Raw genomic sequence first — 72,089 nt, 5'->3', positions numbered from 1 at the left:
GTTAGAAGCCCTCCGAAAAATAGAAGATCTCATGGCAAAGGGCGGAGTAACGAGATACGACCCGGCCAGACCAATCAATCTGTACGTGGCAGTTACAAGAACAGGAGCCATAGGCGTTTTAGGACAAGGGACGCCGGAGCGTCCGGAAGTCGTATGGTGGATAGTGTCAAACCAAATAAGTACGGCATACGTCACAATCGTAACAGCGTTGGCACAGATGATACAGAAGGGACGAACCGCCACCGTTCGGCACTTCGCGAAGGAGCCTGAGTCCATTTACCTGCCGGTAAAAAGGAGTCAATGGGACAGCGTGGTCCAGAAACAAGATAGTATAGCAATAGCTTTAGAAGGATTCCCAGGAACAATCAGATTATCACCTGTGCTGGAGATGTATACACACCTCACCGTCCTTCGGCCCCATCTGAAAGCCCGAGTGCTACGGCGACCTGCACCAGGGCGCACAGTGTTCACCGACGCGTCATCGGTGACCAGGGCAGCGGTTGTTGTGTGGCAAGATCAAAAGGCCCAATGGCACCGAGTGAAGATCAGCGAGCCGGACAGTAGCGTACAGCATCTAGAGGCCCGAGCTGTGGCGCAGGCATTGCAAATGTGGCCAGAAGAGCATTTGAATGTAGTGACAGACTCCATGTTTGTCTTTAAATTGTTACACAACATGTCGTATCCCGGATGGGCCGGATCGCCCATTGCGCTAATGCTAGAAGAAGCCCTACAACAACGGCGGGCCACTGCCTCTGTTATTCATGTTCGGAGTCATGAGGCAATCCAAGGAGTGTACCAAGAAGGCAACAATAAAGCCGATCAAGCGGCCAAAGGTGTGTGGACAGTCGCAGAAGCAAGGCAGGTGCACGACCTTCTCCATGTTGGTGCAAAAGCACTGGCAAAAAGCTGCAACATCCCCCTCACCACGGCTCGTGAAGTGGTTGCGGCTTGCCCGTATTGCCAAAAAAAACCCCCTGTGGGGCGCCGGCATCAACCCCAGGGGGCTGAAAGGAAACCAAATATGGCAAACGGACTTCACAATGTGCCAGCGACTTCGACCACGGCCCTGGCTGGCTGTCACAGTAGACACACACAGCGGTATCATCGTGGCGACCCAACATAAACGAGTCACAGCGCGGGCGGCACAGTTGCATTGGCACACGGCAATGGCCTGGCTGGGTGCCCCAGAAACTATTAAAACAGACAACGGCACGTGTTTCACAGCGCAAAGCACGAGAGAATGGGCCGTACGGTGGGGAATTAAGCTAGTGCACGGTATTGCCTATAATAGCACAGGTCAAGCCATTGTCGAGCGAGCAAACCGCACTTTAAAGCAAAGGATCGAGATTCTTGGGGAGGGGGAAGGATATACACAAAGAATCCCCGCGCACAAACAATCAGAAATAATTATGCGCGCCTTATTCGGTCTGAATCAGTTCATCAGGGGGGAGGAGAACAAGACGCCAGCGGAAAAGCATTGGGTGGTCCGAGCGATGCACGAGGGACCAGACGTAAAGGTTCGAATCCCGGAAAAAGGGGAATGGGAAGAGGGGTGGCAGCTGGTAACCCAAGGACGAGGGTATGCAGCGGTCAGGCAGGGAGAAATGGTAAGATGGGTCCCTATGAAGTGGGTACGCCCAGACCTCAGGGCAAGGACAAGACAGGAAGCAGAGAGTCAGGTGAATTAATGAATGTCTGAGTTTTATTGCAGGGGAGGACCACCCTGAAAAGCTGATGATCCCTTCTAGCAGCAAAGACAGCAGACAGGAGAAGAAGAACAGATGAGAAAAGGCGCGTGAAACCACAAGAAGAACGCGTAACCAGAAAACCCGAGAAGATGGCAGGGGGAGCAACCCAAGTAGCTCTCCTTGTAGCGATGCTGGGACTGGGACTCCAAGGGGTGAAAGGCGAACCAATGTTAGCGAAATGGGGTAGTAACAATCTATGGCTCACCTGGCAAACCGGACAGGAAATAAGCAATTTTGCCTGATGTTGGTGGGTGCGGGGCAGCCCTTTTAAGACATGCTTAATAGGGGTCCCATTGAATTTGACCGTAGACCTACCAAAGCTGAGAGAGCATTGACACGCTGAATGCGTCATTGCCCTGGGACCCGCAAGAGCTTGACCTTCTGGGTTCAGTAGTGGTAATTGGCTTGGGCTAGGACCATGGGCCAGGCAATTACTAATAGAAGAGTTGCACCTGCTACTGATGCTCGTGCTAGGTATATTAGTATGTAGACTAGTGTTTAGATGCTTGGTAAGACAACTGCTAGAAAAGGGGTGGTCCCACCCACACCCACACTATGAACGCTTAACCCGCGACACGGCAATTTAAAGCAAATAGCATAGTCAAAGCATGGGGAGGGGGAGATGTAGGGAACGGCGATCGGAAGATCTCGCGATGGCACGGAAAGAGGAAGGAAGAGGAAGGATATGACGTAGAGATAGCAGTATGCTTGTAGGTATATAAGCAAATACATGCGTACAATAAACGCCATTTGCAGCATCCTCATATTGGTGTCAGTGCTCATTGGCCCGGAGGCTGGGGGAGCCTCCGTGCCGTCTCAGGCGAACGGGAGATTGTCGCATCAGAAGGCGACATATCAGATCAGTCCACCGTGATTTGCTTGGGAGAGAACAGGGAACACAAGGGAATAGGAAGAGGATATACATATGCCTTATACCAAATTTCCAGGTTTCAAGATGAAGGCTGAAAAACCTGGAAGCAGACTTTTTTAATGAGTGGTTAAACTAGGTGAGGATTACGTCTGAGAATTCATAATTTCTAGAGCCTCACAAATCTCCAAAGGCTGCGGGGAAAAAAATCTGACAAAAATTAAATGATGTGCTTTAATGAATTCTGAGTTAAGGCTCTGAAGACAATAATGTAATAAAGTTGCATCCTAAAGAAAATTGCATTATCTCACATTTTACTGGTGCAGCTTGCAAGTGGAACCAGCAGATTTCTTTTTAACAGGGCATTTAGAAATGTATGTCCTTCTGAGATTGTGTATAATTATGTTTACTCTCCTGTCACAAGGAAAAACTGCTCAGTTCATGCAGTTTAAATCAAATCAGGATTGAAACGGTTTATTGATGCATTAATGGCATGTAACTAACCGGCAATCAGTGAACTATATATTCAGATCCAACACCCTGCCAGTCCTGCCCCTGTTGTGCCCCCACAGCCCGTGGTGGGTCCCCACGCCACCCCGCGCTGCCAGCCTGCTGCTCCATGGGGGCAGCTGATCATAGTCGAGGCGTTTGCTGAGTGTCAGCAGAATTTACATTAAATTTAGCTTGAGACTGCTTGCTTGCAAAGTAAAAGTAAAATGCTGTTTTACAGGAAAAGGTGCTAACAAGAATTATCTGTCTCTTAAACAGGTAGCAAGTACATTTTCTTTCATGTGTATACACTTCACTGATTGTTTCCTTTTTCCCCTTGTCCCTGTTTCCTTGTTTGCTCACCTGTGTAAGTGAAAATTGCCCTCAGAGGCCTTTTGTCTAGTTTCCATTGGTTGTTGCCATGACATCTGTGCAATACAGTTTTTCTTTGTAGTTATGTCTTCGCTTTCTGGTATGTTTAGTACTCTGATAGCAAAGGGAGAGACACAAAAGCTGCTACTGCAGTCAGGTATGCTTTTCAAAGGACTTGACTCATCACAAGGGAGTGCAATGAATGGCGATAGCTTTTCTGTGCTGTCAATCTTGTCACTCTGTGTTTCACATTAGAGCTCTGGTCTCCAGGTCCTCCACCCTGGGCCCATGCTAGTGTGTTCTTGGACACCCATTTTTTTAGCAAAACAGACAGCTTCCTTCAGGAGAAAATCAAAAAGCTATTATGAAAATAGCTTGTTCCTTACAATCAATATAGACACTGAAAGTGCCATTTTCACACTTTCCACCCAATCTTCCAATGCTATTTCATTTCCAACAGTGTAAGGCCTCCCGGGACACTTCCCTGCTTTCATGCAACACCCCCATGAAGACACCTCACACTTTTTGTCTGCAAATGCTTGTGTGTGCATTCTGTAAAAACATTGCTCCTGTGGGCTGCAGAGCATCCTACTTATTATTCAGCTAGCTGGGTAGTTTGTGGGCCTGTCGTTAACATCTATAAAAATGTGATAATGTCTGAAAGACCCAGGGACATGACTAGGACTCTGAGAAAAGACGGCTGTTCACCTTCATGTGCTTCGATCACAGTCAGAAGCCAGTGGCAAAAAAAGCTTATTTAACTTCAAAAAATCCCGAAGTGGGATATATGAAGGCTTGCAACAAAAACTGTTGTTGTGATGTACCTCAGCATAAATTCCGATATTAATCTGAGTTGTGCTAGCTTCTTGAATTTGGACACCTGACTTAGATGTGGACCCTTACTTTGGTAGATATCCTATATTTGCTTAAATTTGGCTGTTAGAATCTGTAGATGATTCCTGCTGAGTGTGTCATCACCACGTCTTCCCCCCCTCCCCCCCTCCCCTGCTTAGACTGAGTCTTTTGGAGAGAGAGAAGTAATACTGGCCTGTATTTTTTTTATGTGTTTTTGACTAAGAAAATATTTATATTTATACTTTAAGTGATATGCCTTCCATTCTTCTGTAAGTACTCATGGGACCCTTTGCACATATTTTTCTCCCCTGGTGGGGCTGGATGGGTCATCTTCTGGGGACAGATGACAGAGAACCGAGAGCTGCCTGAGGGACACAGGTCTGAAGAAGCAGAAGTCTGAAGAAGGTGTAACAGAAGAGCAGGTGCAACAGGGTTATAGCTTCTTTCCAGGAAAGCTGCTTTTCAGGCTTAAGAGTAGCCTTCCACTGTACTTGCCAGACTCTATGGTAATAAACTAATTAGAATCACAAAACAGGTGAGACCAGAAGGGACTTCTGGAGACTGTCTGGTCCCAACCCCCTGCTCAGAGCAGGGTAAACTACAGCAGGTTGTTCAAGACCACATCCAGTCAGGTTTTGAGTGTCTCCAAAGACAGAGATTCCATAACTTCTCTAGGCAACCTGTCTCAGCATTCAACTGCCCTCACAATAAAAAAGTTTTTTCTTATGTTTAAATAGAATTTTCTGTATTTTAATTTGTGTCCATTGCCTCTTCACTGGGCACCACTGTGAAGAGTCTGGCTATGTTTTCTTTACCCTTCCCCCCACCATCATCTCCCTTGTACTGGGGAGCCTAGACTCAGAGCTCCAGATGTGGCCTCACTACTTTGGTGCAGAGGGGAAGGATCACCTATCTTGAGCTGCTGGCAACACTTTTCCTAATGCAGCCAGGATAACATTGGCCTTCTTTGCCACAAGGGCACATTGCTGGCCCATGTTCAACTTGTCTATCAGGACCCCTAAGTCACTTTCTGCAAAGCTAGTCTCCAGCTGGGTGGAGCCAGCCTATCCTGGTGCATGGGCTTATTCCTCCCCAGGTGCAAGGCTTTGTATTTCCCTTTGTTGAACTTCATAAGATCCCTGTTGGCCCATTTCTCCAGGTGCATCTGAATGGTGGTGGCAGCACAGTCATCTGTTGTTTCAGCCACTCTGTCCCACCATTAATGAAGATGTCACTGGGGTAACACCACTAGGGACTGGCCTCCAGCTAGACTTCTTGCCACTGATCACAGCCCTTTGAGCCTGGCAGTTCAGCAAATTTTCAGTCCACCTCACTGACCACTTTTCTAGTCCATACCTCATCAGCTTGTCCACAAGAAAATTATGGGAGACACTATCACAAGCCTTATTCAATACAGAACACGATATGGGACCTAAATGTGGCTAACTAGTGTAATTTGGAGATGTGTAACTTCAGACATATGCCTAGCCTCTAGCTTCTAGTCCAGAAAAGTACAGGTGTCTCATAGATCATGTGTCATATCTGGCAGTCACCTGTGGACATCTCAGATGTCTTAGGGTGTTTTAAGTGGCCCAAGTGCCGATGTATAAGCAACTGATTTGTGCCCATGCTGTCAGATATTTGCCCTAGGATCTGACTGATGCAGTAGTGGGAGATCACAATGGGTCTGATTCTTGCTAGTGGAAGCTGCTTGCAGATATGGAAGTGTATTTGCTAAAATAACAACCACACATGATTAATAGACTCAAAGACACTTGGACATCATTCACCTCTGATCTAGAGGAAGTGTGCTAATAAGCTAATACAGGAATTTCTGCAGGGAACACAGTAGTGGCTGGTGACTTTTAGGCTCTCAGAGTGGAATTTGGCAGCCTGGACCACTGGTGCAGCAAGCAAAAGAACAAGGCATATTGTAATTGCTAGTACTTCAGCGTGACCTACCTGTACTTTCTTCAACTTCAATATGCTCCTTCCCTAAATAAATGTCTTCAATATGCTCATGAGAAATGATCCTTAAGTCTTAAACCCTTTTCATGTCTCTGTAGTTTTGTCAAAATTTTCTGGTTAATTCTTTCCAAGGGAGATGTCTTTCCCCAGATGTCACACATCATGCAAAGAGTCTAGGATCAGTTCCTTTCAGCTCAGTGTCCAGAGACTCTTGGGAATGCATATTAAATTTATCTAGGGAGTAACACTCTCAGTTTGCCCAGTACATCCATATTAAGCTTTACACTGCCTTTTCAGGTGTAAATCTTCAGTGGGCTGACTTGGCCAGGGTTAACGTGTTTTGTAAGTAAACAAATCCATTCATACAATTCAATCTTTTTTTCTAGGCTGTTTGGTGTCACTTAAATACTTTCAAGCTGTTACACAAGTTCAACTCTAGCATATAAGTACCTAATCATCTGTAATACAAGATGTGAGAAGCACATATTATACAATAAGAAAGGCAGTGTTTTAATATCTCTTCATAGAGTACAATAGATAACACTGTAGATAACTAAGAATGCTGAAGTGTACAGGTAAGATAGCATCTTAATTCAACTTGCTGGATTACAAAACTACATCCAGAATGTCCAAAGCATAGGTATATCTTACTTTTCCATTTTGTGAGAAGAGTTTTGATTGTTCACTTCAGTTTTGGTTTGGTTTAGTTTTGCTTTGTTTTGTTTGTTTGTTTTTTAGTTCTTACAATTTTTAAAATATCTGATTTTGCTGACTGAGTTAAAAATGTCTGTTTCCAGACTGAAAGTTCCATATATTTTGACAAGTGTTCAAATATGTTGTTATTCTCTGGACTGAATTTTAAGACAGTATGTAGCATTATTCCCTCTGTTACAAATAATTACATTTATACATATTTGTTTAAGTACTTCAATTTTCATATACTCTTTCTGAATAATTCATTATAATTTTGAACTTCTGTAGGCAGATCAGGAATTTCAGATTGTCCTTGGTGATAATCCAGCACAAAATCCTTTTCTTTTAGCACTGGATTTATCTTTTTTTCCCATTTAAAAATTACCTGTAGCCTCCCAACCACGTGTTTTCTAGTTGAAGTCAAGTGTGTTGGAAAAGCATATATGAACCTTTACAAGGCCACACATTTTTATAAACTACTCTAACCAAAGCACAATCGATATCAAATGGAACTTATTGATCTCACGCTGAACACCACAGAACTTGCTCCAGCAAACCAGATGGAATTTTGACCTTGTGCATTGCATTCTCTCTCATTCACTGCGTACTTTGACAACTGGAAAAAAATTGTTTGTTCCTTTTTTAATAAGGAACAATTCCCATGAACAAAGAGACACGATGCTCCAACTTCCAAAGGTCACTGCCTCTTAAAGATGCGTTGAAGGTACACAGGAACTGTGGGCAGAGTTTTAGCAGTTTGTACTATCTATCTGCTTGGTGAATAAGAGAAGGTATTGCCACAAAGATGCTACTTACTGTTGGAAAAATACATTTTTCTAGAGCAGCAGGAGAAAATCTTGTATGCCATCTGCCTCTTAAGAGGTGTGAAGGGAATTTCACATGATGGAACATGTGAGTGACTTCCTCTGCAAAGTGAGGAAACAGATTGCTATAATTTTTTTTCACCCAATAAATTACTGTTTAGTCACAGGGCTCACAACCCCCACGGTAACCTATCTGACGTACAACACGAGGAGCTTTTTTGGCAAAGCAAGTGTTCTGTCCTTATTGTCAGAATGTTTTTAAAAAATCAAAATCAGAAGCAAAATAAGAGAGGCATTTACCAAACAGTGAAAAATGCTTCAAACTTGAGGGCAATAAAAAAATTGCTGAAGTGATCTGTGATACTTAATTGACATATTGACTTTCTGCTGACTTACTGCAGAACTGTAAATAATTATAGGAAATAATGTGAATACTACACTTGAAAAGTTGGTATTGAATGAGTTTAACAGAAGATAAATCTTGCATAAGTCATTAAATGATACCAAACATAATGAATATTATTTCACAGTTTCTCTCATCAACTTGGAAAATGTGCAGTTAGGAGTTCTCACCATATTTGCATTAAAATCTTAGAATGTCAAAGCACTAGAGAAAAAAATAGAGAAAAAAAAGAGAATAGATTTTTTTCATTAGTTTTGGCAGTTACTTTGAGCATAAGGATTCCAATTAGGGAATGACTGCAAAAATAACTTTATCATTTGATCTTTTCTTTTTTGGATGTTTTGCTGTTGTAATTGATGGTAATAATAGAAGTTTGAAACATCCTTCATAAAAGCAAAAGAGCTTAATTTCAACTTATATAATGATTCACATAAGATCTCCATTTAAGAACACTTTAACACTATGAATCATTAATCACTTTGACAAATTACAACACAACTCGATTAGATTTCCTGTTATGGACTTTAACAGATGTCTAATTAGAAACTGAAAGTGAATTCAGATTAGACCAGTACTTGGCATATGCGCAGTATTGAATCATTATTTATTGAGATAAACACTTTCTCTGGGGCAGGACCATTTACCATATTACCATTTTTCTCCATTTACAATTCTCAAGAAAAGAAAGAACATTTAAATATTGACTCCTCACAGCTTAAGCTACTATGGAATATTTTAGAAATGTCAAATATTCTACAGTATTAGTATCTATCAAATTTCCCATGCAGAGGGAATTAAAATACTTCTATTTCATAATTTTCAAACTTTTAAATTTATTAACATGAAAAAGTAAGACAGTCTCTGATGAAATAAAACCCCACATGTTTCATTAAATCAATATTGGTCAGTTATTATACTAACTTATGATGTTCTATGCCCTTGACTGTCATTGAACATGCAAACATAATTTATCCAACACACTTGATTTAATTTCTTCTTTTTATCAACAGTCTGCATAATTTGTTTTTAAATTAAGGTGTGTTTCTTGCAATCTTGTACCACCATTGCATAGCAAATTTTCCAGACACCGTAACTGACTATTTATCATTCCTAAACCTAGGAAACTTAAAACAGCAGTGGTTAGTGCCTGAATACTCCTTTGTTCACTACGAGACATGGCATTTTCTTGAACTTGATCTTGTCACAGAAAAGTCGGCAGAAGTATATCAATGGATGCAGAAATCATGCCTTGAATTTGATGCTTTTGCTATTTGCAACTTTATTTGCACAAAAGTGATTGTGAATTCAAGACCAATAATACCGTTAGTTCAAAATAGTTTTGAGCTTAAATTCAGAACATAATTTCTCAAAACACCTTCCTTTGTTGCATAGCAGTCTAGCCCAAACAAAGTTACCTTTGGTCACATCTACATTAAACTGTGGTTTGGAGCACAGATATAATTTTGAAGAAAATTTCCTGATCATGCCCAGGCCACTCATTGGTTGGGTTTTTACAGCCATTTCGATGAAGGCAAACTACATTTTTTTCAGAAAACACTTCCTTTGGAGAAAACTGGAAATTCTGTTCCAGGTGCTCATGAAATGGTCTTCAACTCCTAATGCAGAAATTTTTGGTCTTTCATAAAGCTTTGAACAACACACATGAGAGTGATGTTCAGTGCAAGAGATAAACCAGATATATTCTGAAGTAAAAAATCCAAACAACACCCACTGTAGATGCAGAGGCCTCAGAAAAATGGCTTGGATTTATTGATCCATTCCTATTGAAGAAAAAGAATTTCTATGAGGAAAAACTTGCTAACATAGATATAACCTAAATCTTGATAGCAAAAAAGACATTCCCATGATATTCCTCATCTCAGTGTTTCCTTTGGTTTAGCGTGGGCAACTCAGTATGCTGGGGCTTACATATCCTGTTCTGAAATCACTCATCCACTGCATCATTCAGATAGAGCTATTATTTAGACCTGTAGCAGATCCTAAGTGTTGCAATGTTCAGTACTGCAGTTTAAAAGAACCTGACTCCCATGGCAGTATCCAAAGCCCTGCAATCACACTCTGTGTACACGCAGGGGACTAGAGACATGGGAAAGGGATTCACAGCAATTAGCGTCACAAATAGAAATTTACCTAATCCAGTCAGCAAGACACTCCAAAGACAGAGATATATATTAAGCTCATATCATCCCGGATTTACGCATCTTAATCTGGGACACAAAAAGGTACATTTGACCAGAATTTACACCACAATCTTTTGCTGTTTTAGCCCATCCTATTTAAAAAAAAACATAATTCCCCCCTGCCTCTCCCCCAGAAAACAAAAGAAAACAAAACAAAACAAAGCACATACACTCAGCATATAATCTCTATTTTTATTCAATATCTTTTTAGGATGTAGGAGATTCCCCTTTTCTCTGAGGGAAACCTATATTGTATAGTCAATCCTATATTGTTCACAGCTGTATTGTGTCAGGCTTCTGACAGGCTATTCTTTTTTTGGATATCTTCTTACTTATGTAGCTGCTTTGCACTGCACAACAGAATTAAAGATTAATTGTTCCAGAGAGAAAGAATGAACAAGATTGGCTATGACATTGTGATCTAGTGGCTATGGCTCTTCTTGGGTAGAATAAGATGATGTTTTCTTCTCTGCCTCAATATTGTTTTTGCATTTTATCCAATGATTATTTAATGCAAATCCATAGGGGCTAAATCTGTATACCCACTGGCATCTGCTCTGTGGCTCTGGATGTGAATTACACTAGCAGCTGAGACTCCTGAAATGTACTTTTAACAGTGCTTTGGGTAATGATGCTGAAAGTCCTCTGGTGAATCTATATCTTAGTAGCTAGTCATGTGAAAAATGACTGTCAAGCAGTTCAGAAGTTTAGCATTTATCTAATCCCTAATGGGGCTTAATTACCTTAAAGTGCATATACAAGTATGATATCCAGTTCTTTGGTTAGGTCTAGCTTCTTCTCTTGGGAATAATGATGTCACTGTGTATAAATTCAGATGATCCTACTTACCTGGCAGTCTTGCAGAAAAAAACTACTTTCATTTAAAAACAGGATCAAAAATGTGAATTTAATTCCCAGTAAGGCATTCATTTTAATATTTACGTTATTTATACTTATATATAAATAAATATGGTTGTCATTCATAATATTCTTATTTAATGTCAGCTTAATGATCCTATATTCAAATAGAATTACCTTATCCCTTGTTCCTTATTCAAGCTCATTAACATTTATAAGCCTCTGTCACAATCTGTGGTTATATCATAATGTCACACATATCAATCTCTTTGAAGCCCAAGGACATCCTGTTACTCTACCGTGATTTTGATAGCCAGCTTGTAATCTAACTTATTTATTTATATACATAAATAACTATTTTTATGTTATCCCTCAGTTCATTTGAGGACAGTCTCTCTGTGTCTTTCACTTCTCTGCTCTCCCTGCTGCTTTCATATTGTTCAGAACAGAAATTTTCCTTTCATGCTGCTTTGGTTGGAGGTGACTGTTGTTTAAAGTGGCATTTAAATTAAGTCATAAGTTACCTTTTTATTTTCCAGATTTGTAGAAGACTGCAATATTAATAGAGTGGGGAAAAGAATTACTATCTCTCTATATATATATATCCCTATTCCATTAAGCTATTCCCTTTCATTACCCGATGATCTATATGCCAACACCCAAGCTTGAATACTAACTCTGTCATGCCAGTGGCCTGTATTTTCTTCTGGGCATATAAGTATACTGACTATTAGGAACATGTCATAGCTCCTGAGGCAGCTAGAGGTAACATTTTCAAAAGTTTTCAAGCTTGGCCTAATGTTCCTTACATGGGGATAGGCTCACACAAGCTAACTGCTTTTGAAAATCTTGCTTTGAACGCTTGCCTTTGATCAACTTTCATCTGTTCTTTTTATTAAGGAATCTTCCAGAAGACAAAACAGACTTAAAAGTGAAGAGGAAGTGATTGCAACTAATGCTGTCAGAGGGTACACTGATTCAACACACTCTCTAAGCAGCTTATTAGTATCAGAGCTCTTAGGAAGTCACATATGATGTTCAATGTTGTTATAAGTTAGAAGCCTTCCTACGGTGATGGTTCATGGAGAAATTTCTACCTGTTCTCATCTGGGGTCTTTCTGGTACACAGGTGGCCACAGCAGAGAAGAAAGATATAATTTTTATTTGTTTGCATTACCCTGGGCTAACTTACTCAGCCCAGGAAAACGCATGGCTAACATCCTCAGCCACAGTTTGCTAAAGATTTGCACATTATTAAGATTATCCTAACAACAACTATGTATGTTTGACTATCTTACATTATTAATAATACAATGTTCATTTCCAATCTAAAAACGATGCGGACAGCTTTATCTGGGAATCTCTGGAATTTCAAAATTACTCAGGAGTGAATTCCATCAAAAGCCTTTTCTGAATCCTCTGGACTTTGCAATACTATAAACCTAAAATTCTTGAATCGTTGAGCCTTCACTGATTAAGGCTTCAATCAAAGGATATAGAAGAGGAAAGGACCAGAGAAAGGAGTGAAGTAAAGTATTTTCTTATAGCACAGAAATCAGCTCTTACAGAAAAGCTGATGTGGCCCAGACTGCTCTTTTTCGTTTCTTTAGCTTTGACCCAACTTCCTTATCTACTGTGGTACCTACTTAAGTATCAAAATAAGATGCTTAGAATAGAAGTAGGGTTGTCCTAAGCTCCCCATAAAGTCAATGGAGAGAAAACATATTTAATATCTGACTTTTCTTGTGGAGATATCTCTCTTCACTCACTGTATCGGAAGCTATGCTCCTATAAAGTTCCCATAGGTACATTCATTACTTCCTTAAGTTAAGGTGGGATATTTGCTAATGCTTATGTGTATGTGCATATGAGTGATTACATAGAGACATACATATGCATGTCTATTTTAATTATACAGGTACATACATACCATAGGCAGTAAGTACATACATATATACATATACATATATGCACATGCCCAAACTCACACCATGCTTATGTATCTCTTTAACATTAAACCTAGCTATCTGGAAGTACAAGAGAAGAAGTTTATTGCAGGAAGTATCACACAACAGACTATTTTCTGCCTTCTCATTAATCCTATTCTATACTTTCAAGAGCACTTCTATCAAAGCTAATGTTTTAATATTTATATATATATGAAATCAGTGTTTTTTTTAAATAAGAAATGAAATAAAGGGAATTACTGCTGTAGGACAGATTCTTCTGAGAACTTTATAGAGGTAGAACATATCAGTCTACAAGGCTTATTGATAATATCTGAAATGTTCAAGAACTTTTATATTAATCAGTAGGAAAAAAATAGAAATATCTAAACAAACATTATTGAAGGTGTCTTTCTATAAGTGATATTATATATTGGAGCATTTGTCTTTCATCCAAAGTCAAAGCATAATGTAGGATAGCATAGAAAGATTTTAGTTGGAATTGTCTGTCTCTGTACATAAGCAGAGTGCTGTCTAATTCAGCTAGAAAGTCCAAGAAGGAAAAAGAAACAGAATATAACAAGTACTGAATATTTTGTGAAGATATATAAGAAGGTTTTTTAATGAGTAATTAAGTGTACAACAAAAGCTGACCAGTCAGGAAACAGAGTGGCAGCCAGATCCTAAGTAAATGTGACATGGTAGAGTAGGTTTAGCAATCTTAGGCTGTACTTCTTGTGAGACTGGAGCTTAATATTTATACTCTTGGATACAAAAAAATCGGCTTAATTTTCTGCTAGAAACTAAAAACCAACCAGCCATTAATCAATAGCTAAAAAACAGCTGAATTTTGAAATTTTGTACTATTTGTTTCCTGACAGATTTGTGAAGTGATTGGAAGGGACAAAGCTGCTATTTCCCAAAATGTGAAGACTCCAAGCACCACACATCTCAGGTGATAGATATGTCACAAATACAGATAATTTATCTCTGAAAAAAAGACAGTGAGAAAATGTATGTATCAACTTTTGCTAAAGCATAGACATTATGTATTTTATATACATAAAACACATGATTTCATTTATTTTATATAATCATGTATTTTATATAATCATGTGGAACAACAGGAGAATGCAGAATCTGTATAAGAATCATCATTAGATCTGTAGCCTAGTAATCTATCTTTGAAAGATAACCATAGTATTCCAAGCACTTTTTACACTGTTTTATGCATGCAATGTTTATTTTGCTGGGAAACTATATAACTGAATACTTTTACTTAAAAACAAAATTGTATGAAAAGTATTATCTCATGCTTATCAGTTTTCTGTACCGTAAACCTGAAGTTTAACAGCAACTGAACAACATTTTATCTATGCAGTTTAGGGGTTTCTAAATTGCCCACCACTATTGCTTTAGAAAGCTCTTAAAAAATAAAGCATTTCTTTATATCCAATTTCCATGCAGCATTTATTAGAACTCCTTTAACCTGTATGCTTCTGAATTCTGATATAATTTTCTAAAAATATTCCTCTTTAAATACTGGTCTCATGTACAATCTTTTTGCTCTTAAATTAGAAAAGAATATAATATTACTGAACATAAGGGATTACTAGAATATTTGCTTCTTACTGGTTAATTTTTTTGTATTTAACTGTAGTACTCCACTAAAAAATGGAAGTCTGACAGAGTTTATCTGTTTGTTCCTGTCCTACATGTTTAAGTGCAATATTGTATAAATGTGGGCTTTCCCTTGAGATACTGGTTTTTCAAAGTAACTTCAGACAATCACTTTTGCTACACATTTTGCAACATGTATTAGCAACATTCAGAAGCACTGGTCTGGTAAGGAAACTGGAACATTTAATGAGATAAATTTTCCTCTTACATAACAGTGTAAATGGAGTAAATACATTAACAATGTTTCAGTTGGCTGTAGCTATATGCTCACTTGTCTATGAGATCAGTTTATAGATCACCTCTCCTTTTTTATGTGGGGAAGTTTTGGTTCAGATCGTAAGACTTAAGTGGTATTTGTTGATATTTGGTACAGTCTTTAAAAAAGGAAAGAATAACTCCACAAACTTCTTTACTACAGGACGTGCAAAAGACAACAAAGCAACTCATATTCTTCCTTGTAGCATCACAATAATATCTTCAGAAAAAGAGTAGTCTGATGCCAGAAGAGGAACCTCATACAATAAAACAAGAGTATAGAATCTGCAGACTTTTTTTTGTTTTCAGTTTGCTTTTCACTTCGTATTTTCTAGAAGTAAAAAGCATGCAACTTCAGTCAGACTTTAACAAAATGAGCTTGCACTCAGAAATGATCAGGCATTTAAATGAGAAAAATAAATAAAAAATCACATTAATGAGATTCTGCCACCCGACTCTCATGGGCAAATATATTACTCTGCTACTAGTCCAACTGATTTTATTGCAGACATACTACTCCAGAAAGAATTCTCACTTAGTAAGACTGGTCAAACTGCTTGGTACAACTGTCTTTGGGAGAAGGTGATCAAATGCCAAGGGAGTTAGAAAAAGCCATTTGAGGGAATAAGAGCTGCTATAATAAGACTTTATTCAGTAGTTTTATTATCTAACTGGTGTTCTAAATTTGATTCTGATTTTAATCTTAAAAATTCACAGAAGTTGACTTTTGGACTAATAAGCACCCAAACAGATGTCAGCAAGAGAATTCTCTTAAAATAAAATATCATTTATTTACTATGTTGGAATGTGAACAGACAGAAATGATAGGAAATAATAGAAATACTGATTATTTTCTTACTCTGGTGTAAATTAGGAATAATTTCCTTAGCTTCAAACCACTTAGCTTCAAACAAAGCTAAATGGTAGAAGTAAGAGAAGAACTGGGTTTGGGTCACTTTACAATAACACAGGTATTATCATTGAACATGGATTTGAAAGTTTGGCATATTTTTTAAGAAAATATTTTCTAAAATTTTCCTGACATCTGTCATAGATACACAGCATTTTTATTCATAAAACTGCTCTGCCATTAATTAAGAAGTACCAAGAAGTTACCATTATTATGTAAACAGCTGTAAGTATTATACCACTAGAGGCTCCATGAAATATTACTTACAGCTGCTTTGAAAGAAAAAGGAGTATTATTTCCTCTCAGTGCTCAGGAAAATAGTTGCTGTCTTTTAGTAGAAGGATAAAAGTTGGGTCACCAACAGCTGAAAAGAGGAAGGTTTTTGACTGAATAAATTTAGTGTTGTGTCAGGCACTTCATCTTAAGTTTGAGACAGCAGGTTTCAGAGATAATTGTCATTAAAGGATTTTGCTGTATATGAGAAGAAACTGTTTCTGACAGTTATGTTAGCAGCTAAGAGGATCATCCTTTCCTTGTGGATAAGTACCTCCATCCCATATATAACTCCCTAGAGTAATGTTCTCCTCCAGATAGCTAAGTGCAAAAATGCCTGTTTTGCACATTTGAAAAACTCCATATTTATGAAAAAGAATAGGAATCTTTTGCTGAGCTGCATGCTGATTAATAATGGAAGGTGTTAGCAATGCTATTTTAGTTTAGTACTATCAGATGCTTTTAAAAGCATAGATCATGCACTTTCAGTAGTTATTCTCCTGCACTCAGTTTTCTTTACTTTGATAAGAAATGCTCTGGGGGCAAATCTGTGAGATTTTCTTAATATGTCTGGCATATGCTGCTGATTTTATATGTTTGTGTATGAATTTTTTTATTGTATACTCTGCATTATCATCTAAGATCACTTAGCTAAACAGCTAAGAAGGGAATATTTTTCTCAAAACAGAGACTCTGGCATATGTGGCCATACCGTAGTCCTGGCTTTCTAAGGAGCTGTCTGCTTATCCAGGAGCAGATATGCCTCAAAAATGTTAAGAAAATTTACCATAGTGTGCAGTAAATGACTGTTTTTCATAGAATTCTGTCAGTTCACCTATTTGTTTCTTCTGTTAACAGAAAAAGACTGAGTATTAGTCTTTATATTGTTATAGTAACTGTTGAAGTCATTGGCCAGCTTTTCATTGACTTCAGTACAATTTAGCATTGCTAAAAGATGGCAGACTCCCATAAATATATATCTGTGTATATATATTTATATATATATATATATGCATCTACGTATAAATATATGCATTCAACATCCAGTGATTCAAAGGAAGTTTGAAAAGACTGTAACTTGCTGCTTTTGTAGCATATCCCTTTTAATTTTAAAGTAGCGCTTCATTTACTATACTATTTTGGTCTTGGATAAGTATCTTGGTGCAGTTCAAAAACTAAATATCTCTTTCTTTAATTTGTGTCATATATATAGCTTTATGTGACATTATAGAGGGTATTGTAATTAAAAGTGATTCTATTTTTACAGTTCTCTTAGCAATGTAATTTCAGTTATTTGAAAACTTGTAATAATCAGTGCTAGAACAGAATTTAAAAAGACAGCTATTAAGCTAAATGATACATTGGATACTTATTTAATTTAAAGTAAAATGGAGTATAAAAGTATTTCACAAACAACCTGTTCAATGAATGATAATCACAGGAAAAGTGAAATATGATTATCAAGTATGTTGAGTGAGTAAACTTATTAAAGGAATCTATTTGCTGTTTCTGGTTCATGCTGAGGCCCTTTAGGGTGAAATCTTCATAAATTAATGCATGAAAGGGAAATAAATCTGAAAAATCTACTCTGTACTCAAACTATGCAATAAAGAAGTCTCTGACATATATGAAAGAAAATGAAAGTGAGTTATTTGACCTCTTTTTCTTTCTTTGTCTCATTCCTTCTTTCTTTCTTAGTTATCTTCTATCAAGTATTTCCTTCTCTTGAAGTCTTGCATGTCTTCTCCTTCTCCACTGCAAAATTAAAATATAATGATCTTTGAATATTATTTAGATGTTTAATGTGTTGATGGCTTTTGTGTATAGACAATCCTGTGGGCGGACCTTAGCTACTCCACATTCTCTTCCTGTCATTCCAAAGGCCAGGGTATTCACTGTTCATTCCTATGTTCATCATTGAGTAACACTGTAACACTGTATCACCCATATACTGAACGGTAAAATTGCTAATTTTTATAAGAAAAGACTCTGTCCACAGAAGAATGGTAAACAAAATACTGCATCACCTGTTCTTTAAAATTTTCAATCTAAACAATAGGTCCCATGTGCCCAAGTCCTCACTTTGAGAAATGGCCACCAGTACCAGATGTTTGTGTGGAGCATGTTGCACGTCTGCTAAATATGTCTATGCAATTGGCCTGTAAATTTAAAATAAATACAACATGCAAAACTTGTGCATAATTTAGAAGCTTTTGCATGTAAGAACAACAGCTTTTTATTAGTAGCATTATTGAGAAAATTCAGATTGTCTTATGCCACACACAAACCTGGAGACTTCTTACATTACTAAACTTATGCAAAAGATTATGCTTGCTTTGATAATGCTCACAATCAAAAACAAAGCACTTCTAACAAGGGATGATGAGGGAAGCAAAGCTGAAGTTATACTGATGAACAATCTTTCATCTTTTTATATTACATGTTGTTACTACACTGGAGAGCAATTTACTTTACAAATAATCTTCAGGTGATGAGAGGTGAAGCATACATCTCATGCATGTCCTTTTATGCATTAACTATATTTTTGTTTTTCATTACAACAAAAACAAGTTTGGAAAAGTACTGTCTTAAAAAAAAAAAGAAAATTAACTCTAAGGAGTCACTCATTAGACCTACAAACGAAAGATTGGCTTTACTGTGATTTTCTTGTTTATTCTTCTGTTTCCAATAAAATATAATTAACATAAATTAAGTAACCAGTACCTTATTTAATTATATTTCTATGTGAATTTTAAATGAAATGCAGCAGAAGTGTAACAGAAAGACACTATAATGCATATCTTCCTGCATTACAATTTATCCATGTTGTAATTTCAATTTAATTGACTAAAGTGATTGCACTAAATAATGAATATGGTAATTATTGAACTGACCATGAGTTATATGTCCATCCAGTGCTTATTCGTATGGTTTGAATGCTATGAAATTCTGCAAAGGAAAAATATAAAAGAAAGGTTTTTAAATCTTTAATATCAAAAGACCAGCAGGGGCAACACAGTGAAGATAAGGACATGAGTCAAAGGTTCAGGACACTGACTGAATGAAGAATCCTGGGCATGGAGAACACTGAAGAAAGCTGGGATAAAGGAGCTTACACTACTTAGGCCTGGCAACTGAGACCTGATGTGAAAGGGGAATAAACTGGGGAGCAGGAAGCAATCAAAGATCTGGTCAGGAGATATTGTTTTGTCTCACTGGCCTGTTTCATAAAACTGAAGAGTAATGACTGGGACTAGCAAATATATAGAATACTACGGGATGTTTAAAAGAAGGGGGACCGGACCAGAAGGAAGCTGGAAGAGATGGGGCAAAAGGTATGCGGCTTAAAGAAAAGGAATAGGAACTTTCTGTCTGCTGGCCTTTCCAAAGTTAGCTAGGATTTCAAAGCCTCATTGTTCCTCAACTATCAGTATATAACTTGAAATACCTGCAAAGTGTGCTTTTATTCTTTTAGAGTCTGTTTACATAGGCATTTAAAACAGCCTTCTATAGCCTAAGAAGCAAAGTTTGATGTTCTTTATGTTCAAGACCCAAGAATATCTATATAGAGTTAACTGATGTAGTTTAATGGACAAAGAAAAAGAAATAATTTAAATGGGGAAGGAGGGGCTGGGTTTCTTTCTTTAAAACTTAGCAAAATACACCTACACATACAAGCATACCTGCACAAAAAGACACAACTATTTTATAAGTATATTAAGGTTACAAAGTCAGGTCCCAAACGAAAGGAAATACATGTACCAAATTTATATTTCTACTATGAACTCAACTGCTTGATTATAGTGTGCCTTTTAATTACATGATTATATGCTAATATTTCATTAGCACCCTTGTCTAATTCAGTAAACAGAATGGATATGCTCTAGGAATGAATCAGAGCAAGGGAGTATAGAAGGCTTCTGTTTGCAGGGTCTCTGCTTCATTTGCTTCACATGTGAATATACAATTAACCTGGCAGTGAATTGATACAGGAAAGAGAAAAAGCTGTGAACACAAACCTACTGAACATACTCAGATGTCTGTTAAGCAAAAGGTGTCTATCTGTTTCACAGACAGAGGTCAAATGCAAAAAGTTTAGCTTTTTAAGATGTCTGGGCATTAGAGGAGCCATAAGCGAGAGAACAGAACATTCATTTCCTATCAGGGGAAAAATGTACTGTGATTTGGAGAACAGTACATGCGAGAAAAAGAAAGAGGCTGGAATCAAAATAGTCCAACTCGGTTCCCAAAGAATAATCATGAATGCTTCACCAACAAACCCAAAGTAATATATTACGGCTGCTAACAGATATCCTGAAATATTGGAAAGCTGAAGAGCAATATTAAGAGTTTTAATATACCGATGTCTAAAACAGTAGAGGGACTGACTTAATTGACTTTGAACAGTACCATTTAGACTCCTTCTCCTATTCCAGACACAAACTGAGCAGTTTTAAATTGTAACAGTCGATGGTGCCTTGGCATTTTTATTTGAGTTTCCTGAAAATAAGGGATTTACAGAATTGTTTTCAAGATCAGTGAGATCTATATTCTTTTTTCCAAAAAGCTGTTCTGTGAAAATCCCAAAGGGCAGACATCACAACATTTATGAAATTGCTCATTGATTTCCTTCTCGGAGGTGAAATGTTCTGACTCACTTCCCTGCACTCTTCTTTAATTCAAAGCACTATGCCAACAAACTCTTAGGAATAAAAGGCTAATTTTTGCCTCCTCTCCCATCACCTGGGCAATACAGGGCAAGGTCCTTCCCAGAACACAGCTAGACCTTCCTATTATTGCTTACTCTGAAGGTCTGGTCCCTGCTGCTTGTTTTTCAGAGTCACGCGTGCTCTTCCCCCATATATTCAATGTGCTGGTGGGACAGGCTAGCTGCCAAAAAGTGAACAGTTTCCCTTACTCTCTAAAATTTACAGAGAAGCCTCAGTTTGCTCCCTCTGACAGAATGTGACTGACTATGATTTCTTTGAACTCAGATTTCATCACTAGTCTAATTTGTAGTCTCTGTGTATTGCAAGAACATAGGGTAGGAAGGAATTTGGATGATTAAAATTACTGATTCCAATAGGTATCTTATTGTTGCAAGGCCACTTCAATTTTTCTTCCTTATTAGATAAGGAGTAGTGTTCTTCCACAAGATGTTTCCAACAGGCTTTGAATTCCTCGGGGTCGACCATCTGCATTCTCCCATTGCTCCTGCTTTCTGTGCCCTTCATGTGGGAACATGCTACAAATTTATTTGTTTTAGGATGTGAAAGAAATGTGATTCACTCTATGACGTGCAGACTCCTAGATGATACCAGCAGATTTGATTCGTTCCTCAGAACTCTCTGCAGCGAACTCCTCTTAAACAAAACTCACTCTGCTTTAATGTGTTTTCTAGACCCAACTGAAGTCTCTGTTTTCCCTGTTGCAGTTTGTTACAGGCAAAAATGGCCAAAACCTTCCTTTATCTCTAAATCTGAGCAGCTAGAATATTAACCTCCTCTTTAATAATCTTTTTATTGTTTCTTTGACATTCCAAGACATTTGGAATAAGCCCCAGAGCAACTGTCCCAAGCAGAAGCAACTCAGGATCCTTGAAGTAACATAATCTAACCTCTCTTAATCCTATATAGCTTCACAAATTAATGGATGCTTCTTCTTTATCTCCTTTCTGACTTCTCCAAACACCCATATACAAACATCTGTTTTATTTTCTCATATACATCTTTTCTCCTGTGATGATCATTAACTCTTTTTTTAAGGATTTTTAATTTCTCCTTATGCCTTCCCTTTGAATGGCTGTAGCTTTGAGATGTGCTCAGCCTCACTGCAGCTGTCCTTCAGAATGTCTCACCCTTAAGAAGAAAGGTGCACCAGTTACATGTCAAAAGATATGCTGATTTAGGGCTTTCTGTTGCTAGAATGACACCACAGTGCAGAGCTGGACAGTTTCCTTATTGGTTCTCTGCTTTTCTAAGAGTTAAGTAATGTCCTAGTAATCACTTTTTATGTGGTCTTCTAGGAAAACAAAGAGCACAAGGACTTCATGTGCACAAATTCTTACTGTCCAGAAAAGAAAATCGGAAACAGTTTCTGTTTTCATCTTCTGTCACTTCAGTAGCACTATATTTCATCTCTGGATTTCCAAAACATTTTATGACTCCAATTTTCTTCAAGACTAGAATTGTTTGTTCGGTGTTTTATGTGATTCTGCTTTGCTTTCCATAACCCATTGTTGAGTGAAGCTATTAACAGGATGTTTCTATTTAGGGACTTACAGCATGTCTTTTAATTTCTGCTGTGTCATGGTTAACCTCTTTTTTTTTGGTCCCTTTACATTTACAATTAACATTTTGATGACCTTTTTCTTATAATCAATAGTAGTTCAGTAGCTGCAGACTGAAGAGTACCACTTAATCATCTAATCTCACTTTTAGGATATCACAGACATTATGGTCCAGTCAGATACTGAGATCAGTTAAGTTAGACTAAAGTTTTTCAGGTTTCAGGTACAGAATTATTCTAATCTAACTATACCTATCTGAGAGCTGAGTATCTATTTTAATTTATTTATCTAGGCTATCTACATGTAAAGAGTCTATACTGTACTAGCATGTGCCCTAGCACAGCACAAAGAGAATAGATTCATTAGTTTACACTTGACATTTAAAGTCAGGCAGTGTGAAACCCTCTCTCATAACAGGATTTAACCTGCTAGAACTCCCAAGGACAGTAGAAGAATGTGGGAGATCAAGACTCTAGTGAACAACTAAAGTAAAGTAATAAGATATACTGTTATGATATCTGTGAAACTACGTGAATAGTTCCTCAGTTCTCTGGAACTCTATTATTTGAGGACTGTTAAAAATTCTATGCTTATTAGTATTCTCAACTTCTCCATCTAAGATATATGTAAGATATGCACAGAATTATTCCAGAAGTGTTTCATTTTAGCAGATACTGCCTCACTTCATCTTTTGCTGCAGATAGCAAATTTTCTGATCCACTTTGAAAACAATATGGAGCAGATGCATTGTCCTGCTTTACTTGTCCACTGTCTGTTGAACAATCTGGTCTTTCTGTATCACCATCGTAGATGGTGATAGCAGCAACTGTCACTAACATCAATAACATTTTACTAGCAGCATCTACTAAAGAACCTACATTTGACTTCAGCTTTTTTGGTGAAAAAAAAATCTTCAAAAGGCTCCTTTCTGTGTTTAACTATATTTTATTAATTCATTTATCTGTCCTTAAGGTTTTCAGTCTTCCTTGCTCTTTATAGTAATTTCCATTTCATTTACCTTTTTTTAAACTAAGACACAGAGAGAGTGATATTTGGAAACAATGTTAATATGTGATTGTATGAAATAATACAAATATTGTTGTATTACTTCTGCATTTTTATCTTTGTATCCTTGGAAAAAGATATATATAATATTATCACCATTTAATATCTGTCCATTCCTATTTGAGAGCCAGTAATGCCTAGGTCAGTGAGTGCTTCAGAAGTGACTGAGTAGTCATTTCCTTTATACCTTAGCACAGTTCTGTCCCCACAGCTTCGCTATGCAGCAGAACTAGAATGGAAAACTTTCCCACTGTAGAGATTTCTCCAGATTATTTCTTCTGTTCCCGACATACATAAATCTGTCCTTTTCCAAGAATCCCTGATCAACTGTTTACCATGAGAAAGGGTATATCATATGTGTTCATAGTAACATATCTGATTTGATCTTCCTTTCTTCCTGTAATGCTTCTTTAATATTGCTTCTGTTTGAACTCCTCCTGTCATTTTTCCTTATATGTTTAAATGTGTCATGATGCTGCACCTGTTCATAACATGAATATTGAAAAGTGTCCCAGAAAAGCTAGTAGATCATATCTTTTCTGAGGGATGGACTGAGGTATTATGCTGATAGCATATCAAGACAGGGGTTTATGTTGCTTTCCAAACACTAGAAGAGCTGAGTCCTCAGGATGTGTTTTGATCATGTCCCTTTTGTTCTCTCTGGTAAGTACTTCTATAACTATGAAGGTCTGTTGAAATGAAAGGAAATATATATTGGCTGAAGTCCATTCCATATGCTTTCTATGAATTCATGCAGCAGAAAATCTTAGATATACTGAAAGAGTAAAGATGTGCTGTGTGTAATTAGCAGCTTTTGTTATATTTTCCAAAATGTAGAGCAGGGTTTAGAGTAAATAGATCTTATCCTCATTAAGACTTATGATAATTAATTAAAGAAATAATTCAGTTTTTCTTACTGAAGTGTGATGATATTTTCCTGTGGAGTAATCTAATGTCAACCAAATTTACTTGGGTCCATCAGTTTAAAACTAGTGGTATGTGTCAAGTCCAGCAATCAGTAATAAAGTATCTAGCAATTCCCACAGGCATTTGCAGAGAAGGGAAAATTAAAAGTCCCCAGGAGTGAAATAAATCTTTAGTGGATATAACTGATGAATAACATCCATAATATAATTTACTAAACTAACTTAAAAGCTTTCTTCGATTTTACTGTTCTCTCCGGACTTTTGCAATTGTATCCCTAAGTTTAATCAAGGAAAAAATGTTCCAGATTTTTTTACTGAAACCTGATGAATGTAAATACAGACTGCTTATAAATACATTCCTCATATGGATACAGAAAGTAAAATTCTCTTCAAATTGGATGGTACCATATACAAATTAGGGTATAGCTGTTACAATCACTTTGCACACTTTTGAAATAAAATATACTTTATAGAGAAGAAAATGAACGTGTTGTAATATACTGCAGGAAAACTAAAAATTCTTGGAAGAATGCTGCAATAATTATAGCATCTTCTTGCTTGTGGCAAAATACTTCAATATCAGTAGTTATAATGATGATGACATAAATGTGTGGTTGACAAGGTGATGCTATTGCAAACATGATACTAGTATCAAATAACTGCTTAGCCTATGACCTTGGACTCCTCCTCACAGAGTAAATAATGTGAAGTTAGTTTAAAGTATAGTGTGCTTACTTGCTTCACTGTTAATGGAAAATAAGTATTTATGCAACTTGCAACATGCGGTGATCTCTACAGTGTGACATAAGCTAAAATTCATTTTCAGTAATGGTGTGCACATTTAAAAAGCATAGTCTGACATTGTGTAGAGATACTATGTTGAGATAATATAGTGAAACTCATTAATATATGCATTACTGAAATTACATTTTGCATTTTCCTGGGTCCTTAGAACAGTTTCATCTCTTTTATAACTTGTTTACAGAGGTTACATTAAAATCTCATTCTACTAACACATTTTTGTAACACATAATCCAAATGCTTTCAGGAACAAAGCCAGATGAAAATTTAAGAAAAAGGATTAATTTCATCCTTTGAAGTTACCACAGTTAATATCTGATGGCATTAAAATATATAAACAGTAAGAGATAAGGTATATGTTCATGGTATGTATGTCTTTAAAGAATATGTATGTGTTGCAGATATATATGCATGCATGTTTGCATGTGTTCAGGAGAATATGCTATTCCAGTATAGTATGTATTTCAGTGTATGCATGACTGTCTTACTGTAGTGCTCTTAAATATTCCCCTCTGCAAAAAAACAAACACAGTTTGACATCCCCCAATAATGCAATACTAATCTTTTAAAGATAACTAGAGTTTAGATAAGAACAAATTGTACTGCAGGAAAGTATTTTACTACTTTTTTCTCAATGTGCTGCTGCCCTTGAGCTGTTGCTATAGAAATCCAGCAAAAGAGTAGAATATCTGGGCTTTTCAGAAATGAAGTTCACTTAAGCCAATCAGTGCTCTGCCCATTGAGACTTATCACAGTTGCCTCTGTGTCATTAAGTAAAAAGAGGCAACAATGGGAGTGCTACAACAAAAAAGTTTTATTAAGAACCCCTTGCTTTCCTTTATGTCCACGAGGCAGCCAGGCAGGGTCCAGACACAATAGAATTTCTAATCAAATCTTAAGTAGATTATATAGCTCACTGAACTTGACTGAACTACACTCTCCATCTCTTCTTTCTCTCATTCTCTAAATCCCCACCTTTTCCTTAACAGCCACATGGCACACACTGCAGCCACCTCTGAAACATACTCATTCTATTTGCCTCAAAGACCTGCTTTCTCTCCCTCTTTTTTTCTTCCTCTTTCCATTTTTCAGTCACATTTTCCCGTACAAGAAGAAACTTCCTAAAGAAACCAGGAAAATGCAAGTTTCAGCTTAGCTTAATCCTTTACATGTAGGAGTGGAAAAAAACTATATGGGAAAAATAAGAAGGAGTTTATATTCATCTAGGAGAAAGAAGATTAACTAGGAAATCATTTGCATTTCAATATACATAAAATTACAGAGTATGCATATGTTTGCAGTGATCTTTCCCTGTTAGAATGCCAATTTCTAGATACAACAATTCTAGCAAAGTTATCTAAAACCATGGGATAAATATATTAGCTGTGAAAAAAACACATTCTTCTGACATCATGGTAATACAGCACCTTTATTGACCTGAGGCTGGATTATCTTTCAATTTTATTTATATCTGGGAAAAGTCAGCATAATCTCCTGTAGAGAACTACTTAAAGGTTAGATGTGAAACTACGTCACAGAAACAGCTAACACATTCCACCTCTGACTTGTGATAAAGTTAAAACCTTCAGACCTGAGGCTTAATTCAGACTGTTGATGTAATTGGAAAGCGTCACATTTAATTAAATGGAAGCAGTGCTTTGCCTATGGAAGCATGTATCTGTGAGCTTAGGAAAAGGAGAAAACCTGATGCAAAGCCACGGCCTCTGCTTTCAATCAGCAATTGTCATTACCTATTTTGTTTTGGCCATTCTGTGTGACATAAGAGAGAGAGGTCTGGGTTTGATGTTTCACATGGGCTTTATGTTTTCCTGTGGACTTTACCGCTGGCGCTATTATGGCTTCCTAAATTATACTACACTGCATTGTCCGAAGATTGGTCTCTGTAGTGTTGGAATTATATCTTTTTCAGGAATCGCCCTTCTTATTTCTTTGATGAAAAAAATGCTAATATCTTGTTACTTTTCTGGAGTATTACAGTGAATGGTCTAGATATGAAGCTGTATGAGAATTATTGCTTCCTTCATCATAAACTCTAAATCCTCGCCTCCTTGGATTCTGATGTACAGACTGCATTTAATATGTTTTCTTCTTTTTGGTTCTTTGGCTTTAGGCCCCAGGCAGGCTTTTTTTTTTTTTTTTCCTTAGGCTGAGCTCTTCATAACCACTTTATTAAACAATATATTCTACTCAAGGGGCAATCCTTAAAAGTATTCTCCCCCTATAAATCTGATTCATAGTTCTTCTTCAACATGTATGTCACTCCAGTAGCAGATTGGTCACACTAGATGGTGCTGCCACATACAATGTTTCTCAGAAAATATGACCATAATTTACTCTTAAACAGTATTTTTTTTTCTTTTTTTGGATGCAGTTTTTTATGGGAACTGTGGCAAGCATTAAGAATTTTCATGGTTATGTTTCTTTCTTTGCAATCACAATTAGGTTTCATTGCACAGTTAGATCCTGGAAATTATAAACAGCCTAGGAACCTGGGTTCCAGTAGAAACCAACAGCAAAGTACACAGTAAATAATGCAATGTCAAGAAAAAAAATGCTTTGGTTACTGTTAGTGCAACTGACAACCGCTGTCAAAAATGCACAGTAAATTAATAATTTCCATAGGTTTTTAGGTTTAATTTATACTCTTTTCTATAGAGGAACTGCCTGGCAGGAACATGGCAAGTATTCAACTAACCAAATTTCATTCTTCCAACAGTGACCAATGGCAGATGTTTAATTAAATAGTATAATAGGACATGTTTTGCGTAATTTCTCCCTTGGATAGCCTCTCATCTTCTAACAGTCCATGACTAAATTTTGACAAGCTAAATGTTTACACAAGCTGTCATACATATCACATTTCTATTTCATATAACCATAGCAAATTATATTCAGAAGTATTTCCTTGTGTTTGCTTAAACCCAGTTAACCAGTTGCTTGATAATTTCATTAGGTATTATCTATTATCTGCATAATTAGAAATAATGAATAATCATTTACCTCCTCCATTCATTCAGGATTTTAACTTTGTCAAATTGTCCCTGACCTAGCCTGTTTTTGTAAGCTGAAGTGCTCAGTATAGCTAACTCCCCCACCCTCAAGTAGGAAGTAATTATGCATATAAAAATGTCTTCCAGTTCTCTTTAAATTCTTTTTGAATGAAGATGCAGGTCAAAAGGACAGTACATAGTATTTGAAGTGCTTAACCACATATTAAGCCATATATTAAACAGAAATAAAATGATCTTTCTAGTTTGTTTTCTATTTCTGTTTTAAAATCACCACTTCATTTCCCTTTCTGATGCTGAACACTGAACACAGTTTTCAGAGAATGATCCACAGTAGCTCCAGGAGCTCTTCCATGAGTTAACTTTCAGTCATTTTTTTCCTTATGCGTATTACCTTGTATGTATCAACACCAAATTTCATCTGCTGTTTCATCAGCTACTCATTTAGCATTGTCATAGCCTTCTGCAAATCTGCATCATCAGCTTCAGATTTGACCAATCAGAAAAACTACAAGCTTTGTTCCCTTCTCCTAGCCATTTAAGAATTAGTTAAAACCAAATAAATAAAAAAATACCTAACACAGATACAGACACTTTTCCCCCTTTGTTCTTGGACTTTTTCTTGATTGTATCAAGTGGATTTTGGCAAGTGTCTTGTTATGATGAGTCCCTGCCATAGCAGAGCCAAAACTGTGTTCCTGGCCAAGCAGGGACTAAGAAAGCTGGGGAGGAAGAGCAAGCTGCTGTGATCATGTAGGAATATGGTAACAGCATTATTAAAATATGTAAAGCAGGGAAGTTGAGTATGATATAGGTCTTTGAATTTGAGGACACGAAAATGAGGTTTATGAACACTGAGGAACTTCAACATTGGGAAGACAGATGGAGTGGCACACTGGTATCAAGTAGCAAAGGGAGTGGAAAGATGTGAGAAAACCTAGAGGGTTGGGAAGCTGGGAGAGAGCCTAGAGTGGTGGCAAAAGTACTTGGAGCACAAAGGACTCAGAATTTGGAAGGGTATAAGCAATGTACTTGGGAAGTTTGGGATTTTGAGGATGGGGAGAGAAAATGGACATTTCATTTGGGAAGCACTGTAGAACATGGGACTGTGAGATCTGAGCTGTGGGCTGGGAAGAAGAAAAGACTGGAGCTCTGAGGTGGGCCAGGCAGCTGCGGAATGGACACCTTGTTGTGGGGCTTCAAAAGGCATCCATCTTCCCTTACTCATCTTTGTTGTCAGAAATGTGGTTGATGACACTGCTGAAAACCACCCTGAATTTTGAAAACTGAACGTAACCTTCCTTTGTTTTTTACCTTTGCCGCAGGGGGGGAGGGTTATGTATTATGGTATTATTATCTCTGGGTTTATTGCAAACAGATTTATTGAAGATGGTGTCACGGCCCAAAAGGAGTCATTTAGGACGACCTCCCTCCCCTTGGGACCAACGACCAAGTTCGTGATGCCCTTGGACTGAATTAAGGTGAAACGGCACCAGCCAACCAGTTTTATGATTTATTAACCCAAAAAACAAGGCATTGGTCGAAACAGGATAATTCAATGGCAGTTACTGCAACTAGCTAGACAAGTCCCGTGCCACACGTTTCGAACACATCTTACCAACATTCAACAAAAGAAAAAGAGAGAAAGATAGAGAAAGAGAGAGAGAAAGAGAGAAAAAGATATCACCACCCGTGGATCCAGCGGCATCCCCTTGGTCCTCTTCCTTTGGGAGTCTCGGCGGTGGGGGGGTCCCGTTTGGTGGTGGGTGTACTCTTCACCCTGGGTGTAAATTTTAGCGATGCACGTGCAGTAATTACAACTTGAGCAGCGCCTGACCCTAGGTTCCTGCTGAAAAGTTCGGAGCCAAATCAAGGCAATGACACCCGTGCAGTAGTTACAGCTCCAGTTGGGTGCCTCCAAAGAGGGACCCCGAACAAAGAAATCCCTGGGCAATTATAGCTTTTTCAAATTAAGTTTCCCACCCTTCACACATTAGTTTGGACCAATAGTAATATTTAGGTCTGGGGTCTTCTGCTCCTTATTGGGTCTCATCGCTGTTCCTAGGTAGGCCGTTTTCTGTTGCCGTTTCTGCTGACAGGTGTGTCTTCATTCCTCGGATCCCGCCATTGTCTCTCAAGGTCCTGACAAAGAGGTGGCAACTCCAGCAATTAACAGTTTCAGCAGTGCACAGGAATGCAAACTGCTGCTAACTCCCATATCATTCCAGTCTGCACCAGCTCTGGGGCCCTTTCTCACTGAACTAGAGAGTGAGGCCTAAGGCTTCAGCAAATTTAGCTACTCATGCTAAGCAAGCTTTATAGAAGTTGTGCTAATCGGCAATAATTTACAGTCCAGGTCCCAAAGTCTCTGCCCGATCGTGGTCTGGTTCAGCACAGGCTCGGTGTGTCCTGGGTGGTCGCAGGAAGACCATTTCAGGGGTCGCAGCAGCTTAGTCCTGTTTCCACCGGGGACAGATGGCTTGTTCGGGGTTTTGGTTTGCTTGCACCTTATGTACCAAGAAATGTTTAAGGCAAAAGTTCACTCATCTGTCCGCCACAGATGGCTATACAGTGTAGTCATAGCAAGCGAATCTCACTGCACCTTCGTTACTGCCCGAGTCTCAGTTTCTTACCACTCCAATGGTTTCTTGTCAGAGGTTCTCTTACCTCCCGGAGAGTAACCTTGAATGGTGTCCCAACTCGAGGGGAGATTCACTGCCGTGCAGCCTGCTGCCATGCAGGAGAGCTCTATGGGCTCCAGGCTGCAGCGCTATTTATGGGCAGGGTGTTTGACTCATGGTCATACAATATTTGGCATGGAGATACCTTTTTTTGCTGACCTCATGCCACGTTGGGAAAAATATACCCCTTTTTGCTGATCTCATGCCCATTTCTGGCCTCAACAGTTGTGACCAGTATTGCCTAGCTCCTCTGGGTCAGCCCTGGATGCTGTCAGTTATTTGCAGTGTGCTGGGGCCTGTGATAAGGCAGCAGAGAGGTAGTTGCACTCCACCACACTTTGGGCCCGAGATCTGGCAGGGGGTTAGTTGTGCTCTGCCACAACCTTTCAAGCGGCTGCTAATTTATAGAAGGAATTATGTTTTATTTATACATAATTCATAAACATACATCCTGAAGACTTTGCAGACATTCATACCTACCATTTATGAATATACTGATAAATAGACTCTCTGGTTTTATTTCTTGATTTCACAAATTGGCAAATTATGCCAATTAAATGACTTGCTTATGGTCACAAAGGAAGTGTGCCAATATGGGAGTTACCTAGATATTGTACTTCTCATTCCAACACCAAATCATGTAATTAAAGCAAGTGTATAGGTCAGCAAACCAAAATAAAAGAAAACTGAAAATAACTGAGTGAAAAAATAGTAAACTGACACAGGGAATGACAGTAGGAAAAAAAATCCTTATTCTCCAAAAATGTACATGCAAATGGGAGGAAAGTTTATTTCACAAAATCTCAATCAAGGATAAGATTACAACTCACTGAACTACAGAAGTTTACTGTCATGTGATTTGTCTTAATTAATTTTTACGATTCTTTTTCTTTCTCCAAAAATGAGGAGCTATTTACAGAAATAAAAATACTCTGAAAAATGCATGTATCTGCATTACAAAATAGACACCAAGCTCTATATATCTGAAATATAAGTGTCCATACAAGCTGAGTCTCTGAAAACTTCAGAGCTTTCAGAAGACTCCGTTCTGCCCAAAAGGCAGATAGATCTGCAGCATTTGAGGTGAGGATGAACAGTTGTATTTTTAATAAAAGACAGAGACAGAGCAAGAGAGCAAGAAAGAATACTTTTTGACAAATGATAGGCTTCTGAGTTTTCATGAACCAGACAGATGGGGTTTTTATATATCTTTTACAGTAGTTTGGTCTTGGAGATTAGAGAACTGGAAGGCGACTGACCCTGAAAATAGCAGTGGCTGGCATTATTAATGAAGTGCCACAATCCTGATGGGGAACAACGTGCACTGTATCATTTTCTCTGCTTATATGCCATTGTGGCTAAAAGTGTCAAGGACCCTAAACCAAAGCAAAATAGATAAGACAAGGCTCACGGTTTGCGTAAGCTAACACTACTTTCTTGCCAATTTCTCTGATGCTCTTAACTGGCACAATCCCATCAAACTGATTTACATCAGCTGAGGATCTGGATCTGTATCTCACTTTGAACATTCAGTTTTAAATAGTGAGCTGGAAGGGGCTCCCGTTTTACGGTACTAATGTGAAAAAATGGTAATTAATATTAAAAGCAATAATAAACCTACTTTCCACAAGCAATGCACTCGAGCTACATTTTCTGGGTTAAGAATATTTGTTTTAAGAATATTTGTTTTAGGTCTGATTTGACTTCAGATCTTCTGGTGGGCTCTTTGAGGGAAAAAGAAGGAAAGTGAGGGCAGATTTAATTTGTTTTCCCCAGCACTACTCAGAATACTGTGGAATATGGATCACCCACTGAGCGGAAAATTTTGCCAGAAAGTACTGAGATTGTATAGTTAGAGTAATTTGACATCTGTGGTTTTTCATTTTTGTGAGTCATTTATTAAATGCATTTAAAAATACGTTTTTCTTCTAACCTACCTTACTTGTGTCATTATCTGTTCTCTGTAATGCACTCATTAGAAATGGATCTAAACCAAAAAAACAAGAGTTCAACACCTCGGTGTTGATCATGAAGGAAGAGCAATGCACACTCCGAAGCACTGCTACCTGATTAAGATGACTGACTTAGTAATTAATTTGCAACTTTATTTGTAAAAGGTGTCACAATAAAAATCCCTGGAATTCAGTAGAAGTGACATCCAAGTACAAGCCTTCTGCTTTGACATCTTCATCAGTATTAGAGATGACAATATGACTTTGTTAGAAAGTGATCATAATGAAAGGCAGAACAATTTAAAACAAGGAAGATAAACCAAAGATTTTTCAACGTATGAATGACGTAAATAATAATTAAGCACGACAAAAGGATGCTGTAAGGTAAAAATACCAAATACCTTCCTGGCTCTCTGCAGTAGGGCCACCAGTATTTTTATATTTAACATGCTGAATACAGTTATTTTTTTTTCTGCTAAATAAACTGTAAAATGTATTTAATCAAACATTTCTCCTGAAACTTTTTCAATTTTTTCAATGTTTCTTTCCCTTTATTAAAGCTAGACCAAACATGACAGAAAATTTCAGATTACCAAAACAGGCAAAATCGGCTTTTTCTTCTTTCTTTCATTGCCACTTCCATTCTAAAGCTTGTTTGTTAAAATCAGAGCAAGCTGTATCTGACCAAGGGCTGCTGTCTTCACTGTGGTCTTCTGCATCTGAATTATTCACCCTAAAACCGGCAGAGCAGACCTCACCTCAGCGTCTGAGACACGTTCAGAGCCGATGTTTAACGCCGCTGCTCCCTCACCCAGCCCCTGTTGCCAGAACGGTCGGAGCCAGTCAGAGCCGGTTCCCTCCGGCGCTCACGTGACTCCGCCCACGCTGCGGGAGCTAACGGATCCTGCAGCCCCCTCCAGCACCCCCTGCCCGCCGTTGCCTTGGGGCCGTTGGCAAGGTGAGGGCAGCACCAGAGAAAAGGGGCAGGTACTACAGAGGTATTTGCTGTATAAGAGCTTGAACTGTGTTGTTAATCGGACTTTTCTGTATTAATTAGGTAATTTGGGCTGTATTAATTAGGTAATTTGGGCTGTTACACAAAATATTAATTGCACTGCCAGTAAGTTCTTGGCTCTGTGTGTGTGGTTTGTTCCCGTTTGCCTATAACAAGATTTGATATAGCAGCTGTAACATAAAAGATCTATAAAGAGTGACAGAAAACTTTTAACAGAAGTGCCTTGCAAAAATTACACCTTTTTTACCCTTCCCATGAACTAAGCCCCCTATCGTTTCATTCAGCTTCTCTGTGGAAGTGGATGGAAAATGCTCTTTATTTTCCCATGTAACTGGAGGAACATGAGGGAAATCTTCAAAGGAGAAACTTTTTCTGAAGTTGATTTTGAGCTGAATGTTGATAGAAAGATCAATATACTTTATTACCGAAGAGAGATCTGATCCTTCCCATGCATGAGCAGTCATACTGAAATCAGTCATGGGAGAGCTGAGGAGCAGGGAGGAAATCAGTGAACTCTGTATACAGTGTAGAATTATGAAGTTAGAGAAGATTGTAAAGAAATCCTGGGGTCTAGAAGTGAGGGTAAAATTGGGTTGTATTTTGCAGGGATTCTATTTTAGAAAGAAAAAAACTGTCTCCAGCTTCACTTGGAAAATTTCAAAGCCGTTAGTATACTCCTGAAGTGTTTATGATTTCTAAGGCTAGGTATGTGGTAATGTATGATGGAGAATAAATTTATGCCATTTAGTTGAGTAGCAGAATTTCATCCTGCAGTTCCCAGGAGACCCAGAGAGATTTTCTTTCCTAGACTGGCCTAGTTCCTGATGAAAATAGTCGTCTGCACTTTTACCGTAATGAGTGTACCAGAAAGTCACATATATAGTAATAACTTATGTTCTTCATAAGCTTGCTTACCCATTTTTCTCTCTTACCTTGCAAAACTCTTTCTCACTGAGTAGAACTTCAGCAGTTTCATTTGTTTCAAAGAATGAGATAGTACATGCATGAATAAAGTTTTTTTTTTTTTTAATGGGTCCACATTAATATGTCACCTTCTTGTTATACCGCAAGTGACTTAGAGTCCATGATTTACTGGAGTAGGAAGTATGAAATTCCTGAGCTAAAGTCATTTTGCTTTATCTTCTCAAACTTTAGTGTTCTGGATGAATGAGAATAGACAGGGGCATGAACACTTCTAGTTAGCATACGTGCAGCCTCAAAATATGTCCAGAAGGATATTGCTACTACCTGAACCTTTCCCTTAGCACCCTCTGAAGTGCTAGACTTGACAGAAAGGTTATATATCCACTGCATTTTCCTGGCAAGCATAAGCTTTAACATATTGTCCTGACATTTTGTTGTATAAGTCGATAGAGATACATTGCTGCTCATAGAGTAGTGATTGTATTTCATACATTTTTCCACTAAAAAGAAGAAAACAGTGTTCAGCCTGCCAAGATTTCTCAATAAAAGTCTAAAAAATTAGAAATACTTTGTTACTAATTAGATAATTAAGAATCATGATATTAGAAGCCTCTAAAGAGAAATGCTCTTAAACTTACAAGTATGTTACAATGTATCTATTTGAATTCATTTCTGTCGTATAATTAGCATTATGTACAGTATTACCTTCACAGTTTTGTTTAAAATGTATAATCTAAGGTACCATTAAGTCTTTCCATCTCACTGGGTTCTTCATATAAACTAATTAGCACAAAGGTCATTGTTCTCATTTTTTCAATACCAACACATCATTACAGTAGCACATCACTGATTATGTTGATAGATGTGGTAGGACACAATAGAGATGAAATTTTCAGTTTCATAAAGGGTGAAAACAATTACAAATTTAGCAAAGGGAAAATCTGTGATTTAGTATTTAGTATCTTCCTGTGCAGAGTTGTTCCAATAAGAAGGAATTTTGATTGTCCACAAAGAAAAAAAAAAACTTACTCTAATGCGGAAGGAATGAAAATTAAACATGCTGTTTACATGTGATTTATGAAGAACTCAAGAAGTTCACTAATCATTTATGGAGTCTACAGTGTTGAAATGTTGCTTATTAACATTCTCAGTACACATTAGAGTAAACAGATTCTACTAAGGACAATGTCAAATGAGAAAATAGTTTCAAGTTTTTAAATAGGTGAAAACACCCACAATTTGAAGACAGAAACAAAACCTGAAGATGAGTATAGATAAAAATCTTAGATTCAGTCTCTATACAGTTTCCTCCTCCCAATCATTTACAATTCCTACATATCTCCCATTCCTCTGAATCCCAGTCTTTCTCATGTTTCCTTGACTTTCTCTGGATTTGGTAATTTCCTACCAGCTGTGTCATAACTGTTCTTCCTTCTCCCAACTTCTCTTTCTTTTTTTTTTTTTTTATTTTTGTCTACCCGTTTATACATATATGCAGAATATAGCTTGTTTCTCTGGAGCCATCTGTTTTCTATGAAAACATAGTAGGTGAAGGTCATTCTTAAGTGGGCAGATGCATATCTACATAGAAACAATAAAAAGAAATGACCTCCATTATGCCATTATGCCTCTATTATGGAAGCATGATGGTCAGTTCAAAAATAGCATTTTAACTTCTATTTAGGTGCACCTATTTAGGTGAAGTTGGTTTGCCCAGCAGTCATTTACACAGCAACCAGGCTATTTTCAGGAGGAAATAGATTCCAGAGAGCAGACCTGAGGAGTCAATCCAGTTTAGGAGTTAAGCACCTAAATGTTTAGCTTGAAATGTAATAGACACCTATTTCCCAAACTGCTACTGATTTCAGCCAGAGTTAAATCTCCTAAATACGAGTTAGGCACCCAAAAATCATTATAGAAATGGTCACAAGGACCATTTTCTAATAATTGTTAGCACCTGTTATTTGAATAATGGCAATTAGGCTTAAAATTTTATACCCTTCCTTAGGAAATCTTGGAAAATTAACTAGTTTCCCCCTTCCCCAAAAAATGAGTTGTAATAAAGTTATAGGAAGCTGGAAACTAGAAACACTTTGGGATTGGATTCATTTATGTAGGTGGACCAGTTTGAGAGGAATATTTGGAACTGATATCAGAGGGAGAGAAGGTATACTAATAAGCACTGTATATTTGCAAATTTGTATGTAGCCATTGGAGTCAATGACTGCCCATGTATTTCGCGTATAGCTAAGCTCACATGTAAACAGATGCTAGGGAAATATCCCAGATTCGAAGCTCCTCTGCTGTCCAGCCTGTAAAGAAAACAAGCTGAACCTCATTAATGGAAACAAGCTGTTCCAGACTGCATATGTTAGAATTTCCTCTTGTCTAACAGGAGGTCTTGTTTCTGGGGTGGAGGCGTCAAACAACGGGAGACAGGATGTTTGCTTTCTGCAAGATCAGGAGCTTCTGTGTTTTACATAGAAATTTGCTTGGCTGGCTGTAATACCCATCTATGTCAATAGCTGATGTTTGCCTAGATTTAGAATTCCCCTTTTAATGTGTAAGGAGATAGGAAAGGCTGAGACAAGGTAGTATCTCAGAAGAAATTCCTGTTGGTTTACTTATGTTTTTATTTCACTTACGTTATGTTAAAGCTGCCTCGTGTCCTGAAAGGCTGAGATATGTGGAACACTTCTGCTTATTCTTAAAGAGCTGCTAAGGATACTGAGAGCTCTATAATAGACATTAATAGTAGACTAAAGGTTATGTACTAAAGATTATATATTTAAACTTAAATTATAGATGCACTCTGAACTCTGCCCTTACTGACACTGATTGAATCTGTTTCAGTACTTCTTGGCAACTGCCTGGATGATGTTTAGATGTGGTTTTCTTCTTATTCCTCCACCCAAACCTTGTTCATCCTAGCCCTCATTTCTGCTTCTTGCTGCTATAGCACCTCTTTCATCATTTTGCTTACAAAAAAAGATTAAACTATTCCAGGAAGTGGGAGAGTAAATGCAATTGAATGGATATTTAGGAGGCCTGGATGTGCATGAATTGGACCTCAGTACATAGTTTGGCCCTACGCCTTTAGTCTTTAAAGCAAATCGAATCCTGAATGGCATTTCTCCAAGAATCATGCTTGATGGAATCAGAATCCCAAATATTAGCCATGGGCTGAGCCTCTGAAGCAATTTTCCCCTTCATAAATGGTTTTAGAAGATGTAACCATTCTTTTCAATAAACAGTTAAAGGTTACAGTACTGTCCCAGTCCAGATATTTAAAATGCAGATGGGCTGAAGCTAAACTAAAAATTGATGATACTGAGCTGTAAGGAATTAGTTCATATGTTTATCACTGGCTGGTGACTGTGTTAGGCTTTCGTACTTAAAATACAAACAACTAGAATACATGAAAAGTATATAACAATTTTTTTCGTACATAATTCATTTTGTAGCTTTAATCCATCATAAGTACCTACCTCGGGATTTCTAAGCAGTCCTTATGGGTTAAAAAGTTTTATACAATTTCTTAGAGAAGCAAGAGTCAAGAGCTTTTATGAAAGCTACTATACCAGACCTGCCCTAAGGTTATTTTATCTTGGGGCTGAAGGCACTAGCTGAAGGGCTCAAAACATTTCATGTCTTTTATGAACCTGAGTGGTGAGCAAACCTTGATTTTATTTGAGTTCTCTCTATTGAATGTGTGACCTTTTAAATCTGAAGGAGTTGGTTGGCCTGCACCTTAGCTAAAGCTATTTTCAGGAAATTCCTGTAATGTTTTGACTGTATAATAATTTTGCATGTTTGTATAGGTATAACTCATAGGCAGGAGTTCTGGACCAAAACAAATCATGAGTTACTTAGAACATATTAAATATCAGAAAATAATAATTTGATAGCTAATTTAATTTAGTGAGTAAATTTGAAAAGAGTGGTCCAAAGGTTAAATTACCATAGAATTTCTTAGGTAAGCAAAGGAATATCCTTTAACATCACTGACTTGTTTATATCTGACACCAAAAGACTCAGATTCAGAGAGATAAATATAAGAACTATATATACAATATAATATTTATATATATATAAGAACTATATATAGAATATAAGGCCCTAAGTCCAGCATCTCAAAAGAAGCAATGATTTTTTTTTTCCTACAACTTAACATCCATAAATTTAATTAAGCAAAAAAAGCAAAGTCTTCTTTTAACTCTCAATATATTGCAGTCTTGCACAGGCAAAATGCCCATTCTTTTCTCCCATTTAAAGGTTAGATGACAACTTTGATAAGGCTTGGAATGCTCATTACAGACCTGTTTTTTATCCCACTGCAGTTAGTGGGAGTGAGATGTAGCTGAATAAAGGAAATATAGTTCATATCACCTAATTTGATGTAAGAGTATGGTGTTGCCAAAGGTAACAGGAACAAACAGCTAGAGATTGGGGAAGAGGAGAAGGTAAAATAACCCCATGCACCAGCGCAGGCTGGGGGCTGACCTGCTGGAAAGCAGCTCTGCGGAGAAGGACCTGGGAGTCCTGGTGGACTGCAGTCTGACCATGAGCCCTTGTGAGTCTGAGCAATGTGCCCTTGTGGCCAAGAAGGCCAATGGTATCCTGGGCTGCATTAGGAAGAGCATTGCCAGCAGGCTGAGGGAGGTAATCCTTCCCCTCTACTCAAGCACTGGTGAGGCCACATCTGGAGTAGTGTGCCCAGTTCCAGGCTGCCCAGGACAAGAGAGACATGGAGCTACTGGAGAGTCCAGCGAAGGTCTATGAAGATGATGAATGGACTGGAGCATCTCTCCTTTGAGGAAAGGCTGAGAGAGCTGGGGCTGTTCAGCCTGGAGAAGTGAAGACTGAGAGGGGATCTTATCAATGTGTATAAATACCTGAAGGGAGTGGGGCCAGACTCTTCTCAGTGGTGCCCAGCGACAGGACGAGAGGCAACAGGCGCAAACTGAAACAGAAGTTCTGTCTGAACATGAGGAAAATCTTCTTTACTGTGAGGGTGACTGGGCACTGGAACAGGTTGCCCAGAGAGGTTGTGGAGTCTCCATCCTTGGAGATATTCAAAAGCCATCTGGACAGGGTCCTGGGCAACATGCTCTAGGTGACCCTGCTTGAGCAGGAGGATTGGACTAAGGGGTCCCTTCCAACCTCAACTGTTCTGTGATTTTGTGATTCTGTGTAAAACATCCTTTTTGCTGACAGTCGGCAGTTACACCAGGTCAATATAAATGGAACTACACCCTAAATGCTGGTGCTTACATGTGAGCTTGTCACAGTAGTCTTTCTTAATAATTAATGGAAAACAATTAGTAAACCCAACAGTGTACAAAAATTATGGCTAGGAATTTAGGAGACTCTATAAATGAGATTGTGTTTCAGTAGTTCAGACCACAATTGTGGTAAAATTTCCTTCTTTGACTAGCATAGTATCACACATTATGTCCACATTACCAAATAAAAGAGAACCAGAGAATCACTCACATACTCAACTTCTACTTAGCCACACCACTTCCTTTTTAGTTCAAACCTTGGATATGTTTTGGATGCCTGTTTTTAATCTCAAAGGCAAATTTGCAGGAGGGGCTACTCCCAGAATGTTGTTTCCTTCCACTGTCCACTTTTTAACACTCAGATATGATTCATGCTCTCCTACGACACATCTGAGTATGCAACATATGCTTCCAATTCCATGTTATAAAAACATTAGTATCCTGGGAGACACCATAGCCTCCATGTTATTTGAGGCACACTAAACCAGAAGAACAAGGACACAAGAAGATAGTAATTGTGTGTGTGGAGCATGACATGAGGCCCATAGGAGTTTCAGGGCCAAGTGTGGTGTATGGGGATTGCCGCTAGTGCTCTGGAGAGGACCATCACTGGGTACTGTGGACCTGGGGCAGGCAATTCTGCTTGATCTCAAGGCGAGTCACCTTTTTCTACCCCGCTTATTTAGTGGTATAGATGGAGAACATTGAAATTATTTGTGATGATAAACTTTCACCAAGATAAGTACAATTTCCCTACCCTATGCAAAGCCATACATTTTTGCACAGTTCTGTGTCATAGAGATAACATGCAGATTCCCATTTTTCTGGCCCTCACAGTTAAAAGAATAAATGAGGCTGGAAGCCTGGTAAGTCATGTTCATGTTTCTGAGGTGGAATCTTTTAAAAAAGAACTATGACATGCTTAAAAAGACTGAGTGACATAAACCATTAGCTTCATGTGACATTAGCCAACATGCATTTGGGAATGAAAGGGCAAAGAGCATCTATTCTGACAAAAATAAAAAGGATTTTGATGGAATCCACTCTCTTTATTTGATGCTACAATAATTAACTTTGGCCCGGACTAACAAGGGCCCTCGAGGACTGGAGGTGATGTATCTCAGTTCCCACAGGACAGCTTCTCCCTGCTTCCTATTCCACTTACTGAGCAATAATGCTGGCTCATCTTGACATTAATGTCAGGCTTTTCTGTTCATATGACCATGAAACAATTACCTTAAAATGGCTTTAAATCTCTGTTGATCTATTTAGGATATGGCAACCTAAATTGTCAACAGGTTTGTGGAATTTTTGTTTTTCCCTGCTTCTCCTTACTACAGAAAGCCAATGTGAATTTACACATCATGCAGGTTCTTAGGTAAGCATTCTGCTTTTTACTTCAACTCCTTAAAAGAAGGAAATAGTTCCAAAGTTATGAGCCCCAGGATATCTAGGGAATTACAGACCTGGGTGCTCCACCTCCATGCTTGTATGAAACTGACGTGAGAGTGAAATTAAGGTGAGAATATTAAACATTTGACTCAGTATCACATATTGTAGGCACAAATTCATACAAGTGAAAATTATGCATTTTTATCCTGTTAGAGGCCTTTTGAAAAGTTACTAAACTTTAGATTAATGTCACCCCAATGGATATAATTTACTTAAAAATATGTATCTTGTGATAGTGTGGTTCATAAAAGCCTATAAAAGGGGATAACTAAAAGATAAAAGACTAAGCCATGCTACGGATTTTTAAACTGGTGAATTGGTGGGAAAGTATTCAAAAGGAAGGACTGTACCTCAGGTGGAATAATGGGGTTCATCAAAGATTGAGAACTGATGACTAAGTGTTGGGTAGTACTTTTTAATGACTGAAGAGGAAATGAAATTCAAATATGTTCATTTGATTAAAATGTAATCTTAGTTATAAACTAAAAAATTCCTTAAAAAATCCTGAGTGACTTAAATGTGTTAAAACACTGCGTAGTATGATTACAGTATGCTAGTTAGTTTTAATTCAGATAAATGCAAAACCAGTCATCATTAGAAAAAAGAAAGCAATTCAGAGAAAAACATCTTTCCTAATAAAGCAGGTCTAAAGTTTAATAGTTCCTGTTCATGGCTATAGCAGTAATAGAAAATAAACATATGGAAGTTGTCTTCAAAATACAGTTATTTCTAAATATGTCTGCCATGGATGCAATATCTGATCAGGCAAGAAACATGAATGATTTATATTTAATGCATCCTTTGAAACTAACAAATATTTTTATACTTATTTTACAAACACAAAACTGAAATGGGCTGAATACTGTAATGTCAAATCAAACTTTTAATATAGGTATCTATGACAGGTGTGATAAATCATTCGCTACAGGTCTCTCTCTCTCCTCTCTCTCTTTTTCTCTCTATTTTTTTCTCTCCTGCTGCTGGCAGAGGACTAGCTTAGATTGTTAAAATTTGCGGAAATTGTCCCATCATAAGGGTAAGAGTTTTTGGTAATGAAAATGAAAATGAAAATGAAAAAACTAATTTTTCTTCTCAGAGCACAATAGACTGTATATATCTAAATAAATGCAAAAGAAAAAGGTTATCAGGTTTTTTTTTTATGTAGACATAGAAAAAAATCTGAAAATCCCATTACATTTGGACAATTCACAGATGTTAATATCTATATAAATATGTTTTAAAATGTGTTTTGTTCTGAAAAAAAATCTTTTTCATTGATGTAAATCAATGAAAAAATGCATGGCTGAATCATTTTCAAAGCTCAAGAGTTTTAGAAAGAGTTCATGCATTATGCAACATGAACCATATAGCATGCGCCGCATGTGCCAGCTTACATGTTTGCTGTGTCCAGTATGCCTTTGATGTTAAATCTACTGTATTTGTTGTGGGTATTAGTATATTCTAATTTCTCTGTTTCTTAGTAAATCCACAGTATATTTCTGCCATCGGATCTTCATGTAAAAAATAATTGTAATCTGTATCAGTGCAAAGCAATAGCCTTCAATCTACAGTTGTCCATAACAGACCATGCTGGAGCCTTTGGTGATTTGAAATGGTCCTGAAAAGCACTTTGCAGATGAAGAGGAAAGGCTCAGGTGCTGGTCCTCTGGTGATAAAAACATCAGCATATTTGAGTAACCCTGAGCTTCTACAGATGGAAAGTTTGCAAAATAGAGAGAAAATTATTTTAGAATGGAATTTTATGTTAGCCAGAACTGCTACTAGCATTTTCTGTAGTAGTATGTCTAATGCCAGCCTCTGATGCGCCACAGTCTTGTTTAACAGACTCTATGGCAGGTAACAGATGTCTTCCAAAAGGTTCATCACATTAGAAGACTGTTACTGCCATTTTTTAACCAATTACCAAATATTTATTTGTAAATATAGAAGAACTTTGAACAAATAGTGCTTCCAAAGCTACAGTTTTGCTTTCTTCATGATGAAGATAAGAAAAAATGCCATCACACTTTCCTGAAACCAATGTTCTGTGCTGGGATTCTTCTGAATGTGACCTTTATTTTCAGAAGGATATGTTCTTAGAAAGAAAAGGCTAGCATAAGTAACAAAATGCCATCTTATTCCCATGTGCTGGATTGTTTGGGTTACTTGGATAAAACAGTGCATCCTACCACTTTGGTATTTGAGAACAATCCATGAAAATTCTTCCTGCTAAAAATATCCTATGATTATCTTTAACTTGTGCAGCTTTGTTTTACAGCGAGGGAATCTATGAAGGACAGTGCTTATTAAGACTGCTTTTACTAAACGTAGATCACATTAGAATTATTCACAGTAAATTAGAGAGGCTATGCTAGAAAATTCCCATTGTATAAGAATATCATATGTATATCTCTACAGTCAAGATATTCTACGCTGGACAGTAGGGCCATCTATTAAATTTTTACTGCATTTCTTATCTGTTACGTGATAAAAGTAAATAAATGTCTTTAGGTGTTCAAAAACCCTAAAACATTTAAAGATAAATCATGCGTAGTAATTTATATTGTGGTATGACGCATATGTACCAATATGTTTTAATTTCTTCCATAGTCTTATAGCTATTTCTATCACAGTTTATACAGGAATATATAGTGAAATTACTGAAATACTGCATTTCACTGCATTGGGGAAACAGGGAGTGAATCAAAACATTTCAGCTGCATTCCTACTCTGAATCATAATATTAAAGAATCTTCATTGACTCTACAGACATATTATGCTCATGGATTTCTGATTCACCATAGCAACCACATAAAAAGGTGCTTAATAAAAGCAATTTCACTTGAATTTTCTATGAAAATGTATCTAAGCATAAAAATACAGATACAACAATACATATGTTGTCACACACTATGTACAATCACTATATGATCTGTAACTTTGTTATAGGTTATATATAACTTAATAATAGAACTGATCAACTATATTTTCATTCATTGGCAAATTCTGACATTTTGAAGTTTCCTGAACTAAAATGAAAAAAAAGATTTTTACATCTAACTACATCACAGTATAAATAGATTAGGAAATGTCAAAATATTTACTCTTCCTGTGTTTTAATAGTTTTTTTAGTAAATATCAGAAAATTTCAGTATAAAGCATTAAATGGATGATATTAAATATTACATTAAATCGATATAAAATATGTTAGACTCAGATTAAATCTTAATATACTTCTTTTTCCTAGGAAGTGGAAACATGTTACTGTTGTAAGAATCAATATTATGGTAATGCTCATATGTCAGATGATCATAAAAATTTTTATCTTATGAAATGGTTTAATTTAGCAAAATATGTTTTCTTCTGGAAAAAATGTTTCATCAAAATATTTAGAGCAATTTAATTTATGGTTTATAAGTAACATATAAAGCTGAGAGAGATTAAATAATAGGACATTACCTCTCCAAGGAACTTAAATTAACGTGAAAGCTTGATGGTTTTAGAAAAACTTTTACAGATAACCATTGTAATTTTTTTTTTTTGGACTGAAAAATTAGGAAACTAGCTTTTGAATTCTCTGGGCCATAATGGCAATGTCCATACAAGTATGTGAGAGAGGGCCATGGAGTGCCTACTCGCTGTTAGGCTGTTACGTTCAAAATTTTGTTATGGGTGAAAGGAAATATACCTTTTGTTACCCCTAAAGCTGGTTTCCTCCAGCTCTCAAGGGTGTGTTTCTGTAACTGACTGTTGGTGAGTTGTTCATAGTCCTGGAGGTCTCCAGAATAGTCCTGTGCCCCCTCTGTTTTCGTCTCATACTTGTACTCCTCTATGCTACATCCTGGACCCCCCACTTTCAAGCCACCCACATATCATACAAGGTTTGTTTTCCTCTACACTGCATCTTTATGTTAGCAGTAAATACGTCTTTCTACACAGACTAGCTACTTGTTACTATTAGCTATGTAAAAATTGTGGTTATGCCACGTGATTATAGGAAGCTAAGCAAAGTGAAACAAATTAGGCAATAATCACTTGGTCATTCGAAAATTGCTGTTACAGCTAAATAAGCTAAAGCAAAGCTCCAGGCAGGCCAAGATGAATTCAGACAGAGCCTGACAAGCATCAGCCCAGTTAGTGCAAAGCCTGTGTCCTGTAACTAGTAATGGCAATGCTGTATTTAATGGGCTACATGGCTCCAAGGCTAAGTGAGGCCATCTGGCTTGCTTCCTCTCTGCTAAGGGCTGGCTGTTGTTAAAATGCACTGGCTGGTTCCAAACAACACAGTGCTTGGTTCTGGGTCTCCCCATGGTGCCAAGTAGTACCCCACTGGCAGAACACATTACCATTTTTTTGTGTGTGTTTTTCAGCTCCAATTATGCAAAATAAAATATGAGGGCTGTGTGGCAGCTCACCAGAGTGATGATTTTTTTAGTTCAAAATTCAGTGGGCATGTTGCACTGTGCCATGGTATGTGCTATAATCACAGGGAGGGAGTGTAAAGAGGCAAAGCCTTCTTAGAGTAGTGTTGAAGGACTAAGGCATGTGAAGGATGTTTGTTTTCCTCCCAGTTTGAGGACAGCCCTTGTACTCCTTGTGTCCCCACAAATGTACTCAGGCTTTGTCTTAAACGAGTTATTTGTTGGGGAGCCAAGAAATCAGGAAGCAAATTAACATGTAAGCAATGCAGATGATTAGGGGCGGAGTGTTCAAGCTTATTTTGCAGTGTAGGCGTACCCATGAGTCTAAGCACAAGTCCATGCATCTTCACTTTGAAAAGAAGAGCTCTGAAGTTTTGAAAGTGTCTCAGGTAAACAGTAACGTTGTAGCACCTTTCTTAGACAACTAGTGCCAGGTATTTTACATATTTAGAGTATCAAATATGACAGTATTATTAAAATTATCTGTACATTCCTATCCAGAAGTCCATAAATAATTTCAATTATTGATTTTAATGGTGCACCTGCTCCAAGTTACTGCAGTATCATTAATGACTCATTAATGTGCTTAGATTTCCTGCTGATACCAGCTGAATGAATGAAGAATATTTCCTGTGACATATTGCAAAATAATCAGGAAGGCAGAGAAATTGTGCATACATTTCTTTCTATTTTAATGAATTTAGTTCTTGATAAATATATTGTATTGGCAGAACTAGAAAGGACCCTGTCAGATGTGTGCCTTTGGGAACATTAGGCACATCCCCTTTTATTATTTTATGATTTTTAATAGTAGTAAGACAGATGATTACAAGGAATAACATTGGCTAGCACTCTGGAAGAAGGACCATTTGGTTAGAATAATTTGATTAAGACCATCTTTAAAAGCAGATGGACAAAAAAGAGAGGAAGGCTTTCTTGAGATGTGTGTCTGGAAGGACACAAAATTACTAAGCCATTAAAGACAGTGACACCACAGAAGTTGCTAAACCAACTAAGCTGAGGAAAGGCTAAAAACGAGACTACCTGTTAGTGTGCCATGGTGAATCTTAGTATCCTGCTTCCCCAGCTGTCCAGATTGAGTGGACTTTCTGTAAGGCATCATGCTTACCACCTCTCCCACATCTTTTCTAGGTACAGAATTACTCACTTTGAACTGGGAATAGGAAAGCACATCCAAGTCTAGTTGTGCAATATAGCTCTCAGGTAAGGAAAGCCATAAACAAGATGATGTACTAGGTAAAAGATACTTCCCCCTCACTTCAAAAAAAAAAAAAAAAAGGCAAAGTAAAAATTGCAGTAGAACATGGAAGTAAAAACAAGATCTTGAATTTGTCATGTGTATGGAAGGATTGTCAGAATTAAATCTTAGAAAAATGCAGAGGGGAGAAGAGGAATTTGGGAGCTGACAGAATCATTTTAAGGGGAAGACGTAAAAACTCTGAAGATAGCTATCTTCCATCATAGATAGCTCAGCTCTTAATCAAACTACCCCAAAATCCCTAACAACACTTGTCATTTTTGTGGTGTGGCCAGTTACACACTATGACAGGGAATAGGAATCTATCCAGCAAAAGTAAGTTCTTTACTGCAGGAATCAGTGGTCAAATTTTTTTGGCCTATGTTACATAGGAATTTAAGTTAGATTAACAAAATGGTTTGATATGTAAGGCTATCAAACCATTTTTAAGAAAGTTATTTCAAGAGTTGCTTTTTTTCTCTGTTGAATCAAATAGTAGGAACTAGTCAGCTGCTTTCCTGCACTCCACTAGAAATTGGGTTGTTACTTTCTAAATTAGATTTAAAATATAATTTCTTTGTGAAATTATACATTTTTCAGAAAAAATGGCAAATTTTAAATCTGGAAAGCATTCTTTATAGTGAATTTTACTCTCTGTTTTTTGTTGATTATTTATCATATTCACCAAATAGAATAGAGCAGTCATCAGTCTCTCCCCTGGCTACTCTGGCACATTTACCAAAAAAACAAGCCCAAAATAATAAGGTTATTTTTAGCATACAATAAATTTATCCATCTATTTTATCTAACATCTAACTGTGCAAGAAACACATTCCAATAAACTAGCAGTGGAGGTCTTACTGATTTACTGTTTTTTTTTTTTTTTTTACATTTTTCTAAGATTTAATTTTGACAATTCTTTCAGCATACCTTTCTCATGAAGTAGTGCATTTGCCAGGAAGACTCTGCAATGATGAATTATCTTACTTTTGAAAGATACTTTCTACCAAGCTGGTCATTCATTCACACATGTAACAAATAGTTGTTATCCAGCAATCCTATGGAATCTTTCTGCTGCTGTAGTTTGTTTTTTAAAACAATGCAATTTCTAGTAGTTTTTGCTGCAGTGCAGTACAGATAGCCATATCTGAGGGCAGTTGAGTTATGAACAGGAAGACAATTCAGTCAAAGAAAGGAGAACATGTAAAACTAGTCAGGAGGCTGCCCTTGACCATCATTAGATTGAATTAAGTTTGCATTTAGTGTCAAGAGAGAAAATGTGCTTAATCCACTAACTCAGCATGAGCATTTGTATTAACTAATCCTCTCAATCTGTAGCAAAATGTCATGCTATGCCGCTTCATAATGTAATGCATTCCAAGCTCAGGATAATACTTTTGGTTTGGAAACAGCTTTAGCCTTTCGATCTACCATTCACTGATGTCTCTATTAATGGTTTTTCTAGGGTTATTAGTGTTTGTTCGCTTGTTTGTTTGTTTTCCCTGACTGAGTACTGTTTTGCTTGGTTTATCTGAATTCTGTGTCATTGATTTTGCCCTTTTGATTATTTGCACAAATCTGTAAATGGGATGATTTTATATATTACTTTCCACAATACCTATATTTTATTGATCCACAAATATTTTTCTTAATGTTGGTAAAGGTAATATTCTCAGCTATAAAAAAATTCAAAGAAGTTTAGATAATGTGTGATATGAATGACAGTATTTGTATAAACCAACTCAGTTTTAGGTATTTATCCAAAACTGAATGTTTTCATGAGCTACATTTCACTTGACAAGATTGACTGAAATCCTATAAAAGTAGCTTCTCCTTTTCATGAGATGAATATAACTCAGAAATGAGCCAGATATTTAATGAAAAAAAAATGTAATATTCTTGGACCTTCCAGTTCATGTTTGTTCACAAAATCAATGTGTTACCTAGAGAAACTCTTCCTAACATGATTACTGGGATGGTATTCATCAACTCAAACATAGATGACTATAGGAAAATACAGAGTAGACATCTCCATCTGAATTTGTCAGCCTGGGTTCTCTTATGGTCAGCGGAGCGCAATGGAGAGCAGCAGACATTTCTCTTCTCATAAAAGAGAGGTCTAAAATAGATAGGATGAATGGTTCTCTAAAAGTGTTTGTTTCTCTCCTTTGACTATAAAAAGAAGCCTGGGATGATTAGTTGGTAAAAATCTAAAGCTAAATGAGTTAGATCCTATCATAGGTATTTACAGATAGATACTTCAATTCATATGTAAGCCTACATTATACAACACACATAAATGTGGATGATTAAGTGAAACGAATCAGACAAGCAGCACTACAATGAAAAAAGCTTTAAAACTACATGCCACTGTCTTAGTAAAATTATTTGATAATGAGTCATAATTTGATATCCTTGCTTACTCTGAGTTGAATCTTGATAAATGGGATTACTAGCTAAAGTAGTACTGGTTTTGAGAAAGACCCTCTGGGCACTTCAGTTGTTCTTAAACTTGAATGGGATTTATGTGTGCTTTAGGATTTGCATGCTCTAGAATCTAGAAATTTCTATCCATATATTTAAAATTGAATTATTTTTATACTCAGTTCTTCATCGTGCCGAAACAGATATGTTAACATTCATATTTTATTTGTCTTTGGCATTATTACATATTTCAGGGGGGTCTTGTTTGTCTTTTGTTATGTAGCGTTTAGTGATCTGTGGTCATTTCATAGAAACATAGTATCTATCTGATCTAGGAAGTTGCTCTTTATAATGGAATGGTTACAAATGAGTTATCTTGTAAGAAAAAAAAAAGGTTCAAAGAAGAATTGATGCCAGCCAATACATCTGTTCTTTTCTGCATTGGTATGAAGCACTGAAACAAGATCTTTGGAACATTTTTTTCTATGCTTTCACAAGACACATGGTGAGTTTGTCTTGCATAAACATGGCCAATGGTTGTAATTTAACATAATATATTTATTAACGGAAGATGATTACTCGGAATATGAATTAGTTGACTGATTTGAGTTGCAAAAGTAGATTTTATTTTTGTTAATGTGTGATATATTAACAGATCTACTTGAAAATCTGTGTTTGAAAATTTAACTCTTTACTAGTGAGGCATGATTTTTTCAAAAGGCAAAGCCTTAGGAAACAAATCCAGTGAATGCCTAAGGTTCCTGTGTAATACAAAGGATAAATAGGGTCCCAAATCCTTCACAATGAAAAACATTCAGAGAATTATTGGCTAAATGCTTATCCACTGTCCAGAACTGGTAGTTTTAATGGTACTGTCAAGACAGTATCTGCATCTACAAAAGGCATAAATCTGGAGTCAGGGATAAAAGGTAGCTACAAGTATGTTTTGAGAAGTTCTTTGTTGTTACTGTTTCTTTTTTTGCTAGGAGTGTTGGACAATAAGACATGGAAATTGTCTCTGTTAACAAACTAAACACTACCAGGGCACACTTCCAGAAACTGCCTATATTGCTAGCCTGTTCAAATGCTGTTTCTGTTCTGTGCCTCATCTATCAGTTCCAAGCCAATGTCTCAGATACTGTAGAACATGTAAGCTAGCAATAGCTTTAGGCAGCTTAGTTACACATTTACAGTATCCAAATAGCTCTGTAGACTCTAAAGACTCATTAGAGTCTCAGTTTGACTGAAGGACTCAATTTGAATGTCCATACATAGGAACCTTGTTCCATGTGAAATGTCCTGGTAAATCAAAACTTCTGCAAAAGACTGGAATAAATGACACAGGACCTCTGAGAGACATGTTGTCAGAGATCTGTTATGGCTGTTGGGTGCCTGTAGCTGGGCAGCTGAATAAAGCCCTGATGACTGGAAACCCAGTGACGAATTGAGTAATGAAATGTCTGATGCCTAAAATTAGGAGTGAGTTGAATTGTACATCTCTTCCAAGCTAGTTGATTAGGTTACTTGTATAATCAGTGGAGAAATGCTGGCATCTCTAGAGAACAAGTTGTTGCAGCTCTCTTAGGGGTAGGATAAATGACTGTCTGGAAGTGCTTCTGTCTATTGGGGTAGAATGGGAACCAAGAAGTCTAGTTCAATCTGGCAGATATTGCACAGGATGTACAATAGGTTTAAACCTTTCTGAACTGTCAAATGGTGATCATGATGCCCTAGGTTATCTTAAATGGTATTAGATGCCTATATTTAGGCAGCTAAATTGATTCCCTAAAGCCCATTTAAATTTAAGTTTAAATGTTCAAGGTTTTTGTTTTGTTTTGTTTTGTTTTAGAGCTGGCACTAGCTCAAACAATGCATTTTTATGTTTAGAGTCCTTAATTTCTTCATTGCCTTGAGCATAAGTAATAGTTATTAGGAATTGCCAACTTGAGGAATAAGCAAGTCTTCATATGAAAAAATATGTGAAGTGCTTTCTAGAACCCCAGAACTACACTGATATCATTCCTTCAAAATCAAAATACCTTATGAAGGAATAAAAAACACATTCTCTAAACTGGGTAATTTTAGAGTTGCTGCTTGTCCTTTAAGAAAACAAATGAGATTGTTTTGAAAGGTCACAACAGTATTTGCAACAAGTACTTTTTTTGTAATTTTACAGTGATTTGGGAATCTGTCTTGAGATAACAATCTCTAGCATCAGTACTACTCACTGCAGTGCGAGTTGAAAGAAAAATTTCTGAAGATTCATCAACAGTGAATTACGAAGATTTCTGTGACTTCTTTAAATACAACAAGATGCTGAATATGTGGACTGATAAAGGGTACTGCAGGTAAAAAACAGATCTTCATTGTATTTTCAAATAAAAATTAAGGACCTGAGAAAACAATGAAGTTGTAAACATAACCATGATGTTCATCTTTCAGTTAAATTCACTGAAGTCTTTCTGATGAAATCCCAACAAAGGGACTTCCACAGAGATATGATGTTTGAGTTGTGGAGGTGGCATTCATATTTCCAAAGTATGTAGAGATCTTTGAAAGAAACTCTGTATTGAGATTCTCTAGTCCGAATGGACCAGTTTTTGACAGTTTTGTAATCAATAGCAGATGGCTAGCCAGATAGTCCTAATGAAACTAATAAGATGTGGTGTAGATATAGATGTATAAGCCTAACCTTTTCTTCACAAGTTTCATGTCCATGAAAGTTATCATAAAAAACTTTTTGCTCTAGGTTTTAGCTACTTATTCTGATTGATATTAGAGGCCATATGATCATCTTTGAACCTTGATTTGTAAGCATTTGTTTTTATAATAAATGTGAATATTTTTTCCCCTTAAAAACAAACAATTGTTTTGGTCAGCACAATGAGGAAAGAATTATGTACAAAAAGCTGATTAGCAATGTTGCTTCTATCTTCTTTCTATAAAACAAAATAATTTTCATTTGTATTTAATCCTAACGCTTATTATTGTAAAATATTAGTTATATAGTGTAAAATTTTGTTACAGTTAGCTATAACTTATTTCTCTCACCTTCCTTCCTCCCTCCCTTTCTTTCCTCCCTCCCTTTCTTTCCTCCCTCCCTTTCTTTCCTCCCTCCTTTCTTCCCTTCCTTCCTTTTGAAAGACCTATCCTTAAAGGTTCTAGTGACATGAAGTAAGAACAGAGCTGTGGCTCCCTTACCAGTTTTCCTTTTATTTGAAATAAAAGAAAATGGGCTCTCCTTTTTTTCTTTTCTTTTCTTTTCTTTTCTTTTTTCTTTTTTTTTTTTTTTTTTTTTTTGTAAGAAAATAATGATCCCAGGATGCCCCTTCATCTATCTTGGGGGCATATATAATACCACAAGCAGCTAATACAGGATGTCAAGGCAACAGGAATAAAAGCAAGAGAAAATTCAATCGAGATTGCTCCTGCTTCTTGACACAGAACCCACAGGACAGAACATTCCTTCTACAAATAGCTTGGTGAAGTTTTCAATTTTACTTAAAAAGCCTTAACAACTCTTTCCATAAAAGCTTTAATGCTATTCCTTTTATAACAGTAAAATAGACACCATGTTAACTGTACTATGCATGCATTTAACTGTATAAATAATAAATAAAATATATGTATGTTTCTTCCCGCACATAGACATACACACATAAATAGCGATCATGTAAATGACCCCATTATGGCTGTTTTTTGTGCTGTTCTCTGTAAATGTTTTGAATGTAGTGTAGCAAAATTTAATGCTTCAGCTGTCTTTCCATGCAGTATTGTCCTAATGCTCATTTCTAAATACTGCTTCAGAAAGTTTAGAAGTGTTTAAATAGCTCAACATACATATATATATATTTGCATATATATGTGCACGTATGTGTGTGTGTGTGTGTCTGTGTGTGTGTTTGTGTAAGGTAAGTTAGAGGATAAAGAACTGATGAACATGGACAGAGAAACACTATCAAATAATGTGAAATATTAATAGTAAATACTATACATAGCAAAACAATTTAATCTGTTTTATGGATATTTCTTGCATGTATTTATATTATTAATCTTGCTCTTCTGGTAGGGGCTACTCACAGAATATTATTCTTGAGTATTCAGCCTTAGAAACTACATCCACACTGTTCATAATTTGAATGTTTCTGTTTTTTCATCAAACTGTATGTTTGCCATACCTAAGGATTGAATACAGATTCTGTTTTGTATATGTAAGTATATGTAAGTATTTAAACTTCCAAAAAAGTGGAGGTGGCCTACAGGTACAGCACAGTATTGTGTATTGTTTGAGCATTAGTACAGAAAATAAAATTTTGGTTGCTGATATTGAAAGACTCTATATTCCAGAATTGTGAAATAAATCTATACTCATTTAAATTGTACTGCTACGCTGGCTGTCTTCAAAGGTAACAGCAATAATACTCTTATTTACCAGCGTATATTTTCATTTAGGTCTATACCAAGGCATGAACTACTGATGTCAATGGAAGTGCCACAGGAGTAGTTCACACAGAGGCTAAATGTGGAATTGGTATTGCTGTATTGCTGTATTGCTGTAATTTGGTTTGATTCCCAGATCATCTACATGTAGACATTGTCTGTTCCTACCCATTACAAGATCTGAGTAGAAAATCTACAAAGTATGTCCTCTGAGAAGTGTGTGTCTTTCTGGTCTGTTCATGGTCATGTATCTTTGAACTGGGAAGTTCTCATACTGTGTGCAGTCTGTCAGAAGCTTTTGTTATTTCCAAGGTCCATTTTCACTTATCTTGAACTGCATAGGTAGGAAAGATATATCACTTGAAAAAGACTTTGTAGAATAGATGTGAAAAGTTCGTGAAAAGTTCATGAGAAGTTCATGAAAAGAGTGCTACCATTGACTGAAACTATTGATATGTGAAAGACCAGTAGCATTACATATGGTTCTATTATCTTTATCATTGACTCAATGACTCTGCACCGTGGAGAGTGAGGTCTCAAACTGACATGGACAAAACCATAGTCTTTTGCAAATAGAACTTTTTAAGTATTACTGATGTTTATTGTCTGTCTGTGTGGATCTTCTTGGGAACATCCTATCTTATGAAAGTGGATTTCATATGATTGATTCACTGTTTACAGTGAAATCTGTAGACCGGTAAATAAAATTTTGCCATTACTAATAGGTGGCCACTGGTTTTGTGTTGACCCGGCAGTGTAGGGTCTCAGGATTTGGCTTAGTTTGAGCTTGTTTTAACCGTTGTCTAATGACCAACTGACTATTGCCTAACCTGTTTAAGCTCTGTGAAAACATTGTATCATAAAAGTAGTCATTTCTTTAAAAAGTAGCATTTTTATGTCAGTTGAGGCTGCATGAAGCTACAGTGCAATTTTCAAACTTTAGCTGGGATCCAATGACAAGGGAGCAGACTGTGATAAGAAAACATATTAAAAGAAATGCAAGCGGATGTTAAGATTGAAGAGGAGGAAGAAATCCTCGCCATGAACATCATACTCCTCCCAGTGAAGACCTCAGGATGCTGACAGTTCATTGTAACACCACCCAAGCCCTCATTCTTCTGGAGGAAGACTGAGATTGGCAATCATATGACCCAGAGGAATGTTGGAAGTGAGAAAGTGGTAGATACTAGGAAGTCTTTTATAACAGTTTTAGCTGTATTATTAGTGAGGCTTTTCTGTATTAATTAGATAACTTATATTAATAATAAATTCCTAAATCCACATAGAATGTGTGTTACCTTTTGCCCATAAAAAGTTTTTGTGTGTGACAGATCTGCATCTCTGGTTATCTGAAAATACAGTGAATGGCAGCACAGGTGAAACAGTTAAGTTCCTGGTCATGCACAGTGCTGTCTAAGGTTCTCACATGTCAGTCATTCCTCTCATGTAGCTATACTGTGCTGTACCAGAAACATTCTTCTAGGTGGGAAAAAATTTCCTACCTTCCAGACATCATTTTAAAAGGTCATAATCTTGTCATTTGATGGTACACTGATTTCAGACATTCTATGTTTGAAGGATTCAATCAGGATATTCACAGCCATGTTCAGGAAGACAGTGTATTATTAATATCTATAACTATGTCTCCTTTAATCACCTTGCTATGGTGGGCAAATTTCAGACAATTCCTACTCTGGGGCTAGGATTGATCAGCTGTCTGTTCAGCAAGATTTTCAGCTTTTCAACAGGCTTTTCAGCACTTCCACTGTTACCTTGGAAAGCAGGGTTCCTGACAGTACACTTGCTATGTCAAAATTCTTCAGAAATATAGAAGGCTAAGAATTAATAGTGGTACCAGAGGTTTATGGTTGATAATGATAAATATAGTTAGCCCTGAATTGAAATGTGAAAGGATTCACAGGTTGTTAGTAGATTTTTTTTTGAAAATAACTTTTCTTTGTTTTGGATAGTATTTGTTGCATATCTGCTACGAGTCACAATTTACCATTTTCTTGCTTCTGAAACTAAGCAGTTCAGACCGTATACACTCAGCTTTAAAACAGACAAACTAGCAGTGAAACTGAATGTTTTCTTGAGCTTATTAAATGCCTCATCTGCTCCAGACCCAGTATCTGCTTCCACACTCTTTGACCCTGTGCCTCATAGAGAATTCATAAGATGTCAGCTCTTCTGTATGTGAATTTGCCTAAAAAAAATACTTAAGTAAATAAGACTTCAGTTCAGTGTTGTCAGTAATGTCAACTGAAAATGGCCCTTCTTTCATCAGCTGAAAATGGCCCTTTGTTCTTATCAAGGTGAACAGTGACACTGGTGGTTATTTGAGCAGGAGATAACTGCTGTCTCTTCCAAGTCCTCCATTCTTCATGCATTGGGAAGGTGCAGCTTCTTGTAAAATTTGAATTGATTTTGTCAAAAAGCTGTTGTTCCTCTTGATACTAGAATCATGAACTGTTAGGTTGTATGATAAAAGGCTCAACACACATAAGGAGCACAGAGGCACAACAGCAGGTGGAGGAATCCCCAAACCCAGTCAGAGACATGGGCCCCTGCTCCAGCCTCCCCCAGGTTGTCCCAGTAGAGCATCAGCCCCATGGACTGGAGGGACACCCATCACCATGAGTCAGGGACAGGCTCTCTGGGGCACCTTGCAGACTGAGGAGTCCCTGCCTGAGTGTGTGGGGATCATTATAGGGTGCAGGAGATGGCAGGGATCATTCAGGGATGGCAGAAGACTCACTATGAGATGTTCAAGGGAGGAACCAAAGGTGGGAAAAGGAGGGATCAAGGTGGTTTGGGGATGAAGTGTGGGAAAATAGATAAGGGGATTAAAAGGACAGATTGCATGTAAACAGTCTGCTGGCCAGAATGGTTGACTGGCCATGCCCTGCCCTGATCAGCACAGTCTGTCCTGTCTTCTCGCTGAACTCCATTTTTATTTTCCTGGGTGAGAGGTTTTCTATTCTGTGTGCATGTGTGTGTATGAAGGTCTGAGTGCCAGCAACTGGAGTGGGAACCACAAGTCACGGTGGCCTGTTTGGAGTGCCAGCAACTGAAGGGGCAGGAGTGCGTGCATATTGTGTCGGTATGTATGTTGGTGTGTGATCACTAATCAATATCAAACTAGACTAGCTGGGGAGTCAGGTAAGAGTCTTGGGAACTAGCTACTGAAGCAGCCATAAGTCTGGGCTGGATACTGGAGAGACCGTGGGGTCTGGGGGTTGACTGAGAGACCTGTTTGTATCTCTCTGTGTCTGTGCATGAGGCAATCGGAGACAAGTGGATCCAAGGGCCAGCTAGTGTTTTGTGTGTTTGTGTGTGTGCTTATTGGTAATGAATGCTCAGCCTCACTAATGGCTGGTCTTCAGAACAGGGAGCTGCAACAGCCTTGCCTCTATTAGGCTACTGGATTCAGCAGGTCCTACCATGAACTCAGAGAGAAAAACAGCCTTCCCAGTTCTTCCATCATCTTTGAAAAATCTCAGGCGCATATGAAATTCCAAAGAGTGGACATCTGAGTCTTTATTTTATGGATGGAGCAGTGATTTTGATGAGAGCAAATGACTCCTGAGAGGGTTGTCTGTCAAATACCCTGAACTGAAACAAAGTTTGCACATTTTTTTAGCATCATGGCACTGGCCAAGTCTTTGCTAGTGACTTCAGGGTCCCACATTTTTGTTGATCTGTCAGATGTTGATATGGATGCACACATCTCCAGAAGGCTTTGTTACACTCCAGTTGAGCACATACCTGTTAGAAGGTTAATCAAACAAGTCCATTGTATTTTGGGGACAGCTCTTGGAATTGATTCTTGGCAGCCATCGCAGAAGAAATGAATTTTGATGAAATGCTATGGTGAAAAGAGACAGTGTATCTTTCACATGCTTGATCAGGTAATGTTTGTTCCATTTTCCCAGCCTGTATAGAAATCTTCGGAATTCTCATATTGGATTTACCCTAAAGCCTGAAATTTGACTTCAGGCAGCTTGTGTATTCAGGCATTATTCTCTGTTTGCCTTACAATTCAGCATCAGTTATTCAAGATCTTTGACTACACTTTTTTCCTCCCTTGTAGATACTATTTTGTAATTCAGCTCCTTCTCTGACAGTTCTGAAATTCTGACAGTTTGCTAGGACTTCTTCTGAGGTATGAATAATTTTCTGTAGGTGCAGCAGAGCTGGAGATGACCAAACATTTTTGAAAGGCTGACTGCAGATGTCAAAGTCCTTGTCAATCTTGTAGCAAATTTTCTATAACACTTCAGTCTAACAATTTAACTCAGAATGTATTGTGGTCTGGAAAGGTTTTCTTGCTCTTGTCATTAGCACTTAGCTCAAATATCTTGGATTCCTGTGAGTCCAGCAGTAGCCACTAAGATTGTTGGTGGGGAGGAGCGCACAGCATATGAAGACAGGATGAGAAAACTGAGCTTGTTCAGTCTTAGGAAGAGAAGGCTAAAGGTAGCTTTCTACGGTCTTCAGTTACCTGAATGGGAGGATACAGAAAGATAGAGCCAGACTTTTCTCTGAGGTGCACAATGACAAGAGAGTCAAACTGGAACACTGAAATTTTCAATTAGCTATAAGGAGATCTTTGGTTTTCAGCATGAAGGTAGCCAAACACTGGCAATAACCCCAGAGAGGTTGTGGAATCTGTGTCCTTGGAGCTATTCGAGCAACCTGCTGTAAACGTGGTGCTGCTTTGACTGAGGTTTTAGACTGCATGATCTTCAAGGATGTCTTCCAACCTGAGTTATTCTGTGATTCTAGATGTGTTACAGCATGCATAGCAGCCCACAGGTGGCCTTCTTAAGATAAGGCATGATCTGGTCCTTTTCATGAGTCACTCATTTCAGGCACATTCATTGATAATAAGCATTTTCAGCTTACCATTGGCATTGTGATCACTCTTGCACAATTTGGAAGTACAGGCTCAGCTTTTAAATTTTGGCATGGGGATAAGATATATTTATCAATGTCTGTAAGATTAATAGGGTTATGTGGCAGTTCTTAGTGTTTCTTAAGGCTTTAGACTTGTCCACCTGGTTTTTTTTGTTTGTTTGTTTGCTTGTTTTTGCTGTCTGCTCAAGGCATCAAATCAGCATAGTTTGTAGCTAGCATGCCATATAGTGGTCTGTTACTAGAACTAATACTGGCTCGTATCATTTTTTTAACTAAGTCTTCCAGTGAAGATACTACAGAAAAAAGACTATGGCAAAAATTTCCAGATTCTCTCTCCTCTTGGAACAGGAAAAGAGTATTTCTTATACGTGCCATTTCAGGAGGGATAGCATATTTGTAAAATTCACTAATAATGACATTATACTGATTAGCTTTTTCAGTCATCAGGCTAAGGGACAGAATAATATCTCCACTCTGCAACATCATCAAATAAGGAACAGTGTCAATAGCCCTCTTTTGGGCTGTTTTTCAAGCTGACAGTTGCTTAAAATGTGGAAATTTGCTCTCCATTTGACTCACTCATTACATAAGAGTGAATTGTCATAAAGTTATGCTTCATGGACAAGAATACTACAGCTCACAGTTGTTTTGTTTCTACAAGACTTACAGAATTCACTCTGTTTCAGTTCCAGAGATTTCCATATGAACCCATGTTGAAACAATGTAATATTTTTATTGATTTTATCAAAATTATTCAAAGCTCTTCTTTATGCAATTCATCCTCTACATTAGGTTACATAAAGATATATACTTATTGGAAAGCCCAGAGGAAAAGCCCCAATCCCATGGTGACCAAAGTTTTATATTCCAATAGGCTATGGAAAAATGAACACAAAATTTATTACTGCATACAGTTTTAACAGCCTTGTTATTTAGGAAGCGATTAAATGAAGGAGTTTAAAAGGACCAGACAATGAGAGAAGATTAAAAAAAATGCAGGTAATGTGAAGATCAAGTTAAATTAGTGCATCAAATGTGGGAAAGACTTAAAACCAACAGATAAGCAGCACAAGGCATGAAGAAGTTCAATCAAAAAAAATTAAGAAAAATATTTAATTTTCTCAAAAACTACTTCTTTGATTTTTCCTGACAGCTGGAACTTCTATTTGACTACTCTTTGTAGTCTTGCCCTAAGTCCATGCAAGAAAGGTATTTGGATTTTGGTACTTCACTACATATAGAACTAGGAAAATACTTTGTCTTAGTTTTAGAACAGGCAGCTTAGAAAAATAGTGATTAATCTTGTGGCGATCTGTCGTTCCTGCTTGGGGTTCCAGTGCTTCTATTGGCTGGACTTTTTGGAGAACTGCCTCTTTACATTCATTTTCCCCAGAAAACAGGTCCAGGCAGATTCATGGACTGCTAGTATTAGAATATTGTATACAGATGGTTTAAGTATCCAACAGTAGAGTGAAAAAATGATTCCTCCATCATTTTTGACCATGTCTGTATTTATAGATACAGTACTACATTTATTGATGTATTCTGAAGTCAATGAATTCATCCAGTAGTTTTATATTCCTTCATTATATTTCATTTTTATTTAAAGGCTTATGTGTATCTTCTGTCTCTGTGATTTTTAAAAGTATATCTACACAAGGTCAGAGAAGCTGTTGAAATCTCTAAGAGTAAAATGGAGTACATTATCAATGTAGTATCACTGATGCTACCTGCATGGGAAGAAGTGCTTTGTGTCAAATAATTGGTCCAACTCACAGTTTCACCCATTCTCCAGGAATCTTGACCCAGCTGGATTTTGTTTATCAGTACAAGTTCACTTTTCAGAGCCTAGAAGTTCAGTGTTCTCTCTCAATTGCCCAGAAAATGACATACAGTTACTATATACATGACAGAATCCACAAAAGTAGGGTAAATATGTATTATTTTAATACATGATACTTTTTCTGTGCAATTTTTCTTGTCTACAAAAATCTCTAAAATAGGAGGCAGTAGTCATTTTTATCATCATTAGCTGGAAATATTTTTGCTTCTTAAGCTTTGTGCACAATGAGCTATAGAAATATTAAAGACATTTTCATATAATGTAGTTACAATTATGCAACTGTTGAGTCCTGTTCTTTTTTTTTCCCTTTCTTTTGAGTTCTGGATGCATATTCTTAAGTTGGGTTTGGTTCAGAGTATCCTTTCTAAGTGGACTTTTTTGGGATACATACTCTATTTGCTTGTCTGTGTAGTTACACCAAGCATGACTAGGCCAACTAAAAATATCTTTCTTGACTTAAGCTGAAAGACACAGATATAATCAGCTGGCTTACTTATTCCTAGATGCAAACTGCTGGGAGCCCTGAGCTGGGAGCCGTTGTGCAGTCTAGAAGAAACCTGTGTGCTGGGACAGAGCAGTGATGAGCAATTATGTCACAGGAAGCTGCGTAGACTTGCGAGAGTTACCTGGGAGGCTGAGGACATGACTGACCTCACATAGAGATGAAGTGCTTCAATTCATGTTTTCTTGTCTACAGGAGAGACACCATCTTCTATGTTCTGAATGCTCATCATTGACAGAAAGGAGTCAAAGACTTGCTGACTGCATCAATCCTCTGTATGATGTTATCATACAGTGGGCACACCAACTGCACTTTTCCTCAAAAAGCTGTCCTAATAATTCCAAGTTTTTTAAGAAGCTAGTTTTTTCTTTGTCAACATCAAATTCTACACGTTTACTGTATCTTAAAATTTTTAAAGGCCATACACATATTCTTTGTGAATGCACTTTTAGATGTTTTAAAATATCTGGTAATTTTTAAGTTAAATGACAAAAAAAGTTAAGTTTGTCCTAAATGGTATACACATTACTATCAAGCAATAACTGTCTGTTAAAGAAACAGAATTCTAAGTTTTCTTTATCTTCATTTTTTAATTTGATTTCTATCTCAAAAAATAATTTTCATAAAAATAAAAACCTCCAAAAGTTACATACAGTTTGAGTATAATATAGTTAAAATGAAATTAGATTTCAATGAATTTACATCTCAGAGAAAATGATTAAAATTACAGGGCTTTTAATTTAAAATCCATGAGAAAGTTTGATTTTTTCTCCTCATTATGAGAACCCTACTTCCACTTAGTGGAAAGTTAACACAAGAGCATATTTTTCCACCTAATCTTATCCCATGTTTTCATATTCTCTGTCTTCCACTTTCCTCTCCAAATACAAACACACTTTGTCCACTGTTTATTTATTTGTTTGTTTGTTTGAAAGTGTGATTCTCCATTGACTTTGAAGAGCTTAAGATCAAGAGTTGAACCTGTTTTAGAAAACATCACAGCTCATGTACTTTAAGTTTTCAAATTCTTAGGAGTTTTATTAATTTTTCAAAGTTCCCAATTTTCTTTAATCTCTTTCTGACTCAGGTAGTTTTCTGATGCTTTCTAGAAATATTGTATCTTCATATGTTCTTTTGTTGGAAAGAGGCAGTGGATTTAAAGGTTAATATCACATTTTTAAAGTCTATTCTCAAAATCTGTAGAGCTTCTGTGTGAACAGCATGTTATCAAATGTCCTGGGTCTGTTTTTTTATGCAGAGTTTATGAGCTTCTGTCATAGGGAGAGTGGGTGGGGTGGCCACTAGAATAAAACCACATAATTCGCGGACATTTAGTCTAGTTCATTTGGTTGGCAGTACGGGTATAGCAGGTGAACAGCAATCACTGTCCTGCAAACACAACTCGCACCAGATGTAAATTACATCTTCAGTCACATCAGTCCAGTCTAAAACACTCCGGTGTCAATGACCCAGCAGAACAGGACAGTTGCTCTGACCAGGCAATGTGCCAGGTCCATGGCAGAAGCTCAGCCTCTATACATAGCCATTACTCTTCTCAGGCTTCAACTTCTGTACAACTTCTGCATCAATGCCAGTGTTACCTTTTCCTCACTCTCCCTTTTTCAGGGGCAATTATTTTAACTATTTACTGCTTTCTATATTGGTTCATCTGCATAAATCACCAATGACTGTGCTAATCCTGTAACACTGGACCAGCCTCTTCCAGGCTACCGTCAAAGCGTACTACCAAAAAACTGTTGTGTTTTTTATCAAGCGATACCAGATTAATCTAGTCAGTTCAAGCTGGGCAGATGTAGTCAGGTGTCGTTTGTCTGGGTGTTGCAGCCAGACAGGCTACAATCAGTCACAACAGCCAATACTTCAAAAGAAAGTAACACAAATGTTCAACAGAAGTTCAGAAAGTTCACAAGGTTCTATTGCAATATGCATACCTTTCAGAAAACTTTCATCCCTAACACACATTTATACAAACAATGAAAATGTAGGGGTAAAATCCTGTGTCTGGTGAAGTGAGAGAGAGGCTTTTGTATTGATTTAGAATAGTCCAGAATTTCATCTTAGTTATTTGCGTTGAATATCTGCCATTGAATATCTGCCTTGAGAGCCTGGGATTCCATAGTTCCCTCTTAGGTTTGTATAGAGAGCAACTTACCTGTGATGCTCAGCTCTTCATTTACTGGACACTTTGCTTGCCAGTGCAAGTTTCTGATTTTGTAGACAACAAAAGAATAAGAAAATATATGCTTCAGTACACAAGTGACAAGTTTCTGTCTATTGTTTTGTAAGTGGATAAGAAGTTAGAAAATATAAATTCGCAATTTCAGAGGATCACAGCCAAAGAACTTTCTGCCTCTGAGGTGCAATGCATACAAACTACTTATGCAAACAAATCCTCACCTTGTGAAGAAAACAAGTTTTGTGAGGTACTTTACTGTCAAGATAGGTCAATCAAGCCACAATTAGCTGTAATTAGCAATCCCACAGGCTATTAAAGTTGTTTACCTTCTGTTGAGATACACACAAAAAGGCACATAATTCTTTCCCACTTGTGAAAACATCAAAGAAGAGTATTTCCTATCTGAACCTTAAAACCAATTATAAATGAGGACAAGCACAGCAGTGATATCAACAGAATTTAGGAAACCATTTGTATTGCTAATTGCAGCATTATAGCTAGCTGAGGGAGTATATAACACTATTTCTGTTAGGTCCTAAATAAAGGGTTAGCAACTGCTTTTTTATAAAATTTTGCAAGAACAGAAAAATGGACTGAAAGACTTCTGCAACTCTTTTTAGGTCTATAGTTATATCAATTCTTGTCTCAATATCTGAGCAAAGATGTTGAATGGTAATGATTGCACTTATTTAAGTACATAAATTACTGGCTTTGGTTTTTTGTTTTTTTGTAAAGGAAGAGAGTCTAGCACAGGTCAACCACTTGATCTCTCTTTTATTCTAAAAAAACCACCACCAACAACAACAAAACCTTACATGTAATGGAAAACTCGGATAAGAAATGAAAGGCCAAGTGAAATCCATACTCTTCTCATTTCAGTATTTGAAATTGCTTGTGCTTAAATTGTCTAGAGAAGGGGAAGAAAGCTCAGTGGAAAACAATGAGCAGTCTGGAGCTTGGAAGCCACTCTGCATTAGGATTTAATTGACCCCCTCCCTCCCCAAAAAAGAAAGAAAGGATGGGGGGCATTAAATTCTTCCCTGAATCAGGAAGATATTATTGCACTAACACATGTTTTAAGTGAATATGTTCTCTTGTCTTTGTGATGCAACTTGTCTAGCCAAGGACAAAGGGAATCCAACAAGGATGTAGCCCAGAACAAGATTTTTACCTTAAAATTAGACAGTATGCTACAAAGTATTTGTTTCCATTTATCTGACCTGCTAAACAGGCTTTGATGCTGGTGGCAAGAAAGAGAAGTTTTAAATAAGGTTTTTAAACATATTCATTAACCCATCAGACAACTTAAGAAAGACTTTATAAGGTTTCTTCCAGTAAGTTTACGGTCACTCATTCCATATTTATGATAACATTAGATTCACCAGAAAAGTTATTATTTGTAATAATTATTTTAATCCAAATAAATACATTGAAAATTGCTAGCAATTTTTGCTGAAATGGGAAACTGTAATTTTGATGAAGCTTGTTATTTGCCTTATCATTCAAATAATGGAAAAGAAAAATTTTTTTTTTCATTGTATTCTCTTGAATATAAAGCAGAATGAAAAAAAGGAACCATATCTCCAGTTATCATACAGAAGTTATTTATTTAGAAGATTTAATTTTTTTTTTGAGAAATAAGTATACATAAACTAATTCATCAATATTTAGATCATCCTGATGTACTTGTAGAATGCAGTATTGAAGACACTGAATTTCTTTTCTTCCGTTCCATAACAATATATTGGCTGGTATGGTGCTTCTTAACAGATTTCCTAGACTTCATCTAATATGATTTATGGCTGATTATTTATTTTTAATTAAAGGAATACAGTCTGAAGGATTCTAATCCCTTATGTCCCTGACATAAATGAGATTACCATATTTGGTTCCCACGTAGTGGATTAGCCTGCCTCTCTGAATGTGTGCTCACCAGAAAACAGCAATCATGTTGGTGCACTTCATCCAGCCTTTAACTCACCCTCTTTCATGCTGCACAGGAGAAAAGATGGGTTTTATAATGAGAGCACAAGATTAACATATATGAGCTGTAGCAGACCAAGGAGGAGAAAAAATTTCCTGAATCAAGTAGTCCTAAATCAAACAGCCTGACAGCTGATTACATGGAGGAAGCTCTAGCTCAAGAATTTCTAGCTATCACAATTTGGGCAATATGGAACAAGAAAAGAAGCAGCCTAATCAAAACTGTTTAGACTTTTGAAGGTGAATCCTTACTGCATTAATTCCACATAGAAGCTCACGGGAAGCCAATAAAACTCAAAGGTGTCCACTGCTGGCATAAGAGTGCAAATCTCCATTCAGATTGCTGACTGAAGCTGAATGCAACATTATTTTGGTGTGTATGCATTTCACTTTAGGTTTTGTGTTAGTGAAAACTGAAGAGCTCAAAATCTGACCTGAAAGCATTAGATTTTCCAAATTGTCATCAAAACCACCATGTTCTTCCCCCTGTCTTCGCGAGCAAGATTTTTGGGGTATGGTCAGTGAAAACATTAAAGAGATTTCTCACTCTCTCCAGAAGCAAGCACGGATGGAAAAGCTTTGTACTGTGTTTTATTTAATATAATCTCTTAAAATCTTTGTATTAAATTAAATAAAATTTTTATTATTGTAATAAAATATTTATTGTATTAAATAAATATTTGTATTTGTATCTTTGTATAAAGCATTGTATGCTTTATGAAATCAAATTGAATTGGACAGAATCTTTTTCTCTCTCATTTCAAAGCACTGTTTTTAAAGAAACTGTAAAAACCACTTTCTGGACATTAATCAAAGCTTCTGTAATACAAGCAGGGAAGTAACCTTCACACTCCTTTTGTGATTCTGAGGAAAATAAAGAAAATGTGACTATTCAAACCTCAAGCATTATCACAGCAAAATGACATTCAAATTTCATAAATGTTGAATCCTCCCTTAATTCTCAAATCTGCAAATTAAAATGCATCTAGATCCAGCAAAATAAATTCCCCATCATTACCACAAATCTGGGCAGAAAAAAAAAAAGAAGATTTTTTTTCTGAGGTTATATGAAAGACTTAGGCCAGTTGCGGAAATAAGAAAATGAGAAGACAAAGGAAAAGCCCCAGGGTTCTTACTCTATTATTTTCAAAACTAGTTTTCATCCTTTTGCCCCCACCCACTTACTTCAATAGTGACTGTCATGCTGAGTTTAATTCTGGCTACTAATGTATATACTTTGCTATATATCCTCTCAGTGAGATCAGTTACGAATTAAAATCTTATAATCAAATCAGAAAATGTTGCTATACATAATATAATTAGAACTACTGCCTATGTGCTGCAGTCTCATTTTGAATTTTAAATATATGATTTATTTGCTAAGTGTAGAATGAGTTGTTGAGGTAACTTTTCTTTATATCCTTCAAAATGTAATAATAATAATATAAAACAATTGAGATGAATTTAAAACATTCACAAGCTTCAGCTGATTTGTCTTACGACTCACATTTGAAAAGGTGGTTAATCTAACAAGAAAGCCTTGCTGATTGTGAGAGTAAGGAAAAGAGGAATGCTGGGAGGGGAGGCAATTGCTGGCGGAAGTTGCAAGATTTTCATCAAAGCTCAGTCTTGAGAGCAAAAGATCAGGAGGGAGTTATGGGAATCATCAAAATAATGAAAACCAAACACTGCCTCAGAAGTATTATTTATTTTGTCGTATTGGTCTAGAATTAAAAAAAAAAAATAGAAGAGCATTATCCTTTTTTGCTAAATGGAACACAAGTAAATAGATTTAAATACAGGTTTAAAATATAATTTTATATATATAGATCATCATATTTCAGCCCAGTATGATGGTTGAAGTGTTAAATTCTGAAAAGGGGGTGTCATTTCAACATTGAAATATTGTGAACTCAGGCGGTGCTACTGAGTCTAGGTACTGCATAATAACTTGCAAATGAGATACTGGAGTTAGCATTTCTATGTTTCTTTTTACTGTCAGTTTAGCATGATTTACCTCAAGTGATGATTATTTGTACTATATTACAATTCCACTACGCAGTTTGCATGGTACCATGGCAACTTCAGTATACAAAAATAGCCAGTTAAATTCATTAATGTTACCTTTACAGTGGATAAATTATTACTGCTTGAAGTTTCCATTTATTTAATACCCTTCAGGATTATTTGGATTTTTTTTCTTTTTTGTTTGCTACCATGATATTTTTCTACCAGAGTAAAAATATAGTGTGCAATAAGTCTTCTAAAGAGAAGCTATTGCTTTTGTAAAACACTACCGTGATTTACCTTTCTTCCTTCCACCCATGAGATTCCTTCATTCCTCAGGTGATATATTTATAATTTTAGTTATAGTGTAATGATAGGTAAATCAGTGGATTGTAGCCACAGACAAGCAACTCTGTTTCTCTTGGAAAAACAGCTTAATCTGTCCACTTAGTATAATGGAGCTTTGAATTCCCAGAACAGAAAAATTCTGTTGGTGCTTCTACAAAAAAGTAAAAAATATGGATTTGTTTAAAGAACTCACTTGAATCCACTAGTGCTACTCAAAAGAGAAGTCAAGGAGTGCTGTATTTATATGTCTTTAATGCTAGGAATGCTTTTTTGATCTATGTTCTTTGGCCAGGTTTAACAAAACACTACGATGGAAATTAGGAAGAATAGGATTATATTCAATGAATTTAACATCTCTTCTAGTTGCCTAAAATTAGGCTGAAGCCCAGAAGCATAAATACTTTGTAGGTCTGTTCTTCTGTCCATGCTCTATCAAGAATGGATTCACTATCTATGTTGTAGAAGGAAACAGGAGGATTGTCACCTCAAAGTGTCTCTGCATGTTGTCAGGACATTTGGAGTTTTTTAGCCTTCTGGACCCCATAGTGATAACAACTGAGCAAAACCCACTGCCAAACTCTGTCCTATATGGGTATTTTGTGAGGTTTTTGTTCAAGTTTTGAATACTACATCGCTTCCTAGATTTGATGAGGAATATTTAATCCATTCTGCTCCTAACAGTTGTTCTTCATAGTATTTTTAGTATCTTGAAGCAGGAAGTATAAAAAAATCATATGAGACCATCCTTTTAGATCATCCTCCAGCCAGTTTTTTCCATACACAAAAGATTCTATCAAGTTTTCTGCTATTAATCTGTTCATCCTAAATGAATAAAATGTCCTAAAGTGTTTTCCCAACACTATACATAATAAATATTGCTACAGCATGTGTTGTATGTTTGAGGAAAGAAATTGTTATTTATTTGGATATCGTCTATGTACTTAAAAAAAATTGTTCCAGTAATCTCCTGAGTCAAATGTTTGTGAAAAGTAGAAAATCATTCTTTTTCTACAAGATGGATGGAAATGTTAACTTTAAAAACTCCTCTGTCTACTGTAATAAATTGTTATTCTTGCATTTAAACTAATCTTTAATTACTGAGTAGCCTTTGGAAACAAAGAGCAGTTAATCATTTTAATTAGAATTACATAAAAATGAATTTGCAGAAGAATATTTATCTAGTGCTCCATGTAAGTCTGAAAAATGTTGCCTTAAGAAGATATGGAGCTCAGAAATGCATGGGTTAGACTATTGCTGGCTGCAGTATGCAATAAACAAATTAGCTTTAAAATATGACTGACTATCTTCTGGTGGAACAGTGATATTTATTATACATTAAAACATACCTTAATTAGCCCTTTTGCATCTTTTCAGTTCTCCCACCTTAAAATTTGTGGTTCATGTCTAAAATTTCCTTAGTTGCTTCTATCAAGTTTATCTATTAAGTTTATTTTCCTACTATAGGAGACTATTCTTAAGCATCAGTTTCTTTATGAGCAATTTTTTTTAGATCGCTCCCCTTTGCCCAAAATGCCAGTTTTTGCAAGTGATTGATTGAAATGAGTTTTGATTCTTGTACAAAATGACATATTTTCAGTGTCCTTTGAATGTAATTATTGGATGGGTTGGTGACAGAAGATAATCCTCCCCTTTTACTGATGTGAATTGTAGATGATAAGAAAATTCTCCCTTAGAGAAATTCTGTCAAAATTACTTTCAGTTCATTCATTACACAGAATCTTTCTTCAGAAGATGTGTATGACAGCTGATCCACAAAATCTTCCAATTCCTTCTTATTTCATTTCAATAATACTATATTCAGAAAAGGGCAATGACTATTTCAGCTGACTCTGATTAGATTTCAGATCTTAATTATAGCCTACTGTACATGTCATTCTGTCTCTCAGACAAATCAGGCATCTTTACGCTGCTATTTTGAAAACCTATTACCAATATATTTTTTCCTATTTACTAATATAATAGTTACTGTGACCACCTTTCTGAATTTTTAAGTTATAATTTGTCTGGTGTTTATAATCTGAAGCATGCATGCCATCTGGATGTTTCATGTCATTCTTGAACCTGAATCAATGTCATTTGCTTAGAACAGTTGCCTCAGCACACCAACAATACTTCACAGATCACTTGAAATATGAATGGTAGAAGTGTAGGAAATGACAGCTTTGCATCATGTTGCTCAGCCACTCTAGACTTTCGAGCACATCCTGTCTGATTTGTGGTTCAGATTTTTCATTTTAGGTAGAAATAAAACATTTTACTAAATCTAAAGGGAATATTTGTTGCACAAGTGTTGTACAGAAAGAAAAGAGAAATAAAGTCACATGCTATTACATTTTTTTTTAGGCAGAACTGTTTATCATAGTGAAAGCCTGCCTAAGTGAGAACTTCCACTTTAGCTTTAAAAATCTACTTGTTTCTTCATGATAATTCTTTGCAAAAAGACTTAGATTTTGAATGTAATATTAAGCATACCTATTACAAATGAACAACTGACATTTCCCAAAATATCTCTAGAAGTATTCACAGCCACTGAAAATATAAATAGTTATATGCAAAATGAAATCTTTTTGATGAATATTTACAAATGTATGATGGGGTAATGTTTTAAAATGTAGTACAGAAAAAGAAGAAATTATTTGCCCCTTTTTCTCCCTTTCTTCCTGGATTCTCAGATAGAATCTACAAATTATCGGTGTAATATTCAAGAACTCAAAGTTTTTCACTAGACCAGCCACTTAGTAGGAAATGTAGTACTTTGAAAGTAATCATTTAATCTCACTTCTAATTAATAGGCCAATAAGCTAATCAGCTGGTCTCCATCTGTGAATGCCATATCACTGGTTTGCCTTTGTGAAGTGTAGAGGGTATTTGAAAAATTAATCATCTGGAGTACTGCATTTGTCTATTAATGATAGTATCACATTTTGATGAGGTTACAGAATTTTTGTACTAACAGAAATGGCTGATAAGTGAGATAATTCTAGAGTTTCATTTAGGGAAGTGGCACTCAACCTTTAACAGCTAAGGAACATCAGGCCGCTTAGGTATGCTAGCAGAGGTTTCTCTTGGATCCTCTCACACTTCTAAGTTGCTTATGCCCAGCCTATCCTTTGTGCTTTTCTCTGCTTTCCACGTATTCATGGTATTTTCCCCAGCAAAACCACTGTTTCAGATGTTTAATAGCAGAGATGCTGCCCATATTGCAAGAGTTTTTTTCTTCTTTTTTTTTCTTTTTTTTTCCCCCAGAGGTCTCATAAGCCACTACTACAAATGAAATGGTAACTTTTTCATTTTCTTTTTTTTCTCTGTATTGACTCTTATCCAGCCCCTAAAACCCTGTTATGAACATAAAACTGTTTCCTGAGTGAAGTTACCTTTGGTCTACTAAGCAGCTACCTATTCGTGGTTGTCCTCTGTTCTCTTGCAAAATGTTGTTAATTGTAGTTACTCACTTATTCAGCCATGCCATACATGCCTACGAGCCTCCGGTTCCCTCTCAAATTATTCTCTGTGTTTGCAAACCTAACAGAAATTCACACTTCCAACATAATTATTGTCTATCACAACCATAGCTGTTCTCAAGTCACCTGAGCACAAGCTTCGCCTGTAGGTGATGTCCAGCTTTAATTCAGTCTGTTTTGAGGATAGTACTGCTTCTACACTTCTACACCTCTCTAATTCCCTATTTTTTAACAAGGATAAGGAGAGGTCTATCACATCTGAAGTGATTCTTGAATTCTCCTAAGGAACATTTTGATTAGGTGACATTCCCATGCAGACCTCACAAACAACCGTACAGCACTGGGATATGTCATATCAACAGCTTTCTCAACAGAATCCAGGATCCCACGGGCCAGGAAAGCCTCTTCTGTGTCTATTGCAATCCACAGACAAATGTTTCCACATGGCTAAAGTTGCATAGCATCAAGTGTATTCACAGTAATGCTCTAGGGCGATGGTCTT

The 72,089-nt window shown here is 36.9% G+C and overlaps 1 long non-coding RNA gene across 1 annotated transcript; it reads right to left on the bottom strand.

Annotated features, from left to right (window-relative positions):
- Window positions 1–18,000: 18,000 nt before the first annotated feature.
- On the bottom strand, window positions 18,001–31,113 carry LOC135330146 (uncharacterized). The gene is made up of 3 exons (XR_010391961.1): window positions 30,144–31,113; window positions 19,238–19,292; window positions 18,001–18,098 (listed from the first exon to the last, which is right to left on the bottom strand). It is a non-coding gene; the product is annotated as an uncharacterized LOC135330146 (long non-coding RNA).
- Window positions 31,114–72,089: the final 40,976 nt, after the last annotated feature.

Source organism: Dromaius novaehollandiae, chromosome 1 (assembly GCF_036370855.1).
Source record: "Dromaius novaehollandiae isolate bDroNov1 chromosome 1, bDroNov1.hap1, whole genome shotgun sequence".
NCBI classification, from domain to species: domain Eukaryota; kingdom Metazoa; phylum Chordata; class Aves; order Casuariiformes; family Dromaiidae; genus Dromaius; species Dromaius novaehollandiae.
This window is presented reverse-complemented; position numbering and strand designations above follow the sequence as displayed.